Source organism: Osmia bicornis, unplaced genomic scaffold (genome assembly GCF_907164935.1).
Source record: "Osmia bicornis bicornis unplaced genomic scaffold, iOsmBic2.1, whole genome shotgun sequence".
Taxonomy (NCBI): Eukaryota; Metazoa; Arthropoda; class Insecta; order Hymenoptera; family Megachilidae; genus Osmia; species Osmia bicornis.
In genome coordinates, this window is record NW_025791334.1 from 9,279 (window position 1) to 81,367 (window position 72,089).

Here is a 72,089-nt window from a genome sequence, read left to right on the forward strand (position 1 = left end):
CTCTAATCTCTCTTCTTCTTGATCCTTTTGTTCTTTTCCTTCTAATAATTCTATGAAATATCTTCTCCAGCCCTGTATACTTACTTTGTTTGTTGTTCCTATTCTTTTTTTCCTTTCCCGTCTGAGATATTTCCATATTTCATTTGTGTTTTTAATTTGTTCTATTTCTTCTTCTTCTTTCTTCTGTTGTTGGTCCTTCTTCTTCTCGCAGAGTTTCTTGAATTCTCTCCTTTTCTGAATGTATGTCACCTTTTCCCCTTTCCCTCTTCTCCATTTTCTCAGCTCTTTTCTCGTTTCCCTTTTTCTCTCTGTACATTCTTTATCCCACCATTTCTTGTACCCTGGTTTCAATTCCATTACCTTTACCACTTTCTTGAGTACCGTCCCGTTGATCTTATGTACCATTTCTTCCATCATTTCGTTTGAATCCTCCTTTTCGAATTCAATTTGTTCCACTTCCTCCTGGTAGTGTCTCTTTCCTTCCTCCGTCCAAAGCCGTCTCTCCTTCCATATCTCTTCTTCTTGCTTCTCTACACTGGTTTCTCCATAAATTCTAATTTCAGCGGTAAATGATCTGACTCTATCCTCTCTTCTATCCTGAAACTTCTGATATCTTCTTAATTGCTGGGTCAACTAATACATAATCGATTACTGTGTTTCCTTTGCCCCCTATGAAAGTGTATTCACCTTCTTCGTCTCCTTCAAAATTACCGTTCATAATTTCCCATCCGTTGTCTTCTACCATTTCTATTAGCCTGGTTCCTTCTATGTTTTTTATCTTGTCTCTCGATTTTCTCGTTTCTTTGTCTTTCCTATCCTCATTGCTAAATGATCCTTCTAAACCTATTCCTTGCATTGAAATCCCACCGATTATAAGGTCTTTCTTCTTTCATACCTCCGATTGCCTCTTCTATATTCTCTCTCGTCTTTTTCATATCTCTGCTGTATACCGTGATTATTCTCCATATGTTACCTTGTATCTCAATCTTCCTTTCTTGTATGTCCGAATTTTCCTCCTGTGTATCTCTTTCTGCTATCCTTTCTTCACTCCCGTTATGATGCCTCCGCTCGCTCTTCCTTTGTTCTTCTCTTTTTTTGCCAGTTGACATTTCCAGTTGAAACTGTTCGGCAACCTGTTCTGTAACCCATTCCATTGTTTCTCGTCTACCCAAGTTTCAGTTAGTCCTACAAAATCGTATGTCTCCACGTATCCAAAATTGCTTATCTTTATTGTACAGACCTGCGACGTTCCAGAAACCTATCGATAATGTCTTATTCTTTACCTGCTGCTTGTCATGTACCTTCTGTTTTCTTTTCTTGTTCTTTTCATTGTTGTAATTTCCCTCTCCTCCCCTGTTCGTCTTTTCAGACGCGGGAGGAGTGGTACTTAGCGCCTTATCTTCTGTCGCGGTCCCGTTTCGCTCGGTGTCTCTCTCTGAACTTAGAGAGTCACCGAACTTTGTCGGCTCCAAAATTTTGCCTCTTTAAGTCCTACTCCCTCTTTCCATTTGAAAATCCTGTCGTTTATCCTTACCTTTCTGTATCCTATTTTCACGTGTGCTCCCTGCTCTCTCTCCGCCTTTCGCAATTCCTAAGATTGCCTTCTGAGTTTCTCTTTCGTTTTTTGTTAAATCATTATCAATGTATATTTTCTTACCTTTCAGTTTGCCCTTCTTTATCATTATCTCCTTTTTCTGTGTGCCAGTTTCTTAACTTTGATATCAAAATACTCCCTCTCTCTCCCTTCTCTCGTCCAGAAAGCATCCTCTATTTCCACCTCCACCTGCAAATTTTCTGATATTACCTTTACTGCCGTCTCTTTCGGTGTTTCGCCTCTTGGTAGATCTTCTCCTTTCAGTGTGATATTGTTTCGTTTCTCCCTTTTTTCTCTTGCCTCCTCTTTCTCGCTCTATACGGTTTATTCTTTCAATTAATTCGTCCGCCTCATCTCTTTTCGTTTCTAGATTTTTAATTCTCTTCTGTATTTCTTCTTTTTCCTCGCTCCCATGCTTCTTGCTTTCTTTTCCATTCTTCTTTTAGTTCTCTTACTTCCTTATTTTAGGATTCGTTTTCTTTCTTAATATCTTGTGTGTCCTTCTTCACTGTCAGCACAAGCTCAGTCAATCTGTCTAAATTGTCCATTTTTATATCTTTAGGTTCGCCTTCTGTTCCTTCGCTTTCTGTTCCTTCCCCTTCCGTAGCTTCTTGCGGTGGTGATCTTCCTACTCTTCTTGCTTTTTGGAAATTTTCTATCAGTTCTTTCTCCACTCTCTTCTTCTTTCTCTTCTGCTTCTTCTTCTTCTCTTTTCTTTTAAAAGAGTCCAGCAATGATCCTTGGCTGCCCGACCTAGATTTCCCAAGCTGTTCAGCTAAAGTTGGCCTTCCTCTTTTTCCGGAATCCTTTGGGCTCTCGTCTCTCCTGTCTTACTCATCTATGTTTTTCTCTCTCTGTGTTCGCTTCTATGCCTATACTTCTCTACGTGGCTGCGCCAGACTTGACGCGGCCGCTCTGGTCTGCTTCTAGGTGTCGCTGCCTTCGTTCTTCTTTATCTTATCAGTTTATCACCCAATCGATCTACATTTATCGACGTATTATTCCACGTCGTTTATTAATCTACAATATCGACTTTTTCCACGTAAGCTCATCAGACAACCTAACCTCTTACCTCTTTCGCCAGTTTCATTTCCTTTAAGTAACTTGTTTCCGTTGTACCTTTATGATGCCTTTATACACCTGTATTCTTGGTTTTTCCTCTTTCCAGCGGTATTTATTGCACCTCTATCCGTTCAGATTTTCCTTTGGAATTGATTGATTCTGTTTCACTTCTCTCCGACACGTACTGCCTCTATAGCTATCGTCACGTGACCTCCCATTTATTTATTTCTTTTTGTATACAAATAAGAAAAAAAGTAATTCAGTTTCGAGCGAATAAAAAAAATTCTGCTTTGAGCGAATCGAAACATTCTGCTTTGAGCGAATCGAAAAATTCTGCTTCGAGCGAATAGAAAATTCTGCTTTGAGCGAATAGAAAATTCTGCTTTCCAGCAAATACAAACAAACGGGTCTCATTTCAATCAGTTTCAACAAGAATATAAAAATGCCTAGATTGCCGACGAAATCGCCCAATGAAATTTATGATGCTCTTAAGGGGGTAGACACAGTACGTGACGTCACCGATTCGGGACGTCGGTATTACGTAGTTTTTTTCGTTGGGCCTGGTGGAGCCACTTGCGTGTTTTGTTACGAACTTGAAAGGTTTAATTCTCGCTAGCGTGCGCGCAACACGATCTAGGAAGGCAACAGCGCCTCAAGTATTTTTACAAACACATTCAAACCGCTCATCTCGCCAGAGGCATCGCCACGATACGCCTGAAGAACGAAAGCGAAACATTGGCGCGCGTTTAGAGTGAGATGTACGGTAATCATGCTATCTCTCTTTCAACCCAAATGATAGAATTGTCACGCTCCGATAAATTCTGACTAACCAAACGCGTGGATTTTACATAGCACACCGTAGCACTCCTCGCTGCTGAAAAATATATGCCTGCTCCGAAGAACGGGCAATCTCAGAATTATTTTTAGAAGAAGTTATTAACTTTTTTAAATAAATGTTTTTTAATTAATAAAAGTATACAGGATACGTCATGGTATGATAATGTATATTTTTCTGTGATTTCATTTTCTTCGTGAATGCAACGATGCAATCAAAAAATGCAAATCCATTTTTTATGTAAGTAGAATTTTTTTTTTGTTACTTGTGTCAACTCCTTGAAACATTCTGCATAAAAAAGTAATATGGTACTATTAGAACTAATAAATGGAGGGACCTCGCGTATGTACAGTAAAAGTTGAATATGTGCAACAATTCATATATTCAGCAGAGGTGTCGAATCTCGGATTATATGCGATGGCCAGCCAAGCATGAACGTAGAAAGGGACAGACAGTGGAGGAGAGAGCGAGAGGTCCAATGATCAAAGGAAAGAGCCGAAACATATCGGTGTGACTAATACTAATTCAATTATAAAACTTTTTATTTTTGACTTTTTTTAAATGAAATTGTTACTAGCGCATTGGTGAAAATTTTTCTGATTAAATGATACCAAACACGATATAGTTTGAATGAGGCGAGGTTTGTTATGGGGGCGCTGTGAAAAATCCAGGCGGACGGCAGTCAAATCTTACAATTAGAGAAAAGGGACAATCTCAACATGCAGAATGAGAGAAGGACAGCATGACTGTAGTGCGTCTCACTCAGCGTTCGGGCGATGTTGCCTTTTTCGCTTGCCTTTGCAGCACAGTTCGAGTGACGTAATCAAGCTGACGCTTGATTCTGGCTACGATTTCAGATCGGCAGCCTTTCTACTTAGACGCCACCTTATAACTACTAGCTGAACTAAATTTGTCACGTAACTTGCTCTGTAGTATCCACATAATGGCGGAACTCGTCTTTGGGAATGCTTTTACGGGAATACACTTTTGCGTCCTTATATGAGAAGATTTTGATCTAAATAAGGGTTCATTCGAAAGAGGAAGGTTCAATGCAGGGCGGTCTGGTCACCGTTTGAGTCACAGAACTGTTTTAGTGACCTAAAAAATACTTGGAATCTGCGGATGTATTTTGTCGATTCTTCCTCTACTTTGGACACTCATATTATTAAATATCGACACAATCTCGTTGAACCATGACCAGACCGCCCTGCATTGGACCTTCCTCTTTCGAATGAGCCCTCACCCAGCCCCAAATCTTCTCATATAAGGACGAAAAGTGTATTCCCGTAACCCCTTTTAGGCCCATTTTTGCCGGTAATGTCACCTCGCTGCATTACCCGTGTCTACCCCCTTAAAGAGCTTTGGTTTATTGATAATGAAGGTAAACTTTTGGCATGGAATAATGACGTTTGGACAACAGCGGTTCATGCATTAAAAGGTACAATGACAAAGGATTATATCTACCTTTATTTGTCAAAAAATAGAAATAATGTTTTTGATCAAATACATAAAATCGAAACATTGGAATATGCCAAAGACGAAAGTTTCGATACAACGGTAACAGACAATTTGAAAGACGATCCAAATTGGTCGATGAGTAAAACAAATTGCGTATTACCACTTCTGCGGAAATCAATCACATTGTCGGAAAGCGAATGGGACAGTCTGAAATTATATATCGCAAAATACAAAGATCGCGAATACGACGTACTCGTTATTGGTTGGTCGGACCCGGTATACGACATTTTATGAAGTCATCTCCAATTGCTCTGTCCCTTCGCGTTTAAAAATGCAAAAATAAATCGAAATCCTGGCGAGATATTCTTGTCGATTAAAGATAGTTGCTCGGAATGCAATTCCGAAATTCATATATATTGTAAAACCGAACCGACTGAAGATAGTCCGATTTTATATATTTCCACCTTCGATTCTCGCATGATCGTACATGAAAAGAAGCGGCAAGTTCGTGGTGATAGACGAATGCGCATTGGAAAAGAATTACAAGGTACATCTACTTACGCTTGGCGACGGAATGAAGCTAATAAATTAATGGATTGTGGAGATGTTGCATAGGCCAACCTACCATCGGAAGATGTTGCGCGTAAAATGAAACAGGAAACTCAATATAAAGAGTTGGGATTGTTTAAAGTTAAAGCGGCTCTTACTTCAGTGTGGGACATGAAGTATGGTGAAGAATTTAATGGCTGTATTTATGAGATTGGGCTGGATCATTTTTATGTGATGTATTGGAGTCCCACACAGCTATTTCTGTATAAAAAATTTCAGAATGAAGATAATATTGGTAGTATTAGTATCGATGCAACTGGCGGACTAGTAAAACAGATTCCAAAACCCGACGGTTCGAAACGAGTCGTTTATTTTTACCAGGCCGTTTGTGGTTATCGCCAGAAGATTTTGCCTTTATTTCAGTTGATTTCCGAAAAGCACGATACCAACACATTAACGTATTGGATGCGGGAGTGGTTGCGTTCCGGAGGATCGATTCAGAAACAAGTAATCATATATTACTCACCTGCACTTTTGAATGCAACTTCTTTAGCATTCAATAACAGAGATATTAAAACATACATCGAGAAATGTATTGTCTTCGATAACAGCTCATCATCAATGCGTGTCCAACATCCTCGATGTCTTATTCGCATTGACATTGCACATCTGATAAAATTAGTTGCCCGTTGGAGCTGTTTCAAACATGAATCTCCTCAGAAAAAAGACTTTTATCTGCGCTGCGTCGGTTTCTTGACTACATGCACAAAGATTGACGAGTTCATTCAAATATGCACGGACATTTTATCAGTAGCATTTTCGACTTATGAAAATATTGAGGATAAAGAAAGTCATTGTTTCGCTGCCCACAATGGAATTATGAATCGTTTGAAATCTTATCATCTTTCTAACGATATGCCAAACAATCCCGAAAACAATGATTCCATTTTGCTGGAACATTGCGATGTTTTTGACGAGATATCTTTATCGAGCAATCCACTTAATGTAATTATGAAAAAAATCGAAACAGGTAGCATTGAGAACTTAAAACAAGGTGGATTAAATCCATACCATTGCCCTCATTTTGGTTCTTCTTTATTCAAATTATCGAAACAGTTTGTTTTATGGACAGCTGTAATGACAACGGTACCCAATGAACAACAAAACTCCACTCTCGTAGAGTTAAGAGATATACATGTTGCTAGTTCGGCTCGAAGTGAAGAATACTTTCGGGAACTAAAACATCAAGTTTTTAGAAAGGGTAAGGCTATCAGAGTAGACAAATATCTCGTTATTCATCTTAGATCTTTGATGGGAATTACTAAACTATTGAATGTACCGAAAAAAGAAACTAAGAAAAGAAATCTTTCGCTAATAAACTCACGTGAAGAAGTAGCCACCGATAGCACAAGAGGATCTGAAGATTTTGTTGACAATTCGATCGGGTCAGTAATAAATGAAATAAGCGACGAGTCTCACATTGATAAATCGGAGGACTTGGTAAAAGATGTAACAAATGTTTTACCCCAATCGGGAGATATTATTTACACTGTTCCCTCGGAAACATCCTTTCATAACGAGACCGAAAATTGGAAAGGTCTTGTTAAAAAGACAAATCCAATTAAATCAAAAATATCAGATAGAGCGAACAAACAAGGTAAATATCTCACCGCATGTCCTGATATCGAGATTATTCACAAACGGCCAAAATTTACCCCAGTGGTACCGATGCTTGTAAATGGAAATTCTTTAAAACCAATAAATATCCGTAAACAGATCGTTAGCGTACGCAACACATGTGCGTTCGATTCTACTATTCAAACCATTTTAGTTGCTTATCATGATTTCCAAACATATTCCGAGTATCTTGCAAAAAACAACATCTACATATCTACATTTATTCAGACACTGTCAACGATGGGTGTGTCGAAAATTATATAAAGAACGAGGACGTATCTTAAGTGCCACTAAAGCAATAAAAGATGGAATAATTGATTGCTCGATTAACATTTCACATCGGCAGGAAAAATTAATTCTTCGTGATGTGCCGTCTCTTGAAACAACCGTTCGATGCACTAATTGCTTAATAGAAGAGTCAATCATTACGCCGGTATTACATCTTAACCCAGCCTTTATATATAGATGCGGCCTGGCAGGTCTACAAGAAGCCGTAAATGAAGCTTGTAAACCAAGTCATACAAACACGTGTTCACGATGCAAAAGTACCAATATTACGAAAATTCATTCGGGAGGCAATCATATGGTGCTTAACATCGAAGATGTTGGAAACGCTTTGCTTTCAGCTCGAATGAATTATCCCAATTGCAGAAAACAATTTACAGTTGAGGAAATACCAGAAAAGCTGGTTTACGATAATTATACATATAAATTTGTTTCCGCGATTATCTACATTGATGCTCATTACTTCGCGATCATTAAACGAATTACTGGTCAGTGGGAAATTCATAATGATTTGAAAGAACGAGTCATGAAAGCCACTGCGCGAACACTTCTGCAGAAACATAATATCCATATTTTATTTTATGCCCAAGTATCCAATACAGTCACTGCAAACACTTAGAAACCATTCCGAACAAGTTGGAAAAGACGGATTTGAAATATATTAAAAATTGACGAAGTTGGCTGATGGGAATAAACAATCACGTATAACTTTTAAACTATTCAACTACAAACGAAACTTTTTTCACTACAAACAACTACAAACGATTCCCTGTCAGATGGAAAAAACGGATTTCAAAAATATTAAAAATTGAGAAAGTTACCTCTTCGGAGTATAAACAATCGGCTGTAACTTTTAAACTATTCAACTACAAACCAAACTTTTTTCACTACAAACAACTACAAACGATTCCCTATCACATGGAAAAAACAGATTTGAAAAATATTAAAAATTGACGAAGTTGGCTGATGGGTATAAACAATCACGTATAACTTTTAAACTATTCAACTACAAACGAAACTTTTTTCACTACAATCAACTACAAACGATTCTCTATCACATGCAAAAAACCGATTTGAAATATCTCAATGTCGGGTGCGGGTCAATTTTTCAATTTTGTTTATTTATTAATTGATCCAACTACAAACGAAAATATTTTTACTACAATCAACTACAAACGATATACTACCATTTTATGAAAAAGAAAGTTAATTTTTTGAAAGTCGGGTGCCAGGTTCACATAGCTGAACAGTTGGACCGCGTCCGGCAAATGCGTGCGTGTTTCAAAATCTACATCCTCTCCTTTGGTGTTCCAGATCTTCAGAAAACCATCAGCGAATTAATCTATGCAAATATACTATCTTGCAATTACTGTAGATCATCCTGGTAAGTCTGTTCATTTCTATTTCTCGCGCACGGCATTATCCATTATATTCTCAACGAGGCAAAACATGCGATCTATTAAGCCTTCGGGTTATAAGAGTTCTTCATTCTAGATCGTCTCGTCGTTTCAAGGTATCAATATTCATATATTACAATATTCATTAAAATTGAATTGTTAAAAAGGGGTAGTTCATTAGGGTTGCTATGTTATGTATAATCAATAAATTTATTATAGATTTCAATAGAGCTCCGTAAGGCAATCATTGACCCGGTCACCCAGTCTTTTCGTGGCATACCAAGTTGGCGGAGCTCATGTTTCGTTATTACGGGTAGTGCTCTGCGAGATGAATTCGCATGATTCGAAAAATAATAGGAATTTCATTGTATCGTGAAACTTGACAATATCATCACCGCTTATCAGTTATCGTACGTCATATATTTCTGCCCACCATTTATATGATCGCAAAGTATAATAAGAAACAAGCTGAAGAGGGGACAACACGCGTTATTAAAAATCTCTCTAGACCTAGTGAGCTGCGCGAGTTAAGTATGGTCTCCCGTGAATTGCAGTATAGTGCATGTACATCAGGAGTGCTGCCAATTTCTGATACAATCGTTACAATTACAAATGTTTTCAGTCGGACCTATAACGTTCCGCTTTTTCTCTTACGACTTATTAATTACCAAGTTTGCCATACCGCAATCAAATCGTTATTGGCAGCATCGTTTGTTCAGGTATTTTTAATTTTGCGCCGCCTTCGAAAACTTTGAAATGTATTTGGTATCCTATTTAACGATTAAGTAGATATTATTAATAGCTATGGAATATTGGTGTAAATGAAATAGAAATCATTTGACACTTTTTAGTGCATTTCGAAGTCGGATTTGTTTTTTGTTAAAAATTATTCTATTTTTACACTTTTTAGTGGAACCAGTAGTATTTGTAGGATAGTGTAAGGTGATTTTAGGTTTCTGTTGCTTAGCTAATAACCATAAACCGAAAAAAATTGACCAAATTTAAGTTGTTAATAAACAACAAATTTCATAAATTTTTACGAGTGAGATCATCGCAGATATACAGGGTGTCACGCGACTATCTCGACAGCCGAAGTGGAATGATTGCTGAGGTGATTCTAAACAACCTTTTCCTTTGCCAAGATGTTGGTTCGTTTTCGAGTTATCAATAAAAAACACCGACCAATCCGAGCGCGTACAGCGCGTGGGCTCAGGGACTGCAATGTCGGCTACGAAAACAGGGCCTGACGTAGGTTGCGGACGAACGGCTTGGCACCCTGTTGACATAGCACAATAAAAAAACCGAACTGGTAGAACATTTTTAGTCGTGTAAAATGAATACGGAACTTAATCTCTTGGCGCCTGTAATGTAAAAAAGGAAATTCTAAGCATTCTAAACAACAAATAAAAATGATTGAAATGGAATAATTAATAAACGTTTGAATTGTAGGCTACGTTAATGATGAAAAATTTGGAAACGATTTAAATGAAACTTTCGCATTTGTTTCTAAATTAACCTGCTACGTTGAAAGCAGATAATTGTCACTGGGAAACGAGGAAACACGTTCGGTAGAACAGCTGATTTCATGGTTGGGCCAGTGAACTCCCATCATTTATTGTACTTAGGTATGAATAATAGGCGAGGTGTTTCCTCGTCGAATGTTCAGAATCGACACAGTGACCTAGTGGGAATTATTTGCTTTCAGTGTAGCAGGTTAATTTAGAAACGAATGGGCAAGTTTCATTTAAATTGTTTTCAAATTTTTCATCACTAACGTAGCCACTGTTACGTTGCGCGGCGTGAGGCGAGCGTGCAACGTAAAAAGAAAATTTAATTAGAATTATTCTTATTTCTGGGCAATGAGAAAGGTGTCGCTGCCACCAGTTCTGACCGTTTACGACGCGTTAACGTCCTCTACGGTCGGAACAATTAAAAGACGGAAATTTAGATAGAATTCATTTCCGTTGGGTTCGTCAGTGCTCTGGGTCCCGTACGGGTCCCTCCTTGAAACGTTGTGTTGGCGTGCGTTGGATTTTGAAATGTAAATTGATATAGGAATGGTAATCGAGAAAGAAATGTTAATACTGGTTAGTGTGCAAAGAAAATAAATATAATTCAAAACTATTAAACCTAATACAGAACTGAAAATGAATACTGATAAATTCTATTAAATACTGATAATTTCTGTTGGATGAATTAGAACAATACTGGTTAATAAAGGTAAAGATGCTTAACCTATTTTTTATCCGACTTCGAAAAGGAGGAGGATACTCAATTCGATGTGTATATTTTTTTTTTTTTTTTTTTTTTAAGTATGTTCACCGATTACGCTAAGACGGATGGACCAATCGGAACGAAACCTTTTGCATCTGGTAGAGTATGTCTCCCGATTGGTCCCGTTATAAAAACATTTTATATTTTTTCACTCCGAACGCTTTTTATTGCAAAAAACGTACTATTTCATGTACGTGCGGCGTACGGTCGCCGATTTCTGCGAGACGGATAGACCAATCGGAACGAAACTTTTTGCGTCTTATAGAGTATAACTCCCTATTGGTCCTGTAAAAAAAATATTTTGCGTTTTTTCATTCCTAATGATTTTTTCTTCTAAATGTATGTTCGCCGATTACTCTGAGACGGATGGACCAATCGGAACGAAACCTTTTGCGTCTGGTAGAGTATATCCTCCGATTGGTTCCGCTAAAAAACATTTTGCATTTTTTCATTCCTAACGACTTTTTTTTCTGAATGTATGTTCGCCGATTATTCCGAAACGGATGAACTAATCGGAACGAAACCTTTTCGATCTTCTAAAGTATGTGTCCAGATTGGTCCCGTTCAAAAAACATTTTATATTTTTTCATTCCGAACGCTTGTTATTGCAGAAAAACGTACTAATTCATGTATGTGCGCCGTGCGTTCGCCGATTACTCCGAGACGGATAGACCAATCGGGACGAAACTTCTTGCATCTTGTAGAGTATATCTCTCACTTGGTCCCGTCACCTAACGATTTTTTTGCAAGAACGTAATGCTTGATTTACATTTTTCACCGATTACCGCGAGACGGATGGACCAGTCGGATTGAAAATTTTGCATCTTGTAGAGTATATCTTCTAATTGGTCCTGGAAAAAAATTGTTGTATTTTTTCATTCCTAACGACTTTTATCGCAAAATACGTAATACTTCATTTATATCTTCCGACGTTTATGCTGCAGTAAATGTACCGATAGCGATGAAACCTTTCACATTTAGTAGGAGGTATATCCGCGATGATCCCACTTGCAAAAATTTATGAAATTTGTTGTTTATTAACAACTTAAATTCGGCCAATTTTTTTTCGGCTTATGGTTATTAGCTAAGCAACAGAAATCTAAAATCACCTTACACTATGCTACAAATACTACTGGTTCCACTAAATAGTGTGAAATAAAATAATTTTTAACAAAAAAAAACATCCGACTTCGAAATGCACTAAAAAGTGTAAAATAATTTCTATTTCATTTATACCAATATTCCATAGCCATTAATAATATCTACTTAATCGTTAAATAGGATACCAAATACATTTCAAAGTTTTCGGAGGCGGTGCAAAGTTAAAAATACCCGAACAAACGATGCTGCCAATAACGATTTGATTGCGGTATGGCAAACTTGGTAATTAATAAGTCATAAGAGAAAAATTATAGGTCCGGTTGAAAACATTTGTAATTGTAACGATTGTATGAGAAATTGTCAGCACTTCTGATGGACATGCACTATACTGCAGTTTACAAGAGACCATACTTAACTCGCGTCGCTTTCTAGATCTAAAAAGATTTTTAATGACGTGTGTTATTCCCCTCTCCAGCTTGCTTCTTATTATACTTTGCGATCATATAAATGGTGGGCAGAAATGTATGACGTACGATAACTGAAAACCGGTGATGATATTGTAAAGTTTCACGATGCAATGAAAATTCTATTACTTTCCGGAAAAAACTGATGTGAACGCAAAGTAAGAAGCAAGCTGTAAAGGGGAATCACACGCACTATTGAAAATTTCCCTAGACCTCAGTAGGTCACTAGCTGCGCGAGTTAAGTGCGGTCACTCGTGAACTGCAGTATAGTTTAATTCGTAATGGGTATATTGATTCCCATTGAATATTGTTTACTTGAAATTATCAAAGGGTCATTTGTCACTGGTGCCGACACTGGACTAGGATCTTCCTAGTACAGGAAAAGTTTTTAATTTTGCGCCGCCTCCGAAAACTTTGAAATATATTTAGTATCCTATTTAATGATTAAGGTAGATTGTATTAATAGCTGGGAATACAGATAAAATGAAATGCAAATTATTTTATACTTTTTAGTGCATTTTGAAGTCGGATTTTTTTTTTGTTAGGTCTACGATGTTAGGTCTTTTAATGTCCACAATTTTACCATTTTTATTGTGAAATAGCGGTAATTGTATTATGAAAACATTTTCAGCTGTCGTAATATCACTTTTTGAAAGTATACCCTTCTGTCCACAATGAGTACATACAGCATCATCCACTGTGTTCCATTCCGAATAGGTGTTAAGGATATCCTGGAGTGTTATATTTTTTCCTGCCACCTGAGATAAGGGTAGTGTTACAATTATATTGTGCTCTGTGTTAACAGACGTTTGATGGCAACATTTACAACGTATTGTGTGAGTTAACTCATGTTTCACAATCGCTCGGATATCAGTGTAACTATTTATAATATGCAAGAAATATTCAGATGCGTCCTGTGGAATTTCTTGTACGAAAGTACCACCCGCATGTTGTCTAACAGCAAAAGAGTTAAGTATCTGTACATCAGTGCCTAGGTAAGCTTGGGCTACAGCTCTCATAGCATCTGAACTTTTACGTGTCAATATCTTTCGGCGCATACTATCATAACAAAGTATACATTGCAATATAACATTAGCATATCCAGAGACGTGGTCAGCAGTAATGAATACTTTAACCGAGACATCTGCATGGATTGTTGTCGCATTATCTGTATGTACTGGTTCAACGAATGGACGTGTTTTGGAAATTGAAGTCCATTGTACATCATGAATTTTCTGCCTTCGTACCGGCTTACATTTCAGTGCAGCTAAATCTTGCCTATAAGCACTTCGCAATCTGTTATATTCTTGTATAACCAATGTATTTGCCTTCACCATGCACGGATAGGAATTAATTATGTGCAACCCGTTTAAAGTCGTTAGTCGAAATAAAGCCACGTAAGCCTGACCGCAATTGAAAATACTATTACCTATATCGACTACAGCTGTCTTTACGCTTAATCCCTAGCATTTGTGAATGGTGATTCCATAACTGAGAGATATTGGAAATTGATATCGAAGGACATAGACTTTATCCATTATTTCATACTTGGAAGTAATTCTTTGTAAGGAATGTATAGTACCCGTTAATAATCGGAACTGCACTGTGTTGATGTCTTCGCTATCCAGTGCTCGTAAGAATCCAACAATTTCTCCAATAGTACCGTTTACGAGGCCTAATGTAACATCTATATTACGCCTTAACATCACCTTGGCATCAAGTTTGACAGTGATAATTCTATGTAAGCCAGCTGTTTGCGAATTATCCTCCTCGTATTTATCTAACAGTTTGTGCACACGTTTCTTTAAATATGCAACACAGTCAAGAGTGTCGCGTGACGCTAGTTTCACTTCTTCACTGTTAATTGTTGTAAGCATGGCTGTGTTAAATACATTACACATGTAACGCGTAGGAAATATACAAATTGCGTCAAACGGCAAATTTTGGACATAATTGCATAATTCTTTTAATCTGTCTTCACTACGTTCAGAGTAAAAAGGAATTGTCCTCGACTGTAGTGTGGCAATATCTTGTTTCGTAAAAACACCAAAACGAACTCTCGATAGAAGCTCGCGGTAAACATTGTCTTCTCTTTGCCGCATATATATGCATAGTTCGTCATAGTGAAATAAATCTACCCACAAATTCGATACTGCCAATGATCCCAAGTATTTCTCATTTTTATCATTTGTAATCTTAAGAAGCGCTGGTTCTTCGCGAACTGGTGGCAATTGTAACAAATCGCCAAATAACAGAATATGTTTACCACCAAACCATCCGTCCTGGTCTTCCAAGGTATTAAATACCTCCATTAGTCTCATATTTATATACATTAATGTGATGTTGGAAATCATGGACACTTCATCTATTATAAATAGCACAGTATTTTTCAACTCATCCCGTAATGTTTTCAGAGCCATGTCAGACAAATGTCTGTATGGTGCTGTATGACCATGTTCCACGGGAAGCTGAAATAATCTATGCTCCGTTAAACCGTCGATATTAAACGCTGCTATTCCAGTAGGGGCTATTACTGCTGTATACCAACAATGAATTGTCATAATCAAAAAGCTTTTTCCTGTTCCTCCTTCTCCACTGACATAAAGACGCAGTACTTGTTGACTCGAACCATTCGACTTGTTAATAATCATTTTTGTTACGTTATCAAAAATTCTTTTTTGGTCTATATTCAATTCGTGTATGCACTGCGTAAGGTGACAATCGGTAACTTTATTGCCTACTTCTCGGAAATCTTGCATCGCTCCTGCGGCCTCAAGCGGTTCATACTGTATACGATGATCCATCTGATTAGAAGAAATGGAATCTTTAATCTCATTATCCTGTTGTTGTTTAATATATTTAGTAATTAATTCTGTGGTATGATTGAAAGCCTCTTGAAGTTCTTCCAATCGTTCATGATATTGAACACCATTAATAATATCTGTCTTACTTGATGCAAATGCTTCTGCATAAGTATCGTAACGCCCTTTCAACTCCTCCAACTGTCTCCACGGCTTAAATAGTAATAACAGGGAATAGTAGTACTTTTCTGGATTAATACTTCTTTTGTACGTATAATGATTAATTAAATAAGGACGTTAACGTTTCTTTAAATACAAACACGTATTTGAGTCATAAAATTGAAGCGTACATCTTGTCGTTTTAACTTTAGAAACATCATACCACCTAGCAAAATCATACAAATTCCATGTTTCTAACTCTGTAGGCCTATTAGGGTAATAATTGTCAATTATTGAAGGGCAAAAAATATCTGTAGAATCAGAATCGAGACGTTCAATTTCTCTTTGAGTTTTTAGTTTCCGATTTCTTATTTGGTTTACATCTAACCATCGAAATGTCGTGTGAGGATCAGTAATATGCAATGGAATTCCTAAAAGAACATCTGCGGTTTCGATGGCGCCGCATTCTCTATTGTTCAAAGTACGTAACGCGATATTCCATAAACAAGCACGAATTGATTTCGTACTATTAATTACATCAAAAGTATTAACACCATCACTGTATTCAGTTTTGGTAGTGTGCTTTGTGCAATACCAATTTAACAGAGTAGATTTTTCACCGATAAACTGAATATCCATATTTCCTTCCCACGCTGTTAGGATAACCGGATTATAATCATTGATACTTCTTTCACGATCATTACGTGGAAGATCGTATAACCGATTTTTGCTCCTCAGTTGCTTCGTATTTGCTATACTAACAATAATATCTCTTAATACTATTGTCTTTGTAACAGTACGTGGAAAACCAAATCTGCATCGCGAAACGCATACCCTCTTTATGCGCTTTTTTCGTAGACAGTACGAATTGTGATAATGCCGTTGACGCGTATTGACCCGTCGATGTAATTCAGGTGATACTCATTCGGAGACTGTCCCAATATTGGTGCACCTTCTACCCACAATAGGATCTGCCAATGCGGTGTTCCTCTAGTTTGATATTCACGCCTTACGAAGTAATGTTTTATCTTACCGATTGGATTATCGGCTGAACAAATAAACTGTCATATTGCCTGAAACTTGTTTTCCATAAATCTCGCTGCCGAAATGGGATCTAATGCGATTAATTCACTTGCCGATTTTATTGAACGAAGAGTAGGACTAACTTCTCTAATGTAATCAGCTAAATCGGACCATAGCCATTCAGCCGGACTTAGTGTTACAAACCATGTTGCTGGTCCATATTCACGAGTCATAACATTAACATCGCTCCGTACTTTTTGCCAATACTGTCTGGTGTTTAGCAATTTTCCGAAAATTGTATCTAGATTTCCTTCTAATTTATTAGCAGACATTAATTGTAAAAATTCGGAAGCAGTATATCTTATCTTCGGATTGACAGTGTTCAGCTTATGATAAATACCACTCTGAATGCAGCGCATATTCTTATCGTTTAATAAAAAGAACACATATTGAATGTTCAATCTGAACTGCGAATGTTTCGACATTAATCTGGATTTAACGAAGTCAAAGTTCCGTATAGGAATTAATCTATCCTGATTTACTCCATTTCTTCCATTAGGACATTTTTATTTTCTTTTACACGCAGTAGTTATTTTGTCTTTTTAAATATGCTCTCTTAGAATTTACCCTTCCTATATGCTGGCATTGTGATTGAAATTCAAGAATTGTCCTATACCATGAAATTCGAGCGATACGCGAGACTGACGCGCCAAGATCACTGGAGAGGGGTACCGTGCGACTCAACGTTTAATGCATTAACGTATATGGAAACTTTGACGGCTTTTTTCTAGGAGAAGGGTTGATCTCCGGCACATGGTTCCTTTTAGACTTTTTATCCCCTCGATGAGCACTATACGATAAGCCAATAAAAAAATTTGACCTTGAAAGTAGGGGTCAAGGTCAATTTTGCGGTCGCTTTCTTTGACAGATCTCCACTGATCCAGAGGTGTAGAATCACCCCATATAGGTCGTGACATTTAATTTTTTTACACCCTGTACAGTAGTTACGTTTTTCAAGAATTCTCATTTTCTGATCAAGTGCAGGAAGAACGTCTTTGTCGTCTTCCTGATTGTTGAACTCAGAGATATGTCGTTTCATTGTTACCAAACGTTTGCGCCAAAGAGGCTCAATGTTTTTAACTATTACAGTATTTGGCGAGAACGGCTCAATTTTTACACCATTCTCCGTAGAAGGAAACAGCGGTGGAATGTTTGTTGTAAAATTGTCGCTATAAGTAGACAAGGGCCGTTTCATCTTAAAACTGTCGCTACAAGCAGACATCGGCTTTTTTCTTTCAGCATTGTCGCTACAAGCAGACATTGGCCTTTTTCTTTCAGAATTGTCGCTACAAGCAGACATTGACCTTTTCCTTTCATAATTGTCGCTACAAGCAGACATTGACCTTTTTCTTTCATAATTGTCGCTACAAGCAGATATTGACCTTTTTATTTCGAAACTGTCGCTAAAAGCAGACAGTGGCCGAACACTTACCAAATTGTTACTATAAACCGACATCGGATGATTCTTGACTACCTTACCATTCGATGCAAACGGTTGTATATTCTTGTTAAAGTTATGTTTACTTGCATCAGTAATTACAATAAAGTTCCGTTGTTGCATATGATGCCGATCGTGATATTGAGTGACGCCATAACTGAGTTTCCTGCGATTTATATCTTCTGGCTTGTATAAGTTGTAAAGGCAGTATTTGCACTTCATTAACCTGTACTTGGGGAAAATGTGTAATTCTCCCTGTAATAAGCATTTGTAATAAATGTGGACGCATATCTGCAAAGTTATACCGTACCTTATTTGGGAAAATATTAAAAAGTAATGACGTTGCAAATGATATGGCGAATACACCACAATCACTGCCATGAACTGGTGGAAATTGTACTGTTTCATTATTAATATTATAAAAGGGAAATAATTTTTGAAGAAAAATTTTGTGATCCGGATGTAATCTTCCCTTATTTAAAGAATCGAATATAAATACTGTTTCCTTATCGTAATATGAACATACCTAATGTCCACCAATATTTGATGTACCACTAAATAAAATTTGGACATGCTTTAATCCTTGTGATCTAGGATTTATTCTTTCGGGACACTGTAACTTCCATGTTTCCTGTGGACGGAAATCAGTATACTTCTGCACAAGATAATGAAACATGTCCATATGCGTGTCTTCTAACCATTCACCTCGCCTGATAATATTCTGCAAACGATCTGTTAACTGTGGCATATTAGGCATTCAGTAAATGTACTCGTAAGAGTTTTCTTATATTATTTTATTCAAGTAATTGAAGGAAAAGTAAAAGAAATAATGAAAAGAATAAAAAAAGATAAGAAGGAAATAATAAGTAAGAAAAGAAATAGAATAACAGAAGTAAAAAATAATAAAAATAAATATTATGTGAAACACTTACTAAGCTATGAAAAATGGCAAAAGAAACCAATCGCTCTAGAAGTGTTCGGATAGATGTTCGCGAACGAACTGCTACCATGCACTGGATTACATATGCGCATTAGTGAAATTTACGGCAACAAGAGAGTGTCTTTCGTTGGCATAAAGAAACGAAGTACAGTGATACTCGGATAAATGTGACCGTAAGAGAATAGATGTAATAACGAGAGGAAGCGAGATAGACGGTATAGATATACGTCGAGCAACCACGGTCGAGCTACGGCACTTCAAAGGGATGCCACGAGTAAAACAAATGAGCATCCAGTAAAGAAAATTTCATTTGTAATAATTTTCATCCACCCTCAATGAAAATTGCACCAACAGATTACTCGGAATTTTCCAATTTAAATGAGTCGAAACACGGCATAAATCGGTTTGATGTTACTTTAATTGTCTAGTAATGATTGATTTCATCAATTTAAATTGATTAATAACAAAAGTAGTCCGATTTACTTCCTGTTTGGTCTTATTTTCATCAGAAAAATATCACAAATCTATTGATAAAAGTTTCAAAGCAAAAAATTATAAATAAAAAAGTTTCATCGTTGCGTTAGTATTGTTTTACAGACATATAGTCGATTGTTTTCGCTCCGTCTTGTTTTTCACTCCCCGTCCTTTTTTACGTTCGAAGCAGTCGGGAAACTTCAAATAATGTCGGAATTAGACGATATTCGTGCATCTGTACGACGCAACGGCGAAAATTGTTTCTGTGTGCGATCATAGACTGTGCCCCACCAACTCTGTTCCTTTAGAAGACACAGATTTTGTTCATTTTCAATCCGAACGAGCTACTGTTCAAACGTAAGTACCAAACAAGCAATATTTCATTTTATAATATACATTAATTTCATTTTTAATGGTTGGTGGTTTGGTTGGGTGTAGTTCTGAAAACCAATCACTTCACATTTTTTTTATTTTTTAAAACACAGTATTCTTACGTTTCTGGATACACTGATTGCGAATATCATAGCAAAAAATGCTCACAAGTGTAAAATAATTTCGATTTCATTTATCCCAGTATTCCACACCTATTACTACAATCTACTTAATCGTTAAATTGGTTTACTAAATACATTTCAACCTATTCGGAGGCATCGCAAAATGAAACATAGCAGAATATACGATCCTCCCAATAACGATTTCATTGCGGATAAGGAAACAGTATTTATATTTGATTCTTTAAATAAGGGAAGATTACATCCGGTTCACAAAATTTTTCTTCAAAAATTATTTCCCTTTTATAATGTTAATTGTTTCTCGAGTACGCGTCCGCGACGAGACTAGCGGATTGCAAGGTGATTCGCGTCAACGAGAGTTGTAAATTCTCGCTACGGTTTGACCGACGCCACGGATCGCGTACTACTTTGCGACCGGTTAAGGATACAGAGCTCATTAGGGTTGTAATTAATTGTAAAGATTATGATGGTTATATGTATTTAATGGTTGCACAAGATTTGATGGTTTGACGAGTTACTCTGACTCAAGTATTAACAGTTGTTCGTATGTTTGATTTGACGTATATGTGCTTATGAAGCAAATTGATCGGAGTCTCAACGGAGGCTCTAGAATACGAACGAAGTGACTTGGTCGGAAGACCGACAAGAAGTGTGTAGCGTTTTGATAGTTTGTCTCTAGTTTCTATTTTCCCTCTCCTGGGTCTTAAGAACGGTCAGTTAGGAACTGCAGCGAAATAGCTGAACCCAACAGTCACGATGCACATGGGAGCCCTTTGGTTTAGAAGGATCGGTTGTACCCCAGGCAATAAATGAATGAATGCTTTTATGGTCAAGGTGACCGTTGGTGCCTGGGACCGACAACTGGACTGCGTAAACACGTGCATCACACAGGGTCCGTATAAGACCCGGAAGAGAAGAAGGTTTAGGCCTTTTGTTTAGGTAGTGGAAATAAATGTTCCGAATTCATGGTTTTGGAAACTTCTAGGCCCTGGGTGGTAATTTCTTTAATACGTGATGAACTACCACTCCGGCCAGCTTAGGGTAGTTTTTAAGAGTCATGTTAAATATGACCGATCGTGTTTTCTAAGTTACTGCAATAAACTGTGAAAGCTGCCATGCCGCGTAACATTAATAATGAAACAGTACAATTTCCACCAGTTCAACAACAGCCAAATGGCAGTCATTGTGGTGTATTCGCCACAGCATTTGCAACGTCATTACTTGTTAATATATAATTAATATATCTACATTGGATATAATGTAACATTCGGATTCCTTCCTTCAGATCAATGTACATTTAATAACAATATCATTATTACTATTACTACATTAGGTATGTAATATATATTTAATAACAATGTCATTATTACTATATCTACATTGGCTATAATTTAATATACTGGTACATTCCTACAGATCAATGCACTTTCAATAACAGTATTATTATTACTATATCCACATTAGATATAATCTAATATGCTGATTCCCTCCTACAGATCAATGTACATATAATCACAATATGATTATTACTATATCTGCATTAGATATCTAATATACACTTCATAACAATATCATTATTAATATATCTACATTGGATATAATGTAACATACTGATTCCTTCCCACAGATCAATGTACATTCATTAACAATATCATTATTGCCATATCTACATTGGTTATATTGTTATATATTAATGCATTCCCAAGGATTAGTGTTCATTTAGTAACAATATCGTTATTACTATATCTACGTTAGATATAATCTAATATACCGTGTAACCGTACATTCGTACAGTTACATAGTATAGTACAAGTAGTATAGATTTTTCTTGGGCGATCGGAACTATAGTGATGGTATGTGCTATCCCTACATATTAATCACGGTGGAGCGCGTGCGCGGATCCCTTCCTTCGAACGCCGGATCGAAGGAGCTCAGTGTCTATCCATCGATCGACACTCTGGTCCCAAACGACAAGCAGAACGGACGCTTTCACCTACGGCTCTCTTCCAAGAGACAACCGTCTTAAGATTGCGATCCAGCAAGTCGTGATTAGAGCCCGAGCTTGGACATCTCTCTTTCATTAAGTAGTGGCCCTCTATCTTGGGACTCCGCACCCTTGAAAGATCGCTCTACACAGGCATATCCGAGACGACGTTGATTCCTAGGGAAACCTAGTCGAGTCATCCTCGTTTTGCTTGTGCTCTGGCAATTTTACATTGCAATTTGGAGGGCCGTGATCTCGCTCTTGGCAGTCTTAATTTCTTCTTTGAGTACGCCTCGTACGACAGGAAGAACGTTGACGGATTCCGGCAAATCCACGGTTATCGGATACTCTTAAATTCACGTATTTCAATCTGCAAAGGAGTCGAGGGTCGGGACTTAGTGCGCGACTTTCTCATCCTTTGATTGTGAGTGAAATCGTGAAGTCAGTGCCCCTGTCGATCTGAGGTTCGCAGGTGAAAACCTCGCTGGACCAGAAGTATCCTCGGAATCCACTATCTCGCCATTCTGCGATTCAAGAGGCGCGTCAAAGCTAATATTTCGCTGCACGGTTAATTTTAAACGTTCCTTTTTGCCTACGCGCTCCACGATCACGCGACCTTCGTGCGTCGTGATTTCGGTGTATGTTTCCGAAACAAATCGAGCGATAATAACTCGTCCTTGGCGAAAGACGTTTGAATCGTAGACGGCCAACGAAATTTTGTAACCGTCGTGTGTATATTACTTTTCGCATTCCGAGCAGAGTCACGATTTTGCGTTCAGATCGTTTGCGTTATTCTTTTCATATATTTTCTTATATTTCTTAAAATAAGACTGAGCTTTTTGAGTCGCGTTAAAGTCGCTCGACTGGTTGAGATTTTTTCTTTACGTTATATTTTCTTATATTATTTTATATTCTATTATAATTATTCCGCAAGACTTAAGTGCGTTATTCAACCAGTCATTTTTCCGTATTAAAAGAAGACTGAGTTTTTTGGGTCGCGTTAAAGTCGCTCGACTGGTTGAAATATTTTCTTTTGCGTTACTATTTTTGCATTACACTACTAATTCGTGTAAATCCGATCTGCGTGCTTGGTAAGAATTATTGACGATCAATCTAGTCAAGTCCGTTATACATTGTAACGTGGTGACACCCGTGCCCCCCCCCTCCCGTTACAATCGCTGCGCTTTCTCCCACCTATGCGCCCACCTAATAATAACCTCTAACCCTTCCTTCACCTTACCCCTTTCCCCCAGCCACCGGTGTCGGACCGATGGAGGCGACGGACAGGTCAACAAGGATCACCCCCACAAGGAGCATCGAGGCCGGCGACAGACCCACCCCTCCAATAAACGGAGCAACGTGGGACTCCCAAGGGATCTCCCAGAAACTAAGATGAAGCGGCCCAAATTAACGCAAACGCCCACCCGGAGCCATCTGTCGCCGAGCCCGAAGACCTCAGCCCACCCGTCACTGCAGGAAGTCCGTCAGTCCCATCGACCCCGATCACCGGTGTATCGAGTATCGATAATCGATCAGTCCCGTGCCGAAAAAGGCCCCGTTCCAAAACCCCACCCTCTCCCAAAAATATCCCGCGACGGTCTCGTCATCGCAGCGGCGACGACGAGCCGTCATTGAGCCCTAGGCTACCATTGTTACTGAGTCATTTGAGCGATTTGAGAGTGTCCAAAGCGATTATAGAAGGCGATCATACAGTCGAGATATTTAGACGTATTGTCGGGCGTATTGGTGTGTGTGTGGCGTACCCACCCGTTTGGTGAGTCCCCTCAATTACTACAATTGTGTCATCCTGAGTTCTGGCAACATACCCCTTCTCGTTTGAACCCCCTTTTTTAAAACTACGCGTAACGTAGAGACCCCCGCGAGAACCCATCCCGACCCTGTACCTTCCCACCCCCAGCTATTTCCTCCTCGCGCACTCCCCCGCGAGGTTGTACGGACGTAAGTGCCCGCGAACCCTCCAGTGTAACGCCCCATACCCCTTTCCTTTTGTATGCTTTCGGTTGCCACGATAAGTGGCTGGCGCCCAACGAAGATTTTGTATTTTGCGATATCCCTTTTTGTATAGAGTGAACCCCGAAAGGGTCACAACATATAATTCTATTTTTATAATCAGCGCGTCTATTGAACATCTATTAGATGAGAATTGCGTTCCGTTGACTGTTAACGCGTAAACTGCCACAATATTTGCGGTGCTTCTACCATTCTGTGATAGGCTCTTTTGCCATACTCCAGTCACTCTCTTCATTGAATAAATCAATATTTTGTTACACCGCAAACTTACGTCTCGTTACTGACTTCACCGTTCCTTCTGCCTTCGCGAACGTGCAGCGAACGCGAACCATTCCTTGAGACGCGCAAGGGGAAATCGTACGCTCGTACTACTCGCGTTATCTTCTCCTTCGCATAAGTAGCGAAAGATCTAAACGTTACATTCGGCGCCCAACTAAGGGGCCGAATACGGTGACCAGTAAATTACTAAAATGCAAAAAGAGACGCGGGCGAACACGCGCAAGCAACAAGATGCGTCACCGAACGAATTATTATATGCGGACGATAGAACGGACCAAACAATTAGTTCCGCGCTATTCGGAGGCTCGCGAATTCAGAGATCACCTATTGTGACAGCTACATTACCCGATAAAACAAGCGACAATTCGCCGGCAACTGCTCCATCTAAAACAGGGGAAACGGGCGCGACATTAGATAGCATTTCTAACTTACTTATCAGCCTCACCGAGAAACAAGACAGGCAGGAGGCAAAATTAGCCCAACTAGAGAAAACCCTGTCTGAGCGGATTGATTCACAGATTAGACAACAAGGGGAAGAGTTATACCAATCTTTAACTCAGATTCGAACAGAGGTCCGGGAAGATATCCTAGGTTTCCAAACCAGGTCAGCAGAGTTGAACGTGGCGAGTCAACAAGCCACGACCACGAACAATACGCAATCGCGACGCGTTCCATCAACCGGTTCTCGTGTGGAATCTCATTCTCCAGTAGAAAGACCGTTTCGTGTCAAACCTCAACTTCCGTCATTTGAGGGCACCTCAAAAGAACGTCCTCCCAAATTTCTTCGGGAATTAGAGCGTTTTGTTAGAATTTCACGCGTTCAGGAGGATGAAATGCGACTTATTATCGATCAAGCCCTCAAAGGAGTGGCAAGCGATTGGTGGGATTTAGTTTCGGGAGACATTCGCACCTGGGATGAGTTTGCGTGCGGATTCCTGTCCCAATTTTGGAGCACGACTGTGCAACGTAAAATACGAACTAACCTGGAAACCGGTTATTATCGTGATGACTCGGGAACAACAAGAGTCACGTATGCCATGCGTTTAATTGGGGATGCGAGGAACCTAACACCGCGTCGGAGCGACGATGAAATCGTCCAGATATTGACCCGACATTTCACCCAAGCAGTCCACGATTCAGTCACCAGGCAGAACATCACGACAGTCGATGCTTTCCTTACACTACTCGACCGATGGGACAATGGAGGAACAGTCAACCGATCGCGTGCCCAACCACTCGAATGGCAACGATTTGATCGAGCAAGACCACCAATGCCTCAGCAAAATAATGCTCAACGGAATATCGCTCCGAGAAATCCAATGTATGGAAACAGAGGATTTCCCCAACGGGGCAACTCCGGACCCAGGGAAGGGCCACGAGACCAGCCAAGACAACCACCAATGGCCTAAGATACTCGACCAAGACGGGATCAGACACCAGTAAGGGTCAGAATTTCTGAGATGGCTCCCGAAATTCAACCGGAAGTAACCGAGCAACCCGATGAAGTATCAGAAGAATCGGGAAACGAACAATGAGCGTTCCTGTAAACGAACTGGACCCCTTCCCGACGAAAGATATAATTAGATATAATGCAATATACTGATTCCTTCCTACACATCAATGTATATTTAATAACAATATCATTATTACTATATCTACAGTAGATATGTAATATACATATAATAACAGTACCCTTATTACTGCATCTACTGCATTACATATAACGTAATATATTGATTCCTTCCTACAGATCAACGTACATTTAATAACAATATCATTATTACTAGGAAACTTAATTTTCTACAAAAAAGGTCTCTACATTTTGCCATAGGTCGCACCGTTTCCGAGATATTTCTTCTTCTTCTTGTTCTTGTTCTGCACAGCTGCGCGGAAAGTAGCATTTACAGCTTGGAATAGTACAGAGTTACCTCAAAGAAAGGGGCCAAGGTGTTTCTTCATCTTTATAATGTTGGTACGGCGTCGGAACTGTGAAATATCTTGATATACCTCGAAAACCACGCTTCTGATCCAAAAATGTCATACAACATACATAGTAGGCAATTTAATTTCCTATAAAAAAGGTCTCTTAACGTTTTGCCATAGCTCATACTGTTTCCGAGCTGTTTGCAGATGTACCTCAAGGAAAGGGGCGTCACGCACATATTCCGAGATATTTCTTCTTCTTCTTGTTCTTCTTCTGCACAGCTGCGCTGGAAGTGGCATTTACAGCTTAGAATAGTGCAGAGTTACCTCAAAGAAAGGGGCCACGGTGTTTCTTCATCATTATAATTTTGGTAGTGCGTCGGAACTTTGAAATATCTCGATTGTTGCCTCGCAGACCCTTCACGTCCCGGCGAACAACCATCAGGTAAAAATTATACCAAATGCCATAAAACCAACGCCTGGTCGACTACCCTTGATTGGGGTTGCATACCGTTAAGCGCTCCGCAATTAGAAATTAAGGAAGTTCCAAAAATTATGGAAAAACTCACGGCAACTCATCGACTACGTCACTTCCACTCGTTCACACCTCCCTCCACATTTTCTCCACCAATCAGCAATAGGTTTAGGCATCGAGCATTTTCCTTTTATCCACGCACACGAAAATGCGCTAGTTAGAACACTGACAACTCTCGTAGTAACAACACCTCGAAACATACTCACGATCATCTTGTAATATACAGTTTGTTATTGAAATATACGTCATATCAAACCAACCAACTGATTCAATCACTTAACATAAAAAACTGTTCTCGAGTATTAATTTATTCGAGAGTAACTGTGACGTTTGAGACTCGAAACAACGGTCTCAAGTCAGAGTATTATACATTGGTCCTTCGAGCCGGATTAAGTGCTGTGGAAGCCTTGATCCATCACGACAGCAGCAGAAGAGTCAGCGGCGCAGGAAGCGCAGCATCTTCAAACACGTCCAACGTCGGTGACGCAGGAGCGTCCAGTCGACAAACACATCACAGTCATCGGGTCAAAGCTTGGAAGCCTGATCCAAAACATCACATTGGAGGAGTCAGCGGCACCGTGAGTGCAGCATCCTCGCAACAACACACGTCAAACGATTCAAGCAGAAGAATCGTCGTGGAAACACAGCAACGTTGGCACATCATTTGTCAACGAAGGGAGTTCAACCAGCACATGAGTAGTTAACGCATCGTGGTCATCTACAGACAAGTCTTCGACAACGTAAGTCCGCACTCTTGTTTTTGAGTCACTTCCTTGTCGTTATTACGTTCCCATCAATCGAAACTCTATTTCATTTACCAATTTACAATGGCGCCGAGTCATGAAGATCGCATGAAAAACCTTAAATTGAGACGCGACGCGTTTAAACTCGAATTACAAAACTTCCAACAATCACTAGATAGCTTTGAATCGGGAACCGTGGCATTAGAAATTTTAAAGGTTCAATTCGAAGAACTCGAAATAGAATACGGAGCATTTGCGAAAACCTAAATTGAATTAGACGGTACGGATGGAACAGGTGATTTAATGCGCGAACGAATTTACATAAAATCTTGTTACGCTAACTGTAAAGGTCGGTTGGTAAGTATCACGAATGCCTTGAATTTGCAAAATCAAACAGCCAGTAATCTCGCTCCGGGATCGTCCAATCAGATATCACCGGTAGACTCATTCGATAGCGAAGTTACGTTACCAAAGATCAACTTGCCGTCATTTGCCGGATCATATGAGGATTGGCCAGGCTTTTGTGACCAATTCCGCTCAACAGTTCACGATAATGTACGGATTAATGATTGTAGAAAGTTAATGTATCTAAGATCGTGTTTGAAAAACGAAGCCGCAAAGGCGATAGAATCACTCAGTATTTCAGCCATTAATTATAAAGTTGCGTGGGATATACTAGAAAAACGGTATAATCAACCAGCGTGTATCGTAGCAAATCGCTTACAATCAATGTTCAATATAACACCAATTCGAAAATCGTCACATCGGGATCTCCGAACTTTCTTGAATAATATAGAAGCACATTACCGTGCGTTACAAGCGCTCGACCAACCTAGCACTGATACTCTTCTCATTTATTTATTCACGTCTAAATTGGACAAAGAAACTGCACAGAAATGGAAGGAACACACAAAACACACGCATTTTCCAAAACTCGAGGAGCTATTCGGGTTTTTGCATGAACGGTGTCAGGTACTCGAGCCACTGAAAACATCGGGCAATAGTCCAACCCCGCCAGATCCCATCATACCTAGTCGAAACGGACAATTACCGCGTTATCAAAATCAACGTACATTTAGAGATACCAGATTCAACACTCCTCAAGCATTCGTAACTCAACATTCCGTAGCATGTAACTTCTGCAAGGGCACGCATTTCTCTCAAAATTGTGATACTTTTACCAAAGCATCGGTTTCGGAACGGTCTCAATTGGTGAAAGAAAGAAATCTCTGCTTTAATTGCCTTCGACGAGGTCATTCGTTTAATGATTGTCAAGCTACAACCTGTAAGCGATGCAACCAGAAGCATCACACATTGCTACATATAGAATCCAATATCACTCCTAAACCCGTTCAGGCAAATGCCACGTGTATGTCAGTCAACTCACAATCTTCTCAAGTGTTGCTATCCACTGCCGTCATAGAAATACTAGACAACACAGGAAAGGCTCATACTTGCCGCGTACTGTTAGATTCATGTTCTCAATCACACTTTCTTACCGAAGATTTGTGTCGGCGAATAGGGTTAAAAACGCGAAAGATCTCGATACCGCTCAGCGGTATGAATGCCATGAGCTCAACAATTTCAAAACAAACAGACGCTACAATCAAATCGTGTCATAGCAATTATTCAAACAAATTCAACTTCCTAGTCGTTAAGACCATATCGCAGCAATTGCCCGTTGAACCTATTAGCAGACAACATTTACAAATTCCGAAAGGTATTCGTCTTGCCGATCCCAATTTCAATAGACGGGCTTATTGGCGCTCAAAATTTCTGGGAGCTTCTGTGTGTAGGGCAAATCTCAGTTGACCATTCAACAATGAAATTGCAGAAGACTAGATTAGGATGAATAGTGACAGGTGAAATCGCCAATACACAACCTATTAACCCTTTCGCTACGAGCGTCGTCTTTAGACGACATCCACGTGACGATCTGTGTGTACGAGCGTCGCCTATAGACGGCATCCGCGCGACGACCTGTGTGTACGAGCGTCGCCTATAGACGGCATCCGCGCGACGACCTGTGTGTACGGGCGTCGCCTATAGACGACGTCAGCGTGACACCACTTGACCATGAGGCCCGCGATGTTTTTATCTTTGGGCATACTGTACATCGATGGCATTTGTGTTATTCTCTGGTTCTATTCGAGAGTAAAGTGTTTGCATTGTACAAAGGTACAACGTTGAACCCATTTGATAGGTAATACACTGATATTTAGAACGATCCTTTATATTTATTGTTCGTGTGTAAGAAACATTTAGAATTATCGACGGTTAACGCTTACAAGTTCGTTGATGCGTTGAGGAGGAGGTTTCTCGAGGTGCGTTTATTCGCATCGCAGGCATATCTCGCTCTCCTTGCTCGTCGCTTATCACGCGAGGACCTTCGCGAGGCCTCCCACTCTCGGGACAGTCGCGACATCTCGAAACGCTCGTTACAACGTAACAGGAAATCTTCCTTGAATCATTAGAAGAAATTGGAGAGAAGCTGTTAAGTTTTCAAGGTTTGCAACATTTATTTTAAAATTTTACTTAGGGCTTTGTTTAGTTTGTTTTATAAAATCTTTTTGTACCTCCCGTATTAGAATGGCACAAAGAAGGTCGAAAAGAATTGCATCCTATAACGGCTTAATTGATTCGAACAGTGAGTCAGATAATGAAAATCAAATTAATGTAATACAACACAGAAATAGAAGAGCTATATGTGATACTTCTGAATCAGAAGCAGAAGAGATTGAAGCCCATGACAGTAATTGCGAAATATGGACGTCGAAAACATTCAATCCCAAAATATATAAGTTTGCGGTAGCGGATGCAGGAATTAAAAAGAATATTGATAGATCGGCAAAAATCTTAGACTACTTTCAACTTTTTGTTTCTGAAGAGCTCGTAGAGTTGATTGTAAGGGAATCTAATCAATATTGGTCTCGAAAGAATAATAATAACGTAGATATGTCAGATGGAACAGTATTACCCGAATTATATTGTTTTTTTGCTGTGACATTATTGATGACACGCAACAAGAAATTATCATTAGCAGAGTACTGGAGTAAAGATAAACTTCTGCGTAGCGATATTTTTGCAGAAGTAATGACGAGAGACCGTTATTTTAAAATACTACAAATGCTACATTTCACCGATGATGTTGACCATACTAATTGTCGTTTATATAAAATACGGAACGTCGTTGAAATATTACGGAAAGCATTTAATGAATCATTTCAGCCTTATCAACGGCTATGCATTGATGAAAGTCTGCTTCTATATAAAGGGCGGCTTTCGTTTAAACAATACATACCATCAAAAAGAAACAGATTTGGTATAAAATCGTTTATTCTGGCGGATTGTGAGACAGGGTACGTGCAAGATTTAATTGTTTATGCCGGATCATCTACGATGGTGGATACTGAAAATGTAGACATTGGAAAATCTGGAGCAATAGTGGAAAGCCTTATGAAACCGCATCTGGGAAAGGGCCATACCCGTTATGTAGATAATTGGTATGCGAGTCCCGCTTTATTTAAGTTTTTACATAATAATGGCACAAATGCGTGCGGGACTGTAATGAAAAGGAGGAAAGGAATGCCCAAAATTGACAAACAATTAAAAGGGGGAGAGGCTGCATTTAAATCAACCGACAACTTATTAGTTTTAAAGTGGATGGACAAAAGAGAGGTGTATATGCTTTCTACAATGCATACCCCAGAATTTAAGACGGTAATCAGGCACGGAGGAGAAAGAATTATCCAGAAACCTGTGTGCGTGTTAGACTACAATAACTCAATGGGTGCAGTGGATAAAGCTGATATGGTCATAAGCACCGTGAACTCGACCCGGATATCTTTGAAGTGGTACCGGAAATTTTTCTTTCATTTGGTAGACATTTGCGTCTGGAACGCTTATGGTCTGTACAAGCATAAGATGAAACTACCGATATCCATGGCAAAATTTCAATTGCAATTAATTAGGAAAATACTGGAGAAGTACCATCAAAGTAGAAGTCAGCAACATCGATCGGGGAGTAATCATCCACTAAGATTAACAGAACGACATTTTCCGTCGGCTTATAAATCGGTAGGAAAAAAACCAAGGAGAAGGTGTGTTGTTTGCCATGCGAACGACAGAAGACGCGAAACTGCGTATGAATGCAAAAACTGTAATGTGGGATTGTGTGTCGACCCTTGCTTTAAAATTTATCACTCTGAATTAAATTATTGAGAACTTTAATTTGTTATTGTAAAGTGTAATTTTTAATATTTAAATATATTTTTATTGGTAATAATTGCAAAATCTCCAAATATGTTGTTGTGTAACATTTAAAGAAGTGTACGATCCGAAGAATGACAAGGCTGCAGCGAAAGATGTATGTCCGAACACCAGTTTACCAACATGCACACTTTACGGCGCAGAGCTCCGTTCAGTGGCGTTATTCGGCGGTACCGATGGCGCGTACAGCGGTGCCACTCCGACGGAGCACACTGCCGGAGCGAAAGGGTTAAAGCCACCACGTGCAATTTATCACTCCAATCGCTTCACGAAGATGTGACTAAATTTTGGGACATTGAAGAATGTTTCTCTGAACGAATAATGTCGGGAGAAGAACAAGCATGCGAAAAACACTATCAACAGCACACGATTCGCGATTCCTTAGGGTCGTACACGGTTCGACTTCCATTCAAGGGTATTCCCGACAATTTAGGCGACTCGTACAACATTGCATTAAAACGTTTCTTTTCTTTTGAAAGATCTCTTAATAAAAATCCGGTACACAAAGAGCAATACAGCGCGTTTTTAAAGGAATATGAGGAGCTAGGTCACATGTCGAAAATAAAAAACGAAACTAACACCGGGTATTATTTACCGCATCATTCGGTCGTCAAAACCGACAGTCTCACCACTAAAGTTAGAGTAGTATTCGATGCATCGGCACATTCATCTTCCGGTTTATCATTAAACGATATTTTAATGGTCGGACCAACTATCCAGGACGATCTATTCACTATTGTCACACGCTTCAGGTGTCACAAGTACGTGCTAACGGCGGATATTGCAAAAATGTATCGGCAAGTAAAACTACATCACGATGATTGCCAGTACCATAACATATTGTGGCGCGAAAGTCCCAGCGACCCAATTCGAACATATCAGCTGAATACAGTTACTTACGGAACCGCGTCAGCCCCATATCTCGCGATTCGAACCCTTCATCAGCTCGCACACGATGAAGGTGAAACTCACCCGAGAGCCGCCAAAATATTAACTAGAGATTTTTACGTAGACGATGTTTTGACTGGTGCAAACACGTTAGACGAAGCAATCAAGATACGCGACGAACTCATGCAGTTGACCGCCAAGGGAGGGTTCCTTTTGAGACAATGGGTTTCAAACGAACCAAGTCTCATCGAACCGTTACAAGGAAACAACAAAGATAACCATTTAGCACTTGATGTAGCAGACGGAAAAAAGACGTTAGGTTTATATTGGAATGCGTCCAATGATACATTAGGATACACAATCAGACAGGCAGAATCATTACAACGTATAACAAAAAGAACGTCTCTGTCAAAAATTGCACAATTATTCGACCCACTCGGATTGTTAGGTCCAATGATTGTAAAAGCTAAAATGATCATGCAAAGTCTCTGGAAATGTCAACTGAGTTAGGACGAATCAATTCCGTTCGATATTCATACCGCATTGGTCACATTCGAGTCTCAATTGCATATAGTTCGCGATCTCAACATTCCAAGACACGTTATACCTGGTCATCCCCAGCAAATACAACTTCACGGCTTCTGCGACGCTAGCGAGCAAGCGTACGGAGCGTCTATCTATCTTCGGAGTGTCGATTCAAAACAAAGGATCACAGTACGCCTTCTATGCTCTAAATCCCGAGTAGCTCCATTAAAAACGCAGTCACTACCACGCTTAGAGTTGTGTGCTGCTGTATTACTAATAAAATTATACACTAACATCAATAAGGCTATAGACATACCAATTAACAAAAAGACGTTCTGGTCAGATTCAATGATTGCATTGCATTGGATAAATACAGCACCACACACTTTAAAGCAATTCGTAGCTAATCGAGTAAGCGGAATACAACAAGGCAGTGATCCGTCACAATGGCGTCACGTGCCGTCTGAAGGTAACCCCGCAGACCTTCTGTCGAGGGGTGCAAACCCACTTGAATTTGTAAAACATCATTCCTGGCAAACCGGGCCACGCTGGCTGTCGCTACCTGAAGAGTCCTGGCCGAGTAATAAACTGCACCCCATTGAAATACCCGAAATACGTAAAGTCGTGGTGTTAAAGACTCAAACAATTAGTGAATTTGACGCATTGAATAAATTCTCATCATTCACGCTATTGAAACGCGTTATTGCATATTGTTTACGGTTCTGCTATAACGCACGTAACAAAACAAAACACATAGGCCTACTCACAACGATCGAATTACATCAAGCCCATATCCAAATCATTAGGAACCTACAAGCAGCGGTATTTTTTAAAGAGTTGGCGGAACTCGCGTCAAATACATCCGCAAATAAAACTAAGTTTGCATCCCTATATCCATTTATAGACAAGGACGGCATTATTCGCGTAGGTGGTAGGATAAAACACTCGGAACTACCTTATAACATCAAACACCCTATATTAATACCACAGACAAACCACATAACCGAATTAATCATTCGCGAATTTCACATAAAACATGGTCATAGCGGAACACAGAGCACGTTACATGCCATACGCCAAGTCTATTGGCCTATCAATGGAAGAGTATCAGTGAAATCCATTCTTCGTAAATGCGTAACATTCAATAAAGCACGGCCTACTATTCCGTCCTACTTGATGGGAAACCTACCACACGATCGCGTTCGCGTAAATCGACCATTTCTAATTACCGGAATCGATTACTGCGGTCCCTTTTATATTAAAGAGAAACGACACCGAAATACTAAAAGATTAAAAACATATGTCGCGGTGTTTGTATGCTTTTGTTACGAGCCGGAGGGGGCGGCTGCGTAGCCGGGGCTTAATTTAGGTAAATGGTAATTGTTAATGGCTTGACCAGTGTTGTTATTAACACTGGGAGCCTAAGGAAGTAGATGTGGAGACGAACCTACGTATGGCTAACGTAGGGAGCTCCAGGAGGTTGGCTATGGTGGACGAACCTACGTATGGCTAACGTAGGGAGCCACAGGAAAGGTATAGAGTGGAGGACGAACCTACGTATGGCTAACGTAGGGAGCCTCAGGAGAGTGATATGCGGACGAACCTACGTATGGCTAACGTAGGGAGCCGCAGGAAGCGTTAGTATTAGGTCTCGTAACTTGATTGGTGTACCTCGAGCGGTAAAGGTACACCTTAGTGGGTTTCTGGACAGTAAATATAATTGAACAATAGTATGTAAATTAAACTAGTATGAGTTTATTCTCTATTCCGGACCTTACAATTGTTGTGTGTAATTGTCGCGGTATTCAATGAATTGAACTCTAGGTTGCAAGTTTTAAATGAGTTGAATAAATAAAGTTTGGTTTCGATTCCGCGAAGCAAGAATCTAATCCTTCTCGGTTTTCACGAACACGTGCAAACGGGGGCGGACTACAACGATTATAATAATGCTTAACAGCAGACAACGTACTGTATAGTTACTGTGAGTGCTTGAAAGGGACTTGAATACCCGATCTCGCAGAGTTTCCTCGTTGCAGAGATTATCCGAAAAAGAACGTACTGACGTGTATCGAACTGATTCTAGACTTCAACTAGACCCGAGGTGCCCTTGTCGCCACCCTTTTTATACTCAAAAACTAGAGTAAAAAGGGTGGTGGGGACTGACTCTACGTGACCCGTAAATCTGCAAATATCTCGGAAACGGTGCGAGCTATGGCAAAATGTTGAGAGACCTTTTTTGTTGGAAATTGAATTTCCTACTATTTATGCTGTATGACGTTTTTTGATCAGGTGCGTAGTTTTCGAGATATATCGAGATATTTAAATGTTCCAAAGCCGCACCAACATTATAAAGGTAAATATCTCGGACACGATGCGAGCTATACCAAAATGTTGAGAGACCTTTTTTGTAGAAAATTAAATATCCTACTATTTATGTTCTATAACATTTTTTGATCAGATACGTAGTTTTCGAGATATATCGAGATATTTCAAAGTTCCGTCGCCGTACCGACATAATAAAGATGAAGAAACACCGTGGCCCCTTTCTTTGAGGTAACTCTGCACTATTCTAAGCTGGAAATGCCACTTCCAGCGCAGCTGTGCAGAAAAAGAACAAGAAGAAGAAATATCTCGGAATATGTGCGTGACGCCCCTTTCCTTGAGGTAAATCTGCAAATATCTCGGAAACGGTGTGTTTGATCGTTTTCGCCCCTTAACCGGGAAAGGGGTTAGAAAACGGATTCGGAAGCGATTTTTTGCCGGTGCGCGACCTTACCGAAGCGATAGACTTCCAGTTTACGAAGCTCGTATAGAAAAAGGCGCAATTTATGAATAAGAAAAGTTTAGACTCTGTAGTTGTATGTTAATAAAGTTTAATCAGAAAGAAATGTTAAACAGTTCTTGCGTTCCGAAGCAACGCGTTCGAAATTCAGAAGAACTAGTACGCGAAGACGTATAAGAAGAAGCAGCAGCGTTCGCAAGTATGCGGCGGCATATTTATATTATGTTTCCCCCCCGTCTCCGCCGTCGCCCGCCGGCCTACCAGCTCAGTCGGCTCGCTTCGTCGGCAACGGAGCGAGTGAGATCGCTGGAGGTCGACGGAACGAACAGCTGAGACGAAGGAAGCGATCTAGCTTCTAGAAATTTCAAGCTTTAACGTTCGACGCTCGAACATACCGCCCGCCTTCTTTGGACGGCAAAGAAGCACGCACTGCTTCAAAGAAACCTGGCCCATATATAACCTTAAAGCGTCCAGTATAGTTACGCGCATCAGACCGTTGAGCAAGTGTGTAGTTTTAAGTGTATAAAGGTGAAAAGACTTACAACTAATATAATACAAAGGTAAGTAATTATATAAAGAAAATAGAACGTTATAAGTAACCTTGAAATATAAAGTATAAAGAAAAAAAATATGCGATTGAATCGACTATGGCAGCAAACCGCCCGCCATAAACTATATAAATTTTTAAACGCATGGAAAAATTCCAAACGGAAAATTACGTCGAAGCAGATGAAGTGACGTCAGCAGAAGACACCGGGAGGGGGCACAACTTGACTATTGGTCTGGTGACAGAACCGCTAATAGTTCTGAAGGTGGCTACTCTCACTCGTCCATCTGGCCCTGGATGAAGGGCTTCGACCCGGCCCAGCGGCCATTTTGCCGGAGGTTGCGATTCGTCGCGTAGTAACACTAGTGTCCCCAGCTCCAGGTTCTCCTTCTGCTGACGCCATTTGGGAAGCTGCTGAAGGCTTTGCAGATATTCCCGCCTCCACCTGTGCCAAAAGTGAGAACGTAATATAGATATTTGTCGCCAACGCGAAATAAGAGAAATATTATGCGATTCGGATTCTGGATCCGGAACGATACAAGTGGGTTCACCGATTAAAAAGTGTCCGGGTGTTAATGCCGACAGGTCCGAGGGGTCGTCGGAAAGTGGATGTAGCGGCCGTGAATTTACGCATGCTTCCACCTGGCACAAGAGCGTTGTCATCTCCTCGAAGGTAAGCGTAGCGTTTTCGACGATTCTCCGTAGGTGGTGCTTAACCGTTCTAACTCCTGCCTCCCATAGGCCCCCGAAGTGCGGAGCATACGGAGGGATGAAGCTCCAGTCCGTGCCATCGGCTGCCAACGAAGCTGCGGCGTCTAAGTAAAAGGCGGAGGCGCCGCGGAACATGTTGCGCAACTCCCGGTCCGCTCCGTGGAAAACGGTCCCATTATCGCTCAACATGGTGGCGCAGCGACCTCTGCGACTGACGAACCTGCGAAAAGCGGCTAGGAATGAGGCAGAGGTAAGATCTGAGACAGCTTCAAGATGAATTGCGCGTGTAGTAAGGCAAATGAACAGCGCTATATATCCCTTATAGGATTTGTGTCCTCTTCCTGGTGATGTCCGCAGCTTCACCGGTCCGGCATAGTCCACCCCGGTGGAAAGAAAGGGTCGCCGAGGAGTGATGCGCTCGAGCGGTAAGGGGGCCATCAGCTGCGTGGTCGGCCTACCACTGTAGCGAGCACATTTTACGCACCCTTTAATGACGTCTTTCACCAACGAACGGCCATGGATTATCCAGTAGCGTCGCGCCAGCATGCTCCTGGTGAGTTGCGGTCCTCCGTGCAAGGTACGGAGATGGGCATCTCGAACCAAAAGAGTAGCCAAAGCATTCTTCTTCCCGATGATGTAAGGGTGCCTCTCGTTGTAGGGAATAGAGGCTAGGTCGAGGCGGCCCCCGACGCGTAGTAGTCCTTGGTCATCCAGGAAGGGCTTCAAGGCCCTAAGAGCGGAAGATCGCCGTACCTCCTTGCTCTGTTGAAGCTGGTCGACCTCTGATTGGAAATCGGACTTCTGAGCTAGCCCGATAGCGATCCGTAGAGCAGCGTCTCGCTCCGAAGTCCGGATAAACCCGGTTTCGGTGTTCAGGTTCCTGGTAAGTCGATGAAATCTAGAGCAGAGAGCAATCACTGCCGTTAAGCGTGTTAAACTTGAAAACCTTGATAGGAGATCGTTCTCCTCGTTTTCCTTTGCCAGGTAGATTTGTGCTCGACCCCTCTCCAAGTCCGCCTCTTCGACCTTTCCTAGAGGTGATGCAGGCCACAGATCTGGGGGGTCGACGAGCCAAGAGGGTCCACTCCACCATAGATGCGACGACAGGAGCTCCGACGGCGTTATCCCTCTGGTAGCCAAATCCGCCGGGTTGTTTTTGGTTGGCCACGTGCCTCCAATTTTGAGGCGGAACATTGGACTGCACGGTGGCAATCCTGTGGGCAACAAAGGGCTTCCAGGTTGAGGCATGCCCTCTTATCCAGTGGAGGGTAACGCTGGAGTCCGTCCAAGCCGTGATGGTTGCTGGTAAGATCAATCCCCTTTATACTTCCGCTATTAGTTTGGAAAGTAGCACCGCGCCGCACAGTTCCAGTCGTGGTATGCTAAGTGCCTTGACCGGTGCCACCTTGGTTTTTGCCACAAGCAGTGTGGCCACGCTGGACTCTCCCCTGGACACTCGCAGGTAGACGACGGCTGCATAGGCTCGCTGGGAGGCATCGCAGAACCCGTGCAGCTCCAGTTGCGCAATGTCCGCCGAGTAATTCGTCCAGCGAGGAATTGCCAAAGCGTCGAGTTGGCTCAGCTTGCTTCGGAATGTTTCCCATGCGGAAAGTAGTTGCTCAGGTAAGTCCTCATCCCATTCTGCGCCAATTATCCAAAGATCCTGCATAAGAATCTTTGCAAAAATTAAAACAGGGGCCGCCCATCCCAAAGGATCGAAGAGGCTGGCTACCTCCGATAGGATACGCCTTTTAGTGTATCGCGTGGGCTCATTGAGAGGTGGAAGAACACGCAAAGAGAAGGTGTCCGTGTTTGGCCTCCAGACGACCCCCAAGGTACTGACTCCAGGGTAGTCCTGGAACACGCACGTTTGAAATTCTTCCGCTTCCTGCAAGCTTGGTTTATTCGATGCCCATTTGCTCAGATCGAACCCTCCCGACTGCAGGATGGAGATAACCTGTCGTCTCAATTCGAGGGCTGCTTTCTCGTCGTCGGCTCCGGCAAGAATGTCGTCCACATACGAATGCCGACGAATTGCGACCGCTCCCAGCGGGAAACGCTCCTCCTCGTCTTCAGCAAGTTGGACCAACACCCTCAGCGCTAGGAAGGGTGCGCAGGCTGTGCCATAGGTGACGGTCTTGAGCCTGAAGTCCTGTACAGGTTGATCGGGTCTGGAGCGCCAAAGTATCCTGGTCCAATCCGCATCCGTGTGGTGTACCCGAATCTGTCGGAACATTTTAACAATATCCGAGGTAAATACTACTCGAAATAAGCGCCATCGTGTTAGAATCATCCAGAGGTCTGACTGTAGTTTCGGTCCAGGCATCAAACAGTCGTTAAGAGAGGATCCAGTGGCGGTGCGAAAGGAGGCGTTGAAGACGACCCTGATTTTGCCGCTAGGGTCGTATCGCTTCACCACGGCATGGTGCGGTAGATAGTAAGCTGGATCCTGAACCGCAGACTCCGGTACCGCCTCCATGTGATCCAAGGCTGCGTATTCCTCCATGAACTGCGAGTACTTGTCTCGCCAGGCTTCGTTGGATGCCAACCTGCGCTCACAGCTGAGCAGCAACTTTAGCGCCGTTGATCTGCAGGGCTTCAGGGCAAGGCTTGGATCCAATTTGAAAGGTAGGTGTACCGAATAGCGGCCGGTTTCGTCCCGAGAATGTGTCTCTCGAAAGTGCCGCTCACATTCCCGTTCCTCTGGTGATAACGGAGGCTGCTCGTGTAGCTCTTCGACCTCCCAAAAGCGTCGAAGCAGCCTATTGGTTGAGTCGTCCGTTTGGCAGTGAAGGCTGTGGACGACCGCCTTGCTGCCTTGACCTTTGGTGTCGGAGACTGGGCCCATCAACACCCACCCGAAAGGAGTGCGCCTCGCCGTCGGTGTGCCAACCGGCCCGACCCGCGACTCGTCCTGTAACAAAACTCCACAAATATCAGCTCCCAGGATTAAGTCAATACGAGAGGGTACCCCGTATTCCGGATCCGCAAGAGTCACTCCTTGAAGATGCGGCCAGGATTGTGAGTGCACTGCTCGAGCGGGAAGTAACGCAGTAAGTTTCCGCAGCACCAACGCTCGAACCGACAAATGAAAGCTGGGGTCCAGACGAGAGCGTAAGGAAAGAGAAACCTCACTTTTCGCCACTCAGCTTTCATTCTCTTCAACTCCTGAGATGGCGACGCTGACCGCCCGCCGTGGCAAACGGAGTGCTTGAGCTACCCAAGCAGATACAAGCGACGTGTCCGAACCGGTGTCCAACAAGGCTCTGACCTCGAGAAGTTCTCCTGATGCCTCCACCTTCACCTTGGCCGTCGCTAATAGTGCGGCGGGTCGAGTGGTAGCTGAACAGGCAAAGGAAGCGGCCACGCCCTTCTCTTCTGTTTCGGTGGAGGCCGTTGAAGTTTGCGATGTCGAAACGTCTCCGACGTTCGCGGGCATATTCTTCGTGGGACTCGGCATCGCATCATGGAGCAGCGTATGGTGCTTGTGGCCACAAGTTAAGCAGACTTGGCTTGACGGGCACTTGGTTAAGTCGTGGCCAACGGTCAAGCAATTAAAGCACGCCTGTAGTTGCTGGGCTCGCTCCTTCCGGCGCCGAGGTGGAAGCGCCTTTAGCTTTGAACAATAAGCAAAGTTATGATTTCCAGCACACGAGGGGCACTTACGAGGGGCGGGACTCTTTGCCGAAGCAGCCAAGACTGCTACATTAGTGCGTTTTACAGGCGCCTCCCTTTTTGTTTTAGCCGGAGCACCTTTGGATGTCGCGGGATGCAACACTGGGTCGGCCTCCTGAGCAGCATCCAACGCTTGGATGCGATTTTCCAGAAAGAGAGAAAGCTGCCGGAACGACGGTACGTCGCGGCTATCAGCTAGAGAGGTCTCCCAGACCAGGTGCGTGGTTTTGTCCAATTTTTGGCTTAAGAAATAAACAAACCACTCATCCCACTGAGCTACCGGTTTTTTCAGCGCAGTGTACGCTCTAATCGACTGTTTGAATGTATCTAACAGCCTTTTCAATTCCGCGGCAGACTGTTGTTGCGCGGGAGGGCAGGAAAGAAGGGCCCTGTGGTGCGCGAAAGACAGAAGATGCAAGTTCCCGTACCGCTGCTCCAGGTCCTCCCAGGCTCCTTGGTATCCAGCATCGGTGATTGGCGTATTTTGGATGACCTCCGCTGCTTCTCCGGTTAAGGCCGACTTAAGGTACAGCAATTTCCGTACATCCTGAAGGTTGGGAACGCTGTGAACGAGACTCTTAAAAAGATCTCGAAAACTCTCCCATTTTAAGGGGTCTCCTGAGAAAGTGGGTAATTGTATTTTTGGCAATTGAGGCTTTCCCGGTGGTTCTGGAGGGGGTTGCACTCCACGCGAGGGGCCCGCCTGCGCGAGGTCCTCTTGGTACTGAGCCATCTGAGCCGCGACCTGAAGATAAGCTTCTTCGATCGTAGAAAAGCGGTCTTGGTCCACGTAAGCACTGTCCTGGGCTTCCTTGAATCGCAACAGTTGACGGTGACCATTTAAAAACGCATCCCAATATCGCTCAAGGAGACCTCTACGCTGTTCTAAGACTGCCCGCGTAATTTTTTCCCTGCCCAATTTACAAAGGTTGGTCCAAAACCGTTGGATCCAACGTCCGAGCTCCTCCTGTTCCCGTAAAATATCCGCGTATTCCGTCACAGGCATCGTAATCCTTTTATTTTTCAGAACTGGGCGTTTCCGAAGCCGTTAGAAGTAACGAGTGTTGATTCGAAGTTCGAGACGTTCCGATGCGTTTACAAACACAGGCTCGACCTCAGAAGACAACGCCCAAGCGGATGACGTCACGGAGAAACCGTTACGGCAAGAGAAATGATTTAGATAAAGAATAAGACTTATCTTTCTCTTGTTTGACTCCTTTTTCCGATGCCTGATTGCCTGGTTAGTGGAATCCTATTTTGAAGCGGCGGGTGAGTCTTCCGGCGTGGGAGTCCAGCCACAATTTTCCAGGAGGTCACTAGCACCACTCACTCGCGACGTGGAAAAACGTTCGTTGACCGCACAATCCGGCTCGAAGGACCAATGTTTGATCGTTTTCGCCCCTTAACCGGGAAAGGGGTTAGAAAACGGATTCGGAAGCGATTTTTTGCCGGTGCGCGACCTTACCGAAGCGATAGACTTCCAGTTTACGAAGCTCGTATAGAAAAAGGCGCAATTTATGAATAAGAAAAGTTTAGACTCTGTAGTTGTATGTTAATAAAGTTTAATCAGAAAGAAATGTTAGACAGTTCTTGCGTTCCGAAGCAACGCGTTCGAAATTCAGAAGAACTAGTACGCGAAGACGTATAAGAAGAAGCAGCAGCGTTCGCAAGTATGCGGCGGCATATTTATATTATGTTTCCCCCCCGTCTCCGCCGTCGCCCGCCGGCCTACCAGCTCAGTCGGCTCGCTTCGTCGGCCAACGGAGCGAGTGAGATCGCTGGAGGTCGACGGAACGAACAGCTGAGACGAAGGAAGCGATCTAGCTTCTAGAAATTTCAAGCTTTAACGTTCGACGCTCGAACACGGTGCGAGCTATGGCAAAATGTTAAGAGACCTTTTTTGTAGGAAATTCAATTTCCTACTATTTATGTTGTATGACATTTTTTGTTCAGATGCGTAGTTTTCGAGATATATCGAGATGTTTAAATGTTCCGAAGCCGCACCCAAATTATAAAGACCAATATCTTGGAAGTAATTCTTTCTAGCGAATGCACAGTACCCGTAGATAATCGTAACTGCACTGTGTTGATGTCTTCACTATCCGGTGCTCGTAAGAATCCAAAAATTTCTCCAATATTACCGATTACGTGGCCCAATGTAATATCTATATTACGCCTTAAGATCACCTTGGCACCAAGTTTGACAGTGATAATTCTATGTAAGCCAGCTGTTTGCGAATTACCCTTCTCGTATTTATCTAAGAGTTTGTGCATACGTTTCTTTAAATATTCAACACAATCAAGAGTGTCGCGTGACACTAGTTTTACTTCTTCGCTGTTACTTGTTTTAAGCATGGCTGTACTAAATATATAACACATGTAACGCGTAGGAAATATACAAATTGCGTCAAACGGTAAATTCTGGACATAATTGCATAATTCATTTAATCTGTCTTCACTACGTTCAGAGTGAAAAGGAATTGTCCTCGATTATAATGTGGCAATATCTTGTTCCGTAAAAACACCAAAACGAACTCTGGATAAAAGCTCGCGGTAAACATTGTCTTCTCTTTGCCGCATATTTATGCATAGTTCGTTATAGTGAAATGCATCTAGCCACAAATTCGATACTGCCAATGATCCCAAGTATTTCTCATTTTTATCCGACGTCGAAAAGGAGGAGGATACTCAATTCGATCAGTAAATTTTTTCTCTTTTTTTTCTGGTTTTGTTCGCCGATTACTCCGAGATGGATGGACCAATTGGAACGAAACCTTTTGCATCTTGTAGAGTATGTCTCCCGATTGGTACCGTTAAAAAACATTTTGCATTTTTTCATTGCTAAGGATTATTATTGCAAAAAACAGAAAGTTTCTAATCTCAACATAGGTTGATTTCAATGACCCTTTAATATATTGTCGGGGGCGTGATGTTGAAGAACTTTTTTATTATGCATAATCAACTGAAAGCTTTAGTTTTCGAAATATTCGTGAAAAACTATTGTTACTACTACACTGAATTCTACGTATGCCTACGTGTATTCTACCGCCTACTCTGGCGCTGTATGGGTCAGAATGCAATCGTCTGTCTCTACTGTTTCTATACACATATCGCGTCGACCAGAAACCAGTATACAGGTAAGTCTCGATTAATGCTAGTTCACATAGTGCGATATTCCATTTAGTGCGAATTTTAAAATGATACCAGGTCGCATTTAATGCGAACAAAAATTCAGTTAATGCGAGGTTTGCGAGGCTTTTTTCGATCCAGACATGGATCGAAGCATGCAAGTTAACAGAGACTTGGATAAAATACTGCGGGTTTATCATCACATATACTTAGATATGAAAAAGCAGAAGAAAGTGCAATCAACACTGTTAAAATACTAAACATGTTTATGCTATTGTAAGTTAATAATATACGTATGATAAGGACCAATTCCTATATTCCAAGTATTCGAATAGTAAGAATTCAAATGATGTGAACAATTTCTGGGAATTATGACTCGCACTTATCGAGACCTACCTGTACATATATAATAACTATTGTTTCGAAGCGTAACGCTATTTTAAATTTCGCCGGAACTATCCTGACAAGGATATGCAGGAAGATTGTGGAAAAGGTAGTTTAATAAAGAATCGAAATTCGTCACTCAATGATAACACAAATCACTTTATTAACTCCGCTTCCGCAACTGAAGCTTCGATAAGCGTGTAACTTCCCCGCGACACGTTGAAGGCGAAGCGAATATTGTCGTTAGGCGTTTTAGTATTCGATCATGCGATAAGCGCGTTGTTAGAAGTAAGCGAGAGACGTGTATTGCGTTCGATGTTATGAACAAAAGTGATGTATCGATCACCTACAGGCACCTCGATCACGCGTGGCGCCAGGATCGAGGGTTTCGTGACGTCATTAACGGACGAGTTAATTTGTCAAGCGGGATTCTTAAACTAAGCGAAATTAATGAATAAAATTAAATCTTAACCTAATTGTAGTATTAATTTACAACCTTAACATACCGCCCGCCTCGGATGTGCGCATCCGACGACGCAATCAACGCAAAGAAATAAAGATACTTAATCTAGTTACAGCCGCCGTGGCAGAGCGAGTCGACGGCCGTGCCTCGCTGGCATTTCCGGAATCGCAGGCTTCGCATTCGTTTATTTCTATTGGAAGAAAACACAGCTTTACAAGAGGCCGTTTGAATTCCGAGTTCGCCGTTTTAACCGTGACAACACGGGTTACATTATCCGCTCCCGGATAGCATTTTATAATCCGCGCGAGTTCCCACTTGCACGGAGGGGCAAGCGGGTTTTGAAGGAGAACAATCCGACCGACCTTAGCAAGGTTGTTCGCTATGCGCCATTTCGTACGTTGTTGCAACGTGTGAATATAATCAGTCGACCATGCCTTCCATACACTCTCGGAAAGTTTCTTTAATAATTGCCAACGAGTCAGGCGTGTATCGTGGACATCGAGAAGCGTTACTGACGGAACTGCTGTAATAGCGGTGCCGATCAGAAAGTGACCAGACGTCAGCGCTATATAATCGTCCAGATTATCTAAAAACGGTGCTATTGGGCGTGAATTCATACATGCTTCGATTTGACATAACACCGTGGTTAACTCCTCAAAAGTGAGGGTGTGAGCGCCGATAACACGTTTCAAGTGCTGTTTCATACTTCGAATTCCGGCCTCCCACAGTCCACCGAAATGCGGAGCGTACGGGGGAATGAATTTCCATGCGACATGGTCACCGGCAATTTTATTAAGAAAATTCGGATCGCGTGTTGCAGCTCTGAACGCTGTGGCACCTTGAAACGTCGTTCCATTGTCGCTGTACATAGTGACGGGCAAACCGCGACGAGATACAAACCGATCATAACAAGCGAGGAATGCATCGGTTGAATAGGACCCTACTAGTTCGATATGTACCGCGCGAGTGGTCATGCATATGAATAACGCAACGTACGCTTTTACCGATTTATATCCGCGACCGGGGTTCGCTCCAACCAAGATTGGGCCCGCATAGTCCACGCCGCAATGTATAAAGGCTCCTTCTGAGCGAGTAACGCGTGCTGACGGAAGATCTCCCATTAATTCCGAAGGAATTGTCGCACGCTGTCGCGTGCATGTGACGCATTTGTATAAAACTTGGCGAACAGTAGGACGCGCTCGTATAAGCCAGAACTCTTGCCTCAATTTCGACAACGTTAATTGAGGGCCTGCGTGTAATAATCGGGCAGCAGTGGTTTACTTGTAGCGTGACCGTGATCAGAAGGATCAATATCTGCAATTAATTCGAGACAATTACTAGCCCATTTTCGCAAAGTGAAACCGCCTCTTTGTAATAAAGCTATCACGTGGTCGCAAGTTTGACGCGCTAGTTGTGGATTGTCTGCACCGAACGCGCAGTCATCAACGTAAATTTGATCCCGAAAAACCGCTAACGCAAGAGGATACTTCGCTCCTTCGTCTTTTGCAAGCTGTTGCAGAACGCGTAACGCGAGATAAGGCGCGGGCCCAGTACCATATGTAACGGTCAAGAGCTGAAAATGGCGCAGTGGGTCCGACGGTGAAGATCGCCACAGAATTCGTTGATAATCAACGTCCTTGGAATTTACAAGGATCTGCCGGTACATCTTCGCTATGTCTGCTATGAAGACGTATCGATAAAGACGCCATCGAAGCATCACGGCGGGTAAGTCGATTTGTAGTTTCGGACCGATTAATAAGTGATCGTTTAAAGATTTACCGTTTGCCGTTTTCGCAGACGCATTGAAAACGACTCGAAGACGCGTAGTCGTGCTGTGTTCACGAATGACCGCGTGATACGGGATGTACACGGTTTGAGCGGATGGAACCGGTGAAGAGTCTGTGACTTCTACCATATGACCCAGTGCCTCACATTCGTGCAAAAACTTTGAAAATTCAGTGAGGTGTTCCGTGTTTCGTCGGAGACGATTTTCCTGCCGCAGAAACATAGTGGTCGCTACGGACAGTGAAGGCCCTATATCAATGGGAGGTCCTTCGACAAACGGAAGTCGAACTATATATTGCCCATCAGGAGTTCGAGTATGCGAGCGCTGAAAATGCTCTTCGCATTGCTGTTCAGAAGGAGAGAGACGCGTGACGGACGGCAACTCCTCGATCTCCCAGAATCGTCGAAGTTCTATGTCTAAGTTCGACGAAACGTTACAGTGAAAAGTCTCAATGGAAGCGGAGGAAATGGATGATGACGATGGAACGGGACCAGACAGAATCCATCCTAATGTGGTATTTTGGGCAGTACGTTCGTTCGTCATACCCTTTCATAAACCATCTAAAACCGGGTATCCACCGGTATCAAACGCCCGTATCGTATCACCGTTCCGAACCCTTTTGAATAGGCAGGCGTTGCCTCGTTGCATGCAACGGCGTGCTGCGGCTCGGACAACATTTCTTCGTTTCTTGATAGAAACGGTTAGGCAATAGGACTGGGCCACTACAGGCGAGGAGTTTCGTTTTGCTGCGTGCCGTTCCAAAGGAACGGAGGCAACGGACCCATCCGAAAAATTTGTCGATTCTTTGCCGTTCCATCGAAGGAAAGGTTCATGCGTTTGCACTTGACATAGCGTTTCGTGCCGTCACTTGGGTTTCAATTTATTTGAAATCTTGCAGTATTATTGGATTCATTTCAAAATCGATGAAATTATTTATGAACTTAATCTAATTTAATGTAGATAAATTTTATCGTCTAAATATATTTAAACAGATCAATTATCTTCGGTGATACGCTGTACATAAAAGAGCAATGTTAATAATCACCTGTATGATTACTGAAAAAGGACAATGTTAATTTTCCAGAGATTTTTCCGTTGCCGAGTATCGAAAGTTCTATTGGGCTGTGATACGGAAGTGAAGGAACGGGCCGATCCGAAAATTGTCGGTTTCTTGCCATTCAAAGCATAGGTTCGGAAACCACTTGAAACGTAAAAACAACATACCCAGGCGAAGGCCTGAAATGCTATGTCAAGTGGAAACATAACACTTGAGACACGAGATAATATGATTTGGAATTGGATATATCAGTGAGATAATACTAATGCAACGACTGAACTTTGTTATTTTTCATTTTTATCTTAAAAAACTGTTACCAAGATATTTGTGACGTTTTTCTGGTTAAAATGATACCAAACACGATATGGTTTGGATAATTACACTAAAGAAACAGCATGCAGCAAATCGAAACTTCTCACCTATAGGAGTTTATTTCAAGACACGAAGAACTATTGTCCGAGCCGTATCACGCCGTGGCATGCAACGAGGCAACGCCTGCCTATTCAAAAGGGTTCAGAACGGTGATACGATACGGGCGTTTGATACCGGTGGATACCCGGCTTAATAGGAATAAGCCGTACTGATCAGCGCCAATAATCATTTCTATAGGATCCGAACTAAAGGGATTTTCATCAGCTAAAGCAAGATCGCGAATGTGAGAGAGCTTGACGACAGCTGTGACGCGGTTTGGTGTATAGCTCGACAACGAGCGTAGAACATAAGCAGTCATGCAGTATACGGACTCAGTTTTACATGAAGCGATAGTGAAAGTTGCCAATGAACAACAAGAGGTGGCAGTGTTACCGATGCCGGTAATACAGGCTGAGACACGCGAACGCGGAATTCGTAATCGTTGCGTCAGATTCTCCGAGATTATAGAAACGACTGAGCCCTGATCGAGAAGTACGCGAATCTTTTCTGAACGACCCGATGGCGATCGCAGTTCGATTCGTGCAGTTGCAAGAACGACTTGTTGCGTAGCAGTAATTCGCGGTACAGAACAAGATGTAAAAGTCGTCGTTGCAGGATCATCGGCATTACTGGACGATGACGCACCGTTTGTTGACGAAGTCGTCTCGTTTGTGGACGCCGTCGACTCGTCAAAATGCAACAAGGTATGATGACGTTTCTTACAAATAGTACAACCATGCAGGCTCGTGCATTTCCGTGTAGCGTGGTTCGGGCTTAAACAATTTACGAATCGGTTTGCCTTTTTTACGAATTCGAAACGTTGTACTGCGGATTTGGTTTTAAACGACGAGCATTGTCCGAGCGTATGATTTGCTTTACATAATTCGCAAGTACCTTTCGCAATAGCGGCTCCGTGTAATGACGCGGCGTGTGAACGATTCGATTTCGTTGTTGACATTTCGGCGTTTCGAGCGGTCGATCCTGACGTGGATGATCCGATAGATTGTAAAGCGCGTATTCGCGATTGTAAAAAAGTATCCAGAACGCTAAATGCAGGGCATTGAGTATCGTTGCCCAGTTGCAACTCCCAAGCCTTACGCGATGCCGAATCTAATTATTTTGTTACAAAAAACACGAGTAGATCGTCCCACGGATCGACGGGACGTTTGAGATTTTTTAAAGCGTTAACTGCCATATTGGCTTTGTCGCGAAGGTTTCGAAGTTGATCAGCCGCCTCAGAACGAACTTGTGGTAGGTCGTACAAAGTATTTACATGCGTTGTAACTAATAGCCACGTGTTTTCATAACGCCCGACCAAACGATCCCACGCGAGTTGAAATCCCGTCTCGGTTATCGCAATGTTCGTAACAAGATCCGCCGCTTCTCCTTGTAGACATGATAACAAATATTGAAATCGAGAAACGTTTGACAGACCTTGGCGTGCGATGATCATGGCTGAGAAACGATCTCGGAAGCTCTCCCACTCACTGATGGACCCGGAGAATTGTGGCAGATGAAGAGGAGGCAACCGATCCACAGCGTTGTTGGATTGATGGACAGCTTCATCCGCTGGACGAGTCGTTGAAGTACCGGAAGAGCCAGCAGCCTCCACCTTGGAAAGAATTTCCGCCATGAAGTCCGACGTGTCCAGATAGATCTCGTGCAAGGCCAAGTATCGTTGAATAGTAGAAACTTACCTCGTGCTATTCTGTTTCTCGGTACTGCAGCATTCGGCTTCGATTCTTGGTTATGACTGTACCGACCCCTGCTGACCTGACGTTCGGTCGTCGGTGCTGAGCGGATTGCAGGTTTCTGGCGCTTTTTACTCGAATTTTTAAACGTTAATAACTGGAAAACAACGCCGTAAGCGCTATTTCGTTATTCTTGATTTTCGTTTTATTTTGATCTCTAGAATCACCCCTTAAAATATTGCCCACCTGTTGTCGAACACCCTGTATACATCCGGCCGCCACGGCCGCGTTGTGCCGCACAGTGCACTGTGCGCCGTAACGCGGCCGGCAACACTTTCCTAACACAATAGTGTTGTTTAAATAATAACGAAAGCGACGCCGGCCGCTATGTATGGTTTGAATAATAATAATAATAATAATAAGTTTAATGTCAACGAACCGTGGGTATTATATAAAATGTCCGGGCCGCTTGTGAAATACCTGCCCATTATATACATTGCCCAGTAGAATGTGCAATCTACACAATGTCTGGTCATTTTACAAAATGCCCACGTTGAACACATTGCCTGTAACACCTTTCACATCTAATAGGAGAAATTTCTACAATGATCCCACTTGCAAACATTTATAGTATTTGTTATTGTTAATAACTATTGTTGTTATAATTATCTAATAAGAACGGTACACCACCTTACGGCATGCTACAAATACTGCTCGTTCCACTAAAAAGTGTGAAGTAAAATAATTTTCAACAAAAAATCCGACTTCGAAATGCACTAAAAAGTGTAAAATAATTACTATTTCATTTATACCAGTATTCCACAGCTATTAATAAAATCTACTTAATCGTTAAATAGGATACTAAATACATTTCAACCTTTTCGGATGCGGCGCAAAATTAAAAATACCCGAATATACAATCCTGGCAATAACGATTTGATTGCGGTATGGCAAACTTGGTAGTTAATAAGTCGTAAGAAAACAAATTCGAAAAGTTATAGATACGGCAGAAAACATTCGTAATTGTAACGATTGTATCAGTAGTTGGTAGCACTTCTGATGTACATGTATACTGCAATTCACGAGAGACCATACTTAACTTGCGCAGCTTACTAAGTGTAGGGAGATTTTTAATAACGTGTGTGCTTCCCCTCTGCAGCTTGCTTCGTACTTTCCGATCATATAAATGGTGTACAGAAATATATGACGTACGATAACTGATAAGCGATGATGACATGGTAAAGATACACGATACAATGAAATTCCTGTTATTTTTCAAAGAAAAAAATTATATGATCGTCAAGAAAGAAGCAAGTTGTACAGGGGAATCACACACGTTATTAAAAATGTCCCTGGACCTAGTAACCTGCGCGAGTTAAGGGGGTAGACACAGTACGTGACGTCACCGATTCGGGACGTCGGTATTGCAGTAGTTTTTTCGTTGGGCCTGGTGGAGCCACTTCCGTGTTTTGTTACGAACTTGAAAGGTTTAATTCTCAGCTAGCGTGCGCGCAACACGATCTAGGAAGGCAAGAGCGCCTCAAGTATTTTTACAAACACATTCAAACGCTCATCTCGCCAGAGGCATCGCCACGATACGCCTGAAGAACGAAAGCGAAACATTGGCGCGCGTTTAGAGTGAGATGTACGGTGATCATGCTATCTTTCTTTCAACCGAAATGATAGAATTGTCACGCTCCGATAAATTCTGACTGACCAAACGCGTGGATTTTACATAACACACGGTAGCACTCCTCGCTGCTGAAAAATATATGCCTGCTCCGAAGGAACGGGCAATCTCAGAATTATTTTTAGAAGAAGTTATTAACTTTTTTAAATAAATGTTTTTTAATTAATAAAAGTATACAGGATACGTCATGGTATGATAATGTATATTTTTCTGTGATTTCATTTTCTTCGTGAATGCAACGATGCAATCAAAAAATGCAAATCCATTTTTTATGTAAGTAGAATTTTTTTTTTGTTACTTGTGTCAACTCCTTGAAACATTCAGCATAAAAAAGTAATATGGTACTATTAGAACTAATAAATGGAGGGACCTCGCGTATGTACAGTAAAAGTTGAATATGTGCAACAATTCATATATTCAGCAGAGGTGTCGAATCTCGGATTATATGCGATGGCCAGCCAAGCGTGAACGTAGAAAGGGACAGACAGTGGAGGAGAGAGCGAGAGGTCCAATGATCAAAGGAAAGAGCCGAAACATATCGGTGTGACTAATACTAATTCAATTATAAAACTTTTTTATTTTTGACTTTTTTTAAATGAAATTTTTACTAGCGCATTGGTGAAATTTTTCTGATTAAAATGATACCAAACACGATATAGTTTGAATGAGGCGAGGTTTGTTATGGGGCGCTGTAAAAATCCAGGCGGACGGCAGTCAAATCTTAGAGAAAAGGGACAATCTCAACATGCAGAATGAGAGAAGGACAGTATGACTGTAGTGCGTCTCACTCAGCGTTCGTGCGTTGTTGCCTTTTTCGCTTGCCTTCGCAGCACAGTTCGAGTAGCGTAATCAAGCTGACGCTTGATTCTGGCTACGATTCCAGATCGGCAGCCTTTCTACTTAGACGCCACCTTATAATTACTAGCTGAACTAAATTTGTCACGTGACTTGCTCTGTAGTATCCAGATAATGGCGGAACTCGTCTTTGGGAATGCTTTTACGGGAATACACTTTTCGTCCTTATATGAGAAGATTTTGATCAAAGTAAGGGTTCATTCGAAAGAGGAACGTTCAATGCAGCGCGGTCTGGTCACCGTTTGAGTCACAGAACTGTTTTAGTGACTTAAACAATACTTGGAATCAGCGGATGTATTTTGTTGATTTTTCCTCTACTTTGGACACTCATATTATTAGATATCAACACAATTTTGTTGAACCATGACCAGACCGCGCTGCATTGGACTTTCCTCTTTCGAATGAGCCCTCACCCAGCCCAAAATCTTCTCATATAAGGACGAAAACGGTATTCCCGTAAACCCCTTTTTAGGCCCATTTTTGCCGGTAATGTCACCTCGCTGCATTACCCTAGTCTACCCCCTTAAGTATGGTCTCTCGTGAACTGCAGTATAGTTAATCGGCAATGGGTATGTTGATTCCCGTTGAATATTGTTTACTTGAAATTGTCAAATGGGTCATATGTCACAGGTTGCCGACGCCTGAAGTAGGAACTTCCTAGTAGAAGAAAAGTTTTTAATTTTGCGCCGCCTCCGAAAAGATTGAAATATATTTAGTATCCTGTTTAACGATTAAGTAGATTGTATTAATAGCAGTGGAATACAGATATAAATGAAATAGAAATTATTTTATACTTTTTAGTGCATTTTGAAGTCGGATTTTTTTTTTGTTCAAAATTATTTTATTTCACACTTTTTAGTGGAACGAGCAGTACTTGAAGAATACCGTATTAGCAACCAATTGGTAAAAAAACTAACGAAGTTTACTTGCAGGGACAAGTTTGAAAAATCGCAATCGGTATAATCCTTGGAGGGTAACCCTAAAGAATAGGCTTTTTATTATAATAACAATAGTTATTAACAATAAGAAGTTACATAAATTTTGGGAAATCGGATCATCGCGGAATGATATACGAAATGTGAAAATTTTCATCGCAATCGGTGCATTCCTTGAACCAGAACGTATTTTGCAATAATGAAAACCGTTCGAAATAAAAAAATGCGAAATGTTTTTATAACGGGACCAATCGGAAGACATATGCTACAAGATGCAAAAAGTTTCGTTCCGATTGGTCCATCCGTCTCGGCGTAATCGGTGAACAAAGCCAGAAAAAAAAAAAATATACTGATCGAATTGAGTATCCTCCTCCTTTTCGAAGTCGGATAATAAAATAAATTTGTTACTGCTCTTCTGTTCCCATGGAATAAAGAAGATTACTTATAAAGTTTATAGTTTGTAAGTAAGTGAAGAAAATATTTTATTCAAAATAATTTGAAAAAGTATTGTCATTTCTGTCGCAGTTTTGATGATTACCCAGCATCGTTAAACACATACGTAGATGCAAAGGCGACCGATGTACACTGACAAGGGGACCGCCAAGGTGAGGACAACTCGATTTTATCGACAGTAGGTAAAAGTTGTAGTATACATAGAGTGTTATAAAACCCTTATTGGTTTTGAGAGAATGGGCCTTTGTTTTCGAGTTATTGCAGTTTAAACAATTCTGTGCATCTGGTCTTTCAGTTGTGAGAGGCGGTTTACAACAGCGGCGCTGTAGGTGAGTGAGTAAGATAACGGACTGGAAGTCTGTAGGTTGGCGCGTTCAAAACCTCGTTTTGGAGGTTGACATTTTTTTTTTTTTTTTATGATTTTTTCGATGCAATTTGTTTTTGGTTTTATTCTACATTAATTTAAAACAAATAAATATTAGTAAAAACATTTGTATATAAAAAAATAATATATTTCTGATACAGCGTATTGCTCGCGTCTGCAAGCAATTTTGCATATATATACCGGAGAAATGTCTTTCTTTTCGGAACTGTTATACCGAAGGTATCGACGCCTGGAATTGCGCACAATATTGAGGGTGATACATATCATAAAAACAATGGAAGCACAATTTATTCACACACCACGCACATTGTAATAACGCAACTTTTTCACAAGTACAAAATCCTAAATTCTAGACGTCGATACCTTCGGTATAACAATTCCGAACAGAAAAACATTTCTCCAGTATATATATGCAAAATTGCTTGCAGACGCGAGCAATACGCTGTATCAGAAATACATTATTTTTTTATATACAAATGTTTTTACTAATATTTATTTGTTTTAAATTAATGTAGAATAAAACCAAAAACAAATTGCATCGAAAAAATCATAAAAAAAAAAAAAATTTCAACCTCCAAAAAGAGGTTTTGAACGCGCAACCTCCAGACTTCCAGTCCGTTACCTTACTCACTCACCTACAGCGCCGCTGTTGTAAACCGCCTCTCACAACTGAAAGACCAAATGCACAGAATTGTTTAAACTGCAATAACTCGAAAACAAAGGCCCATTCTCTCAAAACCAATGAGGGTTTTATATCACTCTATGTATACTACAACTTTTACCTACTGTCGATAAAATCGAGTTGTCCTCACCTTGGCGGTCCCCTTGTGAGTTGCATTGAACTTGTCGCAGTGAAGTTGGCTACAAATCGGCTCACCAACGCTGCGTGAATGCGTTAGTGAATTTGTAGCCAACTTCACTGCGACAAGTTCAATGCAACTCAGTGTACATACTACCGTTTTGAATTTTGTACGCGTCGCCTTGATGCGGCTGATGCAGTGCGCCGTCGCAATACGATCTTAACGTGTTAGAGTATCGTACGTCATGATGTTGAATAAACGCGAATATCAGTAACGGCGCATGTGCGTAACGTAACCCACAGCGCTAACAGCGCCTCTAGCAGCAAAAATGTGTAATCCACGCTGACGTAGGCATGACGTAGGTGTTAATGAAACTGATCGAAATTTATCGATACAAAACAATTAATATCTCATAAATAAATGCACCGATTGCGGTGTTATTGCGCTCAAAAGAAAGAGAAAGACAAGCCGAAGCAGATTGAGTTATTAGAATGAAGTTCAGTTGCGTACTTTTTCTGTAAAAGCAAATTATTTTTTGCATAACGCTCAAAACGCTCTGCTTTGAGATAATATACTCGGTAGAGTCTCGCTGTCGCCGGCGGACCAGCCTTCGGCCTAAACTACTTGGCGTGGAGACTCTACCGAGTCTCCTGATAATGATATTGTTATTAAATGTATATTACTCTTCCAATGTAGATATAATAATAATGAGATGGTTATTAAATGTACATTGATCCGTGGGAAGGAATCAGTATGTTACATTACATCCAACGTAGATATAGTAATAATTATATTATTATTAAATGTACATTGATCTGTGGGAATGTATCAGCATATTACATTACATCGAATGTAGATGTAGTAATAATGATATTGTTATTATATGTATATTACTCTTCCAATGTAGATATAATAATAATGAGATGGTTATTAAATGTACATTGATCCGTGGGAAGGAATCAGTATATTACACTATAGCCAATGTAGATATAGTAATAATGACATTGTTATTAAATGTATATTACATATCTGATGCAGATACAGTAATAATGATAATGTTATTAAATGTACATTGATCTATAGGAAGGAATCAGTATATTACATTATACCTAATGTAGATATAGTAATAATGGTATTGTTATTAAATGTACATTGATCTGTGGGAATGGATCAGTATATTACATTATATCCAATGTAGATATAGTAATAATCACATTGTTATTAAATGTACATTGGTCTGTGGAACGGATCAGTATATTACATTATATCCAATGTGGATATAGTGATAATGATATTGTAACTATCAAAGAAAGGCCGCGAAGCGTCCCCCTCCGATTTTGATGAAACTTCGTATATTTGTTAAGCAGGTAAAAATAATTGACACGTATTTTTTTATATCGGCTGAGTCGCGACCTTAAGGGGTGAAGCCACCCCTTAAAGTTTCGACCTGAAACTGCTATCTCGAAAACCAAAGAAGATACGTGAAAACTTCTAATGGGCGGATTTAATGGTTTCTTATATATAATAATATGACGTTAACAGATTGTCGAAAACCTTTTCCTCTTCTTTTATTATCTTTCCTTCCTTCCCCATCAGGGTCTCCTTCACTCCCATCAGCATCCCTCCCATTGCCCTTCCTTTTTTTCTTTTTTATTTCTACCAGCTGGGCTTCCCACCTGTATCCTTTTGGCAACCCTCCTTCTACCTTCTCCCATCCTTTCTGTTCTAGCCCTGTCTCCATTAGAACTATCACGTCCCATTGCGTGATCGTCTTCCAGAAGTCCTCATCTTTATTTCTGATCCCCGTACAGTTCCAGAATCCTATTTCCCACCCCTCCTTTTCTCTCCCGATCTTTTCGTCCTTTTCTTATTCTTTCTCTCTTTTTTCCTCTTCTGTCCATTCCCCTGCCCTCTTCTTTTTCTTTTTCCTTCACTTCCGTCTTATTTCTCCCCCTCTCGTTCTTCTCTTCTCTGCCTATTTGTCCCGCTCGTTCTTCACTTTTTTCCCTCACTTCTCTTCCCCCACAGTGCATGTCTCCCCCTGTTATTCGTGCCACTCTTTCCCTCCCCAGTCCTTCAGTATCCCTCTCTCCTCATCCCACCTCCACCATTTGCCTCCTACTCTAATTCTTCTATAGTCCACCCATACATTTCTTCCTTTTTCCCTTTCTTCCTACGCAATTCTTCTTAGCTTCCACTGTATCCTCCTCCCTGTCCATGTCAGGTCCTCCTCTATTCTTTCATCTCTCCCCCTGTCTTTCTTTTCTCTCTTACTCTCTGTTCTATTTTTTGTATTTTCTCCTCTAGTTTGCTCCATTTCTCGTTTTCTTTTTTCCCTCTTTCTAGCTCCTCCACCTTTTTCCTTAGCGTTTCCATCTTTTCTTCAAGTTCTCTTCTCTGCACCAGCCATTTGTCCTCTCTTTTTATCCGACTTCGAAAAGGAGGAGGATACTCAATTCGATCAGTATATATATATATATTTTTTTTTGGCTTTGTTCAACGATTACTCCGAGATGGATGGACCAATCGGAATGAAATCTTTTGCATCTTGTAGGATATGTCTTCCGATTGGTCCCGTTATGAAAACATTTCAAATTTTTTTAATCCGAACGGTTTTTACTGCAAAAAAACGGGAAGTTTCTAATCTCAACATAGAATGACTTCAATGATCCTTTAATATATTGTCGGGGGCATGATTCTGAACAACTTTTTCATTATGCAGAATTAACGGAAACTTTTAGTTTTCGAGATATTCGTGAAAAACTATTGTTATTTTTTCTGCCTTTGTTCGCCGATTATTCCGAAACGGATGGACCAATTGGAACGAAACCATTTGCATCTTCTAAAGTATGTCCCCCGATTGGTCCCGTTAAAAAAGCATTCTATATTTTTTCATTCCGAACGGCTTTTATTGCAAAAAACGTACTATTTCATGTACGTGCGGTGCATGTTCACTGATTATTCTGGGACGGATGGACCAATCGGAATGAAACTTTTTGCATCTTGTACAGTACAATTCTCCATTGGTCCCGTAAAAAAAATATTTTGCATTTTTTTATTCCTAACGACTTTTTTTTCTAAATGTGCGTTCGCTGATTACTCCGAGACGGATGGACCAATCGAAATGAAATCTTTTGCGTCTTGTAGGATATGTCTTCCGATTGGTCCCGTTATAAAAACATTTCGCATTTTTTAATTTCCAACGGTTTTCATTATTGCAAAATACGTTCTGGTTCAAGGAATGCACCGATTGCGATGAAAGTTTTCACATTTCGTAGATCATTCCGCGATGATTCGATTTCCCTAAATTTATGTAACTTCGTATTGTTAATAACTATTGTTATTATAATAAAAAGCCTATTCTTGAGGGTTACCCTCCAAGCAATATACCGATCGCGATTTTTCAAACTTGTCCCTGCAAGTTAACTTTGTCAGTTTCTTTACCAATTGGTTGCTAATACGCTATCCTTCAAATACTGTTCGTCCCACTAAAAAGTGTGAAATAAAATAATTTTTAACAAAAAAAAATGCGACTTCAAAATGCACTAAAAAGTATAAAATAATTACCATTTCATTTATATCTGTATTCCACAGCTATTAATACAATCTACTTAATCATTAAATAGGATACTAAATATATTTCAAAGTTTTCGGAGGCGGCGCAAAATTAAAAATACCCGAACAAACGGTGCTGCCAATAACGATTTGATTGTGATATGGCAAACTTGGTAACTAATAAGTCATAAGAGAAAAAATTATAGGTCCGGTTGAAAACATTTGTAATTGTAACGATTTTATGAGAAATTGTCAGCACTCCTGATGGACATGCACTATACTGCAGTTCACAAGAGACCATACTTAACTCGCGCCGCTCACTAGGTTTAGAGATATTTTTAATGACGTGTGTTATTCCCCTCTCCAGCTTGCTTCTTATTATAACTGAAAACCGGTGATGATATTGTAAAGTTTCACGATGCAATGAAAATTCTATTATTTTCCGGAAAAAAATGATGTGAACGCAAAGTAAGAAGCAAGCTGTAAAGGGGAATCACACGCACTATTAAAAATCTCCCTAGACCTCAGTAGGTCACTAGCTGCGCGAGTTAAGTGCGGTCACTCGTGAACTGCAGTATAGTTAATTCGTAATGGGTATATTGATTCCCATTGAATATTGTTTACTTGAAATTATCAAATGGGTCATTTGTCACTGGTTGCCGACACCTGAACTAGGATCTTCCTAGTAGAGGAAAAGTTTTTGATTTTACGCCGCCTGCGAAAACTTTGAAATATATTTAGTATCCTATTTAATGATTAAGTAGATTGTATTAATAGCTGTGGAATACAGATATAAATGAAATGGAAATTATTTTATACTTTTTAGTGCATTTTGAAGTCGGATTTTTTTTTGTTAGAAATTATTTTATTTTAATTTCTTCTTTTAAATTACCTATTTCCTTTTCTATTTCCTTTTTTACTCCCGCTATCTCCTCCCTCATTTCTTTCCCCTGGTTTCTTGCGCTTGCGGCTATTTTTTGCTCAGTCCTTCTCCTAGCTCTCTAATCATCTTCTTTAACTCTCCGATTCCTCCTTCTTCCGTTCTCTCTTTCTTCTTTTCAGGGGGCTTCGCCACTATATTGCTTCCTCTGAACATCCATCCCTCTACTTGGGGACTACGCTCCCCCTCTTTCCCTGCCCTCTTCCTCTTCTGTTTCCGTTTCTCCCTTGCTTTTCCAGATTTCCTCTATGCTCGTCATGTTTCCCACGCTTAGGCTCCTTTCTTTTTTCAGCGCGTCCACGTTGGTCGGTCTGCCTCTTTTGCCCCCTTTATCTACTCCTCTGGGGTCTTCCTTTCGATCCATTGTTTTTCTCTTTTCCTTTGATTCATCCATCCTTTCCGCCATGTACTCCCTTTTCTCGTACGACTGTCTCTTCCTTATCTGCCGGGGCTTCTTCCGTATTGCCTTTTTTCCATCTGTCTCCTAGGTGTCTCGCCCTGCTCTCTCTTTCCTAGCTTCGCGCTCTTTCTGGCCCTGTCTCGTCCTAACCTCCCAACTAGCGGGTCCACTTGACGTCGGTTTTCCTCTTGTTTTCACTGTTTTAATTTTGTCCTGCTCTGCCACTCTTTCCCTCCCCTGTCCACTCACACTTTCTGCAACCCTTATAGCTTGCTTCCCCACTTTTCTACCTTTTTCACTCCATAATCACTCCGCTTAGCTCGGCACACGTCCTTTGTGCAAGTAATATACATTTAATATCAATGTCATTATTGCTACATCTACATTAGATATGTAATATACATTTAATAAGAGTATCATTATGGCTCTATCTGCATCAGATATGTATTATACGTTTAATAACAGTATCATTACTACTATATCTACATTAGATATAATGGAACATACTTATCCTTTCCCACAGATCAATGTACATTTAATACTAATATCATTATTACTATATCTACGTTAGGTATGTGATATACATTTAATAGCAATATCATTATAACCATGTCTACATTGGATACAACGTAATATACTTATCCCACCCCACAGAAAAATGTACATATAATAAAAATATCGTTATTGCTACATTGGATATGTATTTAATATACATTTAATAACAATATCATTATTACTATATCTACATTGGATATAATGTAATATACTGATCCATACCCACAGATCATTGTACATTTAGTAATAACATCATTATTATTACATCTACATTAGATATGTAGTATACATTATGACGCTCTGCTCGCGGGGGTCATTCTATATTTTTACTAACAATACGCAAAATTCGTTGGGCGCCAGCCACTCGCTGTGGCAATCTAAATGTAAAGGAAAAGGGAAGAATCGGCGTCTTTACAGGGGATGGGACTCGCGGCTTTTCCAGGGTGTACCGTTACAATACTACGCGGGGAAGTTCACAGGGAGGATTGTTTTGGAAAAGAGGTCTCATTGTCAGTCTCGGGAAGGGTTCACAGGAGGTTCTTTACGTTACGCGTTCGAGAATGGGACTAAAAAGGGACGAATGGGGAGGAAAGGGGTTTGGACGAAATCGCTGAGTACCGTGCGCGAACGATGAATACCCGGGCGTCGAAGTACGCGGCCGGAGAAATACTGTTGCCAAATCCGCGGGACAATATTACCGGGGCACGCCACTCACACACCGCACACTCCGCAAATCGTACGCTGAACAATAATCAATGTTCGCTATTTAACCGCTCGGCGCTAATTGCTGGCTCGTCGTCGCCGCTGTGAGGACGAGACCGTCTCAGGGGATTTCTGGAGAGGGGATTATCCGGTGATGGGGATCGGTAGGACTGACGGACTCGGCGATGCTGGCTACGAGCTGAGGGTCCTCGGGCTCGACGGTAGATGGTCTCACGGTGTCCTTTTGTGGGGGCCTGAAGAGTCGTAGTCGGCCTCGGGACGGGAACCTCCGGGGGTTGGGGTTGCAACGTCGTTGTCCAATCCTTCCGTCGCCCCTACCGGCCCGATACCGACGGGTGGGAGAAGGGGATAGGGGTTAGGAGAGGGGTATTAAGGCACTGGCACGTGGCGGACGAAAATCTGGATTATTGTAACAGGAGAGTGGGACCTCGTGCCACCTCGTTACAACATATAATAACAATGTCTACATTGTATGTAATGTAATATACTGATCCATTCCCACAGTGCAATGTACATTTAATAGCAATATCATTATCACTATATCTACATTAGACATAATGTAATATACTGATTCCTTCCCACAGATCAATGTACATTTAATAACAATATCATTATTACTATGTCTACGTTAGGTATGTAATATACGTTTAAAAACAATATCATTATTACTATATCTACATTAGATATAATGTGATTTACATTCAATAACACTGTCGTTATTACTATATCTACATTGGATATAATGTAATGTACATTTAATAACAATATCATTATTGCAATATCTACATTAGATATGTATCATACATTTAACTGTAATATCATTATTACTATATCATTATTTAGGCTCATGAGTTGAATTATCTGTTTTTGGCGACATTAGCAATGTACGGGTGAAATAAACCAGATCTGTAGAAAAGGTCAGTTGTTCTGTGACAGAGCAATAAAACTGTAAAACGTAGGAACAAAAGCCAAGCCAAGCGTATTTTTACTTTGTTAGGTTCTACGAAAATTCCCTCTCTAATGAAAATAGGATCCACTTCGCAAACGCTACAGCTAGCAGTTCCATTTCAAGTCAGATCGCTAAGAAAACCAGAAGAAAAATGTTAAAGACCAGTGCGGATTATTATAATATGATGTACATTTACGCGCAGTGCAACAAAGTGTAAGAAAACGAGTGACTGCATGTGTGGCGGCAGAAGGGGGGTACATCGAACCCCATTTATCGTAATAACAACTTGAAACAATCGGCCCCTTTCGGGCCCACCCATTATTTACACGTAGCAAGAACTACGGAAAATATCTGAAGCAAGTAAATAACAATGTGAAAAAGTGATAGGGAAAAATTCTGTGAAAAGCGATAGCGACCGTTCAGTGAGTTCCATGATCCCGCTTGGAAATCAGCTGTTCAGCGTAACGTGTTGTCTTCTCGAATGCAAAGGATCGGCACAATGACACAGTGACAGCCAACCATTCTTATTACAGTGGGTCATTCACCGACAAATGGGTAAGTTTCATTTACATTATTCTTGCATTTTTTCAAATTTAACGTTGGTTATAATTCACATGTTTATTAGTTATTGAATTTTAATCCTTTTTTTATTATTTGCAATCATATTTAAAAACAAAAAGAAAAAAATAATAGTATCGATTTATTTATTCTACATGACACCTATTCATTACTTTATTCGTTGTTCATGAGCAACCAATAATTCGATACTATTATTCTTTTCTTTTTTTCATTCATTATTCCATACAACTTTTGCCCGACGAGTCCTACTATACCGACGTGGTACCGATGCACTTGATCACGGCTTAAACGCAGAACAAACCCAACACTCTCGTGGTTCGGCCCGTGCTAAAGGCGCGCTCTGATTGGCCAGTGTTTTTGGTTAATAACTCGAAAACGAAGCGTCCGTTAACATTTTGGCAAAGGAAAAAGTTGTTTTGAATCACATTGTCAATCATCCCTCAAACGTTGAACACGTAGTCATTGTACACCCTGTATACATTTAATGACAATATCATTATTACTGTTACGCCCCGGCGGAAAATTGAATTTTATCCGCCTCGCGTCCCTTATCAAGCCCTTTTCGGTTGCAAGAATTTCTCACTGTAAGGGGCGTGAGGGGAGGTTGTTTCTCTTTTCTGGCAACCTTTTCCATTCCTCCTCGACCTTGTGCATTCTCATCAAGCCTTTGGGTTACGAGAATTTCTCAAGGTGTGGATGTACAAGGGAGAGTTTGAGTTTATAATAGTTTATAATAAGAGTTTTCAATAGTATTTGTAACCCTCCTTGAAGCTACCGTCGCTCAGTCATAGTAATAGCAACAGAATACAACAACGCACAAAAACTCGAGTCCGCTCGAGAGCGACGGAGACGTTAGTGTAACGACCCAGAGTGAGTATGTCACTGCACCGACCTGTAGGGAGAGCGATTCCCTTAGAAGGCGACTCGTATTCTGTGTGTTAAGGATTATAGGTTCGTGTGGTTTGCGGTTAAGGAGTGAAATCCAAACACTAATGTGCTAGAAACTAATGGAAATTGTTCATTCAAGAATAAAAGGTAAGTGAATATTAAATTATAAAACAAAATCGCTAGTATCACAATAAGTACGGCTAGAAATAGGAATACAATAAGAAATTATAAGTTGTTCGCCCTAAATTGGGAATACAATAAGAAATATGTAATTAGTAATTAATATATGTAAGTAGAAATTAATAATAAGTAATTAATTGTAATAATTAATTATAATCGATAGCGCTAAAGCGAATGTGGCTTAGTCTTCATGTACAGTCAATACTCTGTTTAATTTTCAATAATGACTATAGAAACTAAATTCCAGAGGTTTGTGCTAGACTATTAGAATCAAGTTAACCTTTCCTATGGGTCGCAATCGGTTTCTGGTTATACCAGAGCTGTGTTAATCGCAGGCCGTTCAAGGAGCTCCGCTCCTCGCTAGCTCTTTACGCTTAAATGTTGGCTTAGCGTAACACCTGTGTAACACGTTGCGTACCGTGGATAGGAGGTCCACTGATCTGTAGTACTGCACGCCACCAGTGGAAGAGTAGGAAATAGCTGTAACTCGCGCTCTATCGCTGCCTAAACAGTTCAGCGCAAGCTTTTCTCTACTGTTCAGAGTATTGTCCGCTTCAGACCGAGGCCTGAGAAGATCTGCGTTGAAACTGTGCGGAACGCCTCTATTTATACTCAGATCTTGCTGAGTCGGCACTTTTTTTTCGCATAGAGTTCTTGGGGTAGCTGGGTTTTCCCCATCACGTGGTGGTCCAGCATCCCCACTCTAGAATCTCACCCCACCGTATGCTTATCGGGGTTGCGCTGGCGCGTGTGCGGTCAGACGCCGATAATTTATCGGTAAACTGTTTTACCGTCTGACTTATCGACTAAACTTTTATCGATGAATTTAACAGACTCGGTTATCGACGAAAATGAACATGTTTATTACTAAAATTTTATACATTAAATATTAACAATAAAAATTAAATAAAATACTTTGTATGAAACAAAAATTAGTTACAATAAAGAAATGAAAGTAAAAAAAAAATATTGTTTTTGATTATTGGGTCGTTACATTAGTGTATACACCAGTTCGCATTACGGGAATTTGCCCGGTTAACTGCGTAGAAATAGGATAACCATGATAACTTCTTTTGTAGAACACTCTTTCTCTCTCTTTTGCACAAAGCGCCAGCCTGTCCAACAAAGATCATTGTTATATGAACGAAATGATAGTATGAAATGGTAGGGGAGTGTAAATGTATTTAAACAATGAAAGAAAGGAATGAGAACCCCTACGAAAGCAAACGTTGCGAACGTTCGAACACCGTTCGAAATCAAATGTCGTTTAAGGCAATAAACACTATTGTATCGAAAATTCCGAGAAATTGCCTGGCGAAAGGACCCAACGGCAAATTCGAACAAAAGAACGATCTCGAAGGAATGTTCGCTAGACTAAAATTGTTTAAATTCATTAGGAAGGGAATGCCCAATCCATCTAATAAAAATGCATTAGGATTCAACGAAATGTGTTGATTGACATGGCATTGCAGTCACCGAAATTGCATCGTCTATTGTTAAATTATCATAATTTAATAACTCTCGTTGAAAACGAAGAGGTAATAGTTTTGATCCTTCGTTAAAGTAAACGGGTGACGGCATTACAGATTAAAAGGTTATATGCTAATTGCATTAAATTAATAAATAATCACCTTTTCATAGTTATATTAAATTCTAAATTATCAACTGCGTAGTTGCTAGAAGCTGTTGAGCGAAAAACGGACGACGAAATAGGAAAGAGAAAGGAACACCAAAGAAAGGGATAGAAGAATTTCGTCTAGCTTCTTAGCTAATCACCGGGCCCGCGACGCTGCCGAAAACGTACCCCGATTCGTCAAACCGTCCCCTCCAAGGATGACGATCGTGCGGCGAACCCTTCAGGAATCGATCGCGCACGAAATTTGGCACTGTTGATCGATCAATCGTAAGTACGTGATCGGGAGCCCGTGTGTCCGAGAGACAGAGTTATTTGTGAACTTCGTGATATTTTCTCTGTGGTAAAGTCCTCCGCACAGCGAGGCAGAATGTCGTGCGAGTGAAATTTTGCGAATTCAAAATAAGAACTCATAGACGCGCACGTTAAACCTTCCTTTCTATCTAAATATTCTATCTTTCTCTTTTCTTTTAAATCGTTGCTCGTGCAGATATCGTATTAGCTTCATCCGCGTAATAATAAATTATTTAAATCTCGTAACACGTAAATTCGTGCCTGTCTCTCGTCAACGTTCTCGTTCGTTTGGTTTTCGCCGCGACAAGCGCGTGATCGGCAAAAATCTTACCGTTCTTTGGTGTTCCAGAAATCATCAGGCGAACACAGAAAAACCTAGCAAGCAAAGATAATAACTTGTATTTTAAAACAGCGATTTAGTAAGTCGATCTTATTACATTTCTCAAACACGACAGTTTCCATTTGGCAAAACGGGCGATCTGATCCAGCCTTCCGAGGTTACGAGAGTGTTTCATGTCAGATCGTCCCTCCAATCGAGGTATTGCAAAGTTATAATATCGAATATAACCGCAGTGTGATTATTTCGTTCGTTGTTTCAAAAAGGGGCACCTTGGTCCAGCCTTCCGGGGTTACGAGAGTGCCTCAGGCTGAGGTGCTATCCTCGCGGTCAAGAACCGCTATTTCCTATTAAACTAAATCCTGAATTAACAATTTAAGAAACGAAATAGTCAAACGCGCATATGCGTCCGGTTAAATATCGTACACGCTTCAATTTGTGATTTCCAGGAGTTGTTTCCGACTAACTATTTTGTTAACTATTTGTAAGCATCTTTACCCTTGTCAATATTCATGAAATCGATTTTTATCTAACTGGTATTTTTCTAAATTTAGTAAATTTTCATAATCAATTCAAGTTCAAATTCAATAATCCCGTCATTACTTTATACATTCAATTTCTTTTCTAATTAAACCAGTTTCATTATCCAGACAATGTCATATTCATTTTCAAACAGTCACCTTCACCTTAGTTTTGCGACGACAGCCGCGGATCGGCGTCGCGCATCGCGGGTCCCCACCGCGGCGGCATCCCCACTCCCGTGCGATTAGACTATAAGTAGGACCGATCGATGCGATGATCGACGAGTTGCCTCGGGGCTTCGGCCCCGAGGGGACCTCCTAGGAGGTCCGGACCGGAGCACCAGAGCTCTCGACGCCATGGGTTTCCTGGCGAAGAGATCTCTGGCCAACGGGCCGTAGCATTGCACTACGCTACGACCTGGCAGCTCCTATAGGTCCAGCGGCCGTAGGTGCCTAGCCTCGTCAGTCCCGTGGTTGACCCGGGGTGACCAAGCTAGTGCGCGTTCATAATCTCTGCTGGTGCTTCCGCGGGGATTCCGAACGCTAGTCTACACGGCACCGTATTCTGCCTTTGGCAGCCGATTCTGTCCAGCTTCGCGGCGCTACCCAGGCTGGCCAGGATTGGTCGTCGTCTCGTTCGCTGCTCGGTTCTACCTCGGCGTACGAGAAGACGAGCCGCGTGAGGCAAACGGGCAACAACTCCACCGCAGCGCGAAACACCGCAGCGCGATTGAATAAAATACCGTCGGCCCAATCGGGTCTTTCCTTTCCCGACTTTTGCGCTCACTTCCTCGGCACTCGATAGTGCCTCGTCGCCTTCGCTGAATTGTTCGCGTTCGCGCTCCGCTTGCGCCCGCGCTCCGCGTATACCAGCGTGCGTCCGTTAGCCTGTAAGAGCGTTAGGTATAAGTTCCGCGTGATTTCTGTGACGGACCGGGTTCCGACCGTAGTATGTAAGACCTGTACTCTAGTCTTAAGGAAAGCGGCTCCACTCGTCTAACCACCAGACCATCTTTTGATTGTAGTACCCGAGGCAGGAGGGTACCGCCCGACCACCAGCTCGGCGAGGTTAGCCGCCGATGTACCGTAGTCTACCAGTAGCAGTTTACTTTTCCTGAATAAATTCATATTTTTCTACATACACCTGTCTCGTTATTTACCGACCTGCTCCCTTGCGAACCCTGGCACGGGGAAACCGACCGCGGTGCGCAACGCCGTGCGCACCGAACCGACCGACCCCGTTACAGTTTTAAAAACCACGCTCTCCAACTTATACAGTTTCAAGGAGGGATCCGTACGGGACCCAGAGCACTAATGAACCCAACGGAAGACTAATTATCTAATATTTTTGAAATCTAACATCACGTTACATTACGTTTCGTCTTTCCGTCTTTTAATTGTCATAAGCGTTAAATACGTTCAAGACTGGTGGCAGTGAATACCAACCATCGCGCCAAAATCGGGAGAACGAAATAGGGGATAGCTTCGCAACCATCTAATTGTAATGCTAATCCTTTATTTTAATCATCATTTCCCCTTTTACGTTGCGCCATAGGACGCGCAACGTGACATTACTATATCTACATTAGACATAATGTAATATATTGTTGCGACGGCGAGAAGTTCCCGCTCTTTCGACGCATTGGTCGCTTCTTGATATATCGAAAGAGCCATCGACTGCCCCATCCGAAGCTGTCGACGAATCATAACGAGAAGCTATCCCTTGTTTCGAGCGGAAACACGTCACCGGATGTTTGAGGTCGCTTAGACAACCGCGCGTCTTTTGAATATCAGAATGTATCGGCAAGCCGACGTGTGCAGACCTATTGTGTAAAACTCCTATGTATTTGAAATATAGACAGTTTAGTTTACTCCTTGTTAACTTCATTGACTATGAAAAGTGCGAGCTCCACTCCCCGGCGCAACATTGGCGCAGTCGGTAGGACGATAAGAACTCGATCTTCAGCCGGGGACGAGGTTTCTCCCGAGACTTTGGAGACACTTTTCGAGGGCCTGCAGAGGAGCATCTCTACGCAGTTTAGGGAGCAGCAGCGCGTTTTTAATTCTCGTTGGGAAAAGGAGCGCTCTCGCGCGGAAGAGAAGCAGCAAAAGGAAAGAACGGCTTCTTCAGCGATCCGGAACGTGTTGGAAGAGCGGATGGCAGCGATGGAAAACAGTTATCAAGTGCTAGCGTCCAATTTCCAACTATTTTTAGAAAAGTTTTCGGCCACGGCAGTCCGTGATGGGGATCGCGAAGCCCTTCTTGTTAATCCTTCCACTTCTGCTGGTCTCGCGATACCCCAGCCCTCACCTCCGGTCTCTCAACAGGGAATGTCTGGTGTGTCGCTGGACGTTTCCGATTTAGGCTACGTTCTGAAACCAGCAAAGTTTGATGGTAAAACTAATTGGGAGGAGTTTAAACTCCAGTTTGAGGCGATTGCAGGGGCGAATCGTTGGGATGAGCCAAGGAAGGCCTTAGCCTTGGTTGCATCACTCGAGGGACCGGCGCGAAGTATTTTGACTTCTCTTTCCGTTGAAAAACAGACAGTCTAGTTCGTTTCCTGTTTATTTATTTAACTATGGAAAGTGCGAGCTCCACACCCCGACGCCACAATATATTTAATAACAATGTCATTATTACTATATTTACATTGGATATAATGTAATATACATTTTATAACAATATCATTATTGTTTTAGCTACATTGGATATAATGTAATATACATTTAATAACAATATCATTATTACTATATCTACATTAGATATAATGTAATGTACGTTTAATAACAATGTCATTATTACTATATCTACATTGGACATAATGTAGTATACACTTAATAACAATAACATTATTACTATATCTACATTAGATATGTAATATACATTTAATATCAATGTCATTATTACTATATCTACATTAGATATGTAATATACATTTAATAACAATATAATAATGGCTATATCTTCATTAGATATGTAATATACACTTAATAACAATATCATTATTACTATATCTACAATAGGTATAATGTAATGAACTCATTCTTCGCCCTACGAATCCTCCCTAACCCCGAGACCTCCCTTCCCCCGCGAAATATTGTAAGGACGTAAGTGCCACGATCCCCCATCCAGTGTGAACGCCCGAAGACCCCTTTCCCTTTTTGATTGTGATCGCCACGGCGAGTGGCTGGCGCCCAAGTTGTATTGCGAAAAGCCCCCCGGTATAGAGTGGACCTACGTTACAGAACGGGTCACAATATGTAATATACATTTAATAGCAGTATCAGTTTTATCATATCTACATTGGATATAATGCATTACAAATTTAATAACAATATCATAATTACTATTTCAACATTAGATATGTATTATACATTTAACAACTGTAATGTCGCGAAGTTCTCCCTCTCACTGAGTTCTCCGCGTACCTTTTGTATGATTAAATCTAAGTTGTTAGTTAGGTAGAGGTTCTTACTTACCTTTCGCTGGGCGAGGATACCTGTAGAGATGAGTCGTCTTAGTGATTGGAGATAGTAGGGTAGATGTTTGATTGAAGTTCACACACTTCCGATCACAACAAATGTTTATTTGGTTCGAGCACAATCCTTAACTTGCGCGCGTTTACAAATGACTATTTGCTCTGTCGGATCTCTGAGTTTCGTAGCAGAGTCGTACTTCGCGGATTTCTGTACGCGTATTAGAATCGAATCCCGGATTCGCGTTAGACGGTCTGGCCGATTCTGAACGAATTTTACGGAAGTGATCTGGTCACGATGAATTCTGAGTCTGCACTAACTTATACTGGTTCTGCACGATAATTGATCTGTGACTATACTATAATTGATTGTGAACTGTTACTGCACAAAATTTGATCAGGTCTGTTTATGCTCTATAATTGATCTGAACGCGGGCGGCTTGGTCGCGTTATTATATATTGATTAATGAGGTCGATTTTTGATTTGGCAATTCGGGTGAACCACCTCGTCCGGATCGTCAGCGTTCTCGCCGTACGACGACCCGGCTGAGTTGCTCACTCAGAATTTTTGCGGAGCGATGAATTTGGATGGTGCAATAGAAGTTCAAAGAATTTGTATAGCGAAATATAAGTTTAAAGAATTTGGGTGGCGAAATAGAAGTTTAAAGAATTTGGGTGGCGAAATAGAAGTTTTAAAGAATGCGTCACAGGACGTGACACCTGGCCGCCTAGATTGTTGCGTATCGGTACGATATCAACAAATAAATTTGAAGAGAAAATTTTCTTTGAGCAATTGTGTTATCCCAATTCATAGTTTGTGATTTTATGAGTTAGATGAGTTTTACAATTTTGAGGTGAGTGTAATTACAATATTTTGTTAGTTGGTGTGAATTTGTTGCGCTGGGTAATTTTTTTGCTAGTACTTCTTTGCGTTTGCGAATCGGTGTATTACAAAGAGTAAATGGTTTTCGGGTGACCATTTACTTCCCTCCCCGCTGAGATTGAGGTGGTAGGGGTGCGTAACGGAACTATAGTGCGTGTACTGAATAATATTGTGGACCGACACTTCTGGGCTTCTTTATTAACTTTTAAATTCAAGGTTTCTAAAATGAAATTGGTAATTCCTAGATCCTCTATTGTGGCGGATATGCGCTGAGACAGCAATGTTTTGCATGCGCTGGTTCCGAGTATTATCAGGTACTTCATCGGTTTAATGTCCTGTGTTTACTTGGTATCTTTGTGCACCCGGTGGGGTATTTGATATATATATATATCCGTTGATCGGGTAGTATCGCCACTTCAAATAAAATATTTGACCTCCATGTATTCTGCATATTTACGTGGTAAAACTCCTGTGATGGATCTGTCAAAACCGAAGAAAGAATTGTTTGCCTCCTGGGTAAGTGGTTTTTTTTTTTTTTTGGTTTGTTGTTTTATGTTGTTTTCTTTGTTTTCTATTCAGCGTACTGATGGCCGTTTCCGGTGCTATCCGGGTATGATTGACTTGGCATACCGGCGGGCCGTTCAGGAGTTCCGTCGAGATTTCCGGCGGTTTTTGGAGGAACTGCTAGATTGGGACGAAGATCGCATCCTTGACATTTCGCCCCTCTTCCTTGACTAGGATATATATTTTTTCTTTTGAATAAAATTTCATTTTTTTTTTTTAATTTTTAACTTTTGATTCGTGTATTGTTATTTCGTGAATCCTAATAAATTTTTCCTTTTATTTTGAATTTGTGTGTATTTATTTATGTGCGTATTCCCTTACGTTACCTCCTGCGTTGCGTTTACTTAGTTTCATGGTTCTAGCGTAAAGACTTGTATTTTTTCTTGCTTTATTGGTTGTAGTGGTTTGATTTCAGGTGGTTTGAATGCAGGTGGTCGTTGTGGGATAGGCGGTGATATCCCCCATTTTAGGCTGTTTGGTTGCTCTATCTTTATTTCATTCAGTTCGATGTCTTCGTTTTTCGTTAGGCATTTTCGTCTTGGAAGCTTTTTAATGTTTTTATTGTTTTTGAACGTCAC

At 41.2% G+C, this 72,089-nt stretch overlaps 4 protein-coding genes across 4 annotated transcripts; 1 reads left to right on the forward strand and 3 right to left on the reverse strand.

Moving 5' to 3' along the window:
• Window positions 1–32,188: 32,188 nt before the first annotated feature.
• Window positions 32,189–33,265, forward strand: LOC114881933. The gene has a single exon (XM_029198815.2). It carries the CDS (start codon window positions 32,189–32,191, stop codon window positions 33,263–33,265), a length of 1,077 nt encoding a protein of 358 aa, XP_029054648.2.
• Window positions 33,266–36,777: 3,512 nt separating this feature from the next.
• LOC123989046 lies at window positions 36,778–38,568 on the reverse strand. The gene has a single exon (XM_046289762.1). The coding sequence runs from the start codon at window positions 38,566–38,568 to the stop codon at window positions 36,778–36,780; it is 1,791 nt and encodes a 596-aa protein (XP_046145718.1).
• A 73-nt stretch (window positions 38,569–38,641) lies between these two features.
• Window positions 38,642–40,168, reverse strand: LOC114882021. Its single transcript, XM_046289763.1, has one exon. It carries the CDS (start codon window positions 40,166–40,168, stop codon window positions 38,642–38,644), a length of 1,527 nt encoding a protein of 508 aa, XP_046145719.1.
• Window positions 40,169–40,465: 297 nt separating this feature from the next.
• On the reverse strand, window positions 40,466–42,001 carry LOC123989047. The gene has a single exon (XM_046289764.1). The coding sequence runs from the start codon at window positions 41,999–42,001 to the stop codon at window positions 40,466–40,468; it is 1,536 nt and encodes a 511-aa protein (XP_046145720.1).
• Between the last annotated feature and the right edge of the window lie 30,088 nt (window positions 42,002–72,089).

Coding starts and splice junctions, on each gene's coding strand:
- LOC114881933 (XM_029198815.2), top strand. CDS start 32,189: ATGTCGGGAGAAGAACAAGCATGCGAAAAACACTATCAACAGCACACG.
- LOC123989046 (XM_046289762.1), bottom strand. CDS start 38,568: ATGCCTCAACCTGGAAGCCCTTTGTTGCCCACAGGATTGCCACCGTGC.
- LOC114882021 (XM_046289763.1), bottom strand. CDS start 40,168: ATGGGCCCAGTCTCCGACACCAAAGGTCAAGGCAGCAAGGCGGTCGTC.
- LOC123989047 (XM_046289764.1), bottom strand. CDS start 42,001: ATGCCTGTGACGGAATACGCGGATATTTTACGGGAACAGGAGGAGCTC.